We start from the raw sequence: 72,089 nt of genomic DNA, 5'->3' as shown, positions 1-72,089 counted from the left end.
CAAAAACAAAACAGTCTGTAGTAATCTGGAAACTTCGTATACTTTGGTAACTCCAAAAATTCTGAAAAATTAGGACAATATAGGAAATATTTATATCAATCTTGTGTCAAAAATTCAGATCAAAATCATATTCTAGTCAATTTTCAAAATTCCTGGACTGAGTGCAAAAGTTTCTCTTTTTGCACAGAATCAAGTCAACTATCATCCATACAATCCCAAAGGCTTTACTTGGCACTTTATTGAAACAAAAGCTATAAAACACGATTACTACAGTAGAATAATCATGTGAACACACAAAAACAGTAGGGGTAAATATTAGTTTGTCTCCCAACAAGCGCTTTTCTTTAATGCCTTTTCAGCTAGGCATGATGATGTCCATGATGCTCACATAAAAGATAAAAATTGAAACATAGTGGGAGCATCATGAAGCATATGACTAGCACATTTAAGTCTAACCCACTTCATATGCATAGGGATTTTGTGAGGAAACAATTTATGGGAACAAGAATCAACTAGCATGACTTCAAGATTTTCAAACATAGAGAGGAAACTTTATATTATTGCAATATGTAAAAGCATATTTTCCCCTATCATAGTAATTTTCAGTAGAATCATGAATGAATTCAACAATATAACCATCACATAAAGCATTATTTCATGATCTACAAGCATACAAATTTTACTACTCTCCACATAAGCAAATTTCTTCTCATTCATAATAGTGGGAGCAAACTAAACAAAATAACTATCATGTGAGGCATAATCCAATTGAAAATTAAAATCATGATGACAAGTTTCATGGTTATCATTATTCTTTCTAGCATACATGTCATCACAATAATCATCATAGATAGCAACTTTGTTCTCATGATCAATTGGAACCTCTTTCGAAATAGTGGATTCATCACTAAATAAAGTCATGACCTCTCCAAATCCACTTTCATCAACATAATCATCATAAATAGGAGGCATGATATCATCATAATAAATTTTCTCATCAAAACTTGGGGGACAAAAATACCATCTTCATCAAACATAGCATCCCCAAGCTTGTGGCTTTGCATATCATTAGCATCATGGATATTCAAGGAATTCATACTAACAACATTGCAATCATGCCCATCATACAAAAATTTTATGCCAAACATTTTATAGACTTCTTCTTCTAACACTTGAGCACAGTTTTCCTTTCCATCATTTTCACGAAAGATATTAAAAAGATGAAGCATGTGAGGCAACCTCAATTCCATCTTTTTGTAGTTTTCTTTTACAGACTAAACTAGTGATAAAACAAGAAACTAAAAGATTCGATTGCAAGATCTAAAGATATACCTTCAAGCACTAACCTCCCTGGAAATGGCGCCAGAAAAGAGCTTGATGTCTATTACGCAACCTTCTTCTTATAGACTCGTGTTGGGCCTCCAAGCGTAGAGTTTTGTAGGATAGTAGCAAATTTCCCTCAATTAGATGACCTAAGGTTTATCAACCCATGGGAGGTGTAGGATGGACATGGTCTCTCTCAAACAACCCTGCAACCAAATAACAAAGAGTCTCTTGTGTCCCCAACACACCCAATACAATGGTAAATTGTATAGGTGCACTAGTTCGGCGAAGAGATGGTGATACAAGTGCAATATGGATAGTAGATATAGGTTTTTGTAATCTGAAATTATAAAAACAGCAAGGTAGCAAGTAACAAAAGTGAGCAAAAACGATATTGCAATGCAAGGTAACAAGGCCTAGGGTTCATACTTTCACTAGTGCAAGTTCTCTAAACAATGATAACATAATTAGATCATATAACAATCCCGCAACGTGCGACAAAAGTCACTCCAAAGTTCCTATTGCGGAGAACATAAGATGAAATTGCTTGTAGGGTACGAAACCACCTCAAAGTTATTCTTTTCTATCAATCCATTGGGCTATTCCTGTAAGTGTCACAAACATCCCTAGATTTTGTAGTAAAGTAACACCATACAACACACATCAATCAACCCTAATCTCACCTAGATACTCCAATGTCACCACAAGTATCCGTGGGTAAATTATATGACATGCATTAAACAACTTCAAATTCATAATATTCAGTCCAACACAAAGAACCTCAAAGAGTGCCCCAAGATTTCTACCGGAGAAACAAGGATGAAAACATGCATCAACCCTATGCATAGATTACCCCAATGTCACCTCAGGAATCCGTGAGTTGAGTGCCAAAACATACATCAAGTGAATCAATAGAATACCCCATTTTCACCACGAGTATCCCACGCAAGACATACATCAAGTGTTCTCAAATCCATAATAGTATTCAATCCGATAATAGTGAAACCTCAAACGTAAAACTCAATTCATCACAAGAAGTTAGAGGGGAAGAAACACCATATGATCCAACTATAGTAGCAAAGCTCGCGGTACATCAAGATCATGCCAAATCAAGAACACGAGAGAGAGAGAGAGATCAAACACATAGCTACTGGTACATACCCTCAGCCCCGAGGGTGAACGACTCCCTCCTTGACATGGAGAGCGCCAGGATGATGAAGATGGCCGCCGGTGATGGTTTCCCCCTCCGGCAGGGTGCCGAAACGGGCTCCCGATTAGTTTTTCATGGTACAGAGGCTTGCGGCAGCGAAACTCCCAATCTAGGTTTCTTTCTGGGGGTTTCTGAATTTATAGGATTTTTTGTGTCAGTTTATGTCAGGGGGGTCCACGAGTCAATGACAAGGCAGGGGCATGCCCTAGGGGGGTGGGCATGTCCTCCACCCTTGTCGTTGACTCAGGACTCTTCTGCCCAAATCTTGTGCTTCGGGGGCTTCTTCCGGTGCATAAAAAATCACTATAAATTTTCAGCTCGTTTGGACTCAGTTTGATATTCCTTTTCTGCAAAACTCAAAAACAAGGAAAAATAGAAACTGGCACTAGGCTCTAGGTTAATAGTTTAGTCCCAAAAATAATATAAAATATCATATAAATACATATAAAACATCCAACTACCAACTCACGTCTCGTCGCCTCGCAAAGGATCTAGGCTACACGAAGAACAACACAAGGGACGCAAGGTTTATACTGGTTCGGGCCACCATTGTGGTGTAATACCCTACTCCAGTGTGTGGTGTGGTGGATTGCCTCTGGGGCTGATGATGAACAATACAAGGGAAGAACAGCCTCGCGAGGGGCGTTCTTGGCAGAGGTGTTGCCTCTTGGGAAGGATTGGATCCGGATCCCTTTCTACTGTGGTGGCTAGCCCTATTTCTAGAGCGAGGCCCTGGTCCTCTTCCCAAATATTGAGTGGGAAGGGCACCAACAATTGGCCATTTTGAAGGGGAACATCTAGTACACTTATCCTGACTAATGTTAGTCCTCGCCTACCAAAGGCTCTGACGATGACGCCGTCCTGGGCTCCACGATGACCTCCATCCTGCCGTTCAGCTGGTCTTGGTCTTGTTGCACCGAAATGGTAGCCTTTGCTTGATACCTTGGCCTGCGCTTGCCCCCTTTGCACCAAAGAGGAAACAAGGACACTGCGCAGGCCGGCGCCCGCCTGGCTTCGGTCGTCATGGCTTGCGTCACGGGCACCTCATGAGGTACCCCGCCTTGATCTCTCCGCCTCCTCGCGAGCCAGCCTGACGAGGCTGCGCCTGAGGAAGTTTCCTTTCGTTTGCCCCGAGAGGCCTGGCCCCTCGCGAGGGTCTTGAGCTTGGGTTGACGAAGATGGGCCGTACTGGGCCACTCCTTGAGCCACGCTGCAGGCCGCAGGCAGGCAAGTCTGGGTACCCCCGTTCCCAGAACGCCGACACTAATGGATAGGAAGGAAACTATGGCAATTTTGCAAAAATATACCCACACCCCTCTCCACGTTCGCAAATAAGGCCTTCCCTCGTTCATCCTTTTCTCTCATAAGATGAACTACTCATACAAATGCATCTTGATGTTCCATGCAACGCACGAGCATCTAGCTAGTTTCTTTTAAAATAGTTACTACGATAATTGGGTTGAAGTGATATATTTTATGTCTGCCCCGAATGATTTCAGATTCACTATTAGTAACAAAGAAAAGGTTGCCTTGTTAATTAACAAAAACAGGGTGAAAACTATCACATGAGGCCGGCAAAAACGAGGCACACTAGGTTTATCGTCATCGTCACTACAGCTGTGCGTGTGCGAGAAGTCTACATATCGAGGGGGCTACTGAGTGAGGCATAGAGACACAATGTTTAAGAGAGAAACCAATTGACAGATTACGACCAGATCGAGTTGTCACCCTTCTGCTGTCATTGTTGGGGTGGGGGGAGGGGAAGGGAGAGAAAGACGTATCAAGAGTGTGCGCGGTAGGCACAGAGGCACAACTAGCGAGTGTGTGTGTATGTGTGTGTGTGTGTTTGAAAGAGGAGCAGATAGATTACTATCAAGATTGAGGTGCCACCCTACTCCTTCGGTGTCGGGTAGTGTGTGTGTGTGTGTGTTTGAGAGAGAAGCCAGTCGATAGATTAGTATCAATATCGAGGTGTCACCCTACTCCTTCGATGTTGGGAAGTGTGTGTGTGTGTGTGGGTGTGTGTGTGGGGGGGGGGAGTGACACTTACATATCTCTACTCTTATAAAAAATAGAGTTGGTGATGATGGTGTTCCTGCCATCCTGCAATATAGGCCATCCAATTTATATCCGACGGATAGGAAGGAAACTATGGCAATTTTGCAAAAAGATACCCACACCCCTCTCCGCATTTGCAAATGAGGCATTCCCTCGTTCATCCTTTTCTCCCACAAGATAAACTACTCATACAAATGCATCTTGATGTTCCATGCAACGCATGGGCATCTTGCTAGTAGGGAGAAGGAGTTTGTGTGACACATATCTAGCTATATTAAGGGATAGGTAAATATCATTTGTGCGAGGCATACATAAAGCATCACGAAGATAAACAAATGGTGTGCATGCAAGTGCCGGAAAAATGAAGCGAGAAACAATGTGCACACGAGCGCGCGCGCGTGTGTGTTTGTGTGTGTGTGTGTGTGTGAGAGAGAGAGAGAGAGAGAAAGAGAGAGAGAAAGAGAGAGAGAGAGAGAGAGATCTCAAAACAAAAGGTGCTTTGTTGGAATCCCATTGTATGTCATATGGTTCCGAAACTCGTGTTAACCTTAGGCATATGTGTGAGAGACATTATTATACTTTGAGACATTAGTGGCTGTGGGTGGGCGGAATTAAAGGGGTGGGCGTGTTTGACAGAGAGAGTGTGTGTGTTTCTGTGTGAGAGACTTGTAGGATGGGGTAGAAATACGAATTCTAACATTGACGGAGGGAGAGAAATACATGAAGTGCGCGTGTGTGATTCCGATGCCCACAGGGAAATGAGATATGTATGCTTGTGAGAGAGATTGCAATTCATTCACATATCACTATCTAGCAATCGTGGACATGCATCGCTTGAACATAAATCAATATCTACTTCGTACCGTGGCCAAAGGTACAATATCGATTCAATGCTATAAAGATTGGACACTCGCATATCACATTTTTTTCTATTTAAATAAACCTTTTCAGTTGTGCATGCCAAAGTTATAGTGATGTTTCTTCAAACAACCAATGTAGCTATCATGTACATGCACCATTGTTACTCGTGCATTCCAATTCATTAGTCTTGGATGATTTAAGGTTCTATTATGAAGTAATATATGTAATATTCATATATGAATTCAACGGGTACGCAATTTATGAAATGGACGCTATTAATCATATGAGGTAACACTTTTAAGTAGCAGACTACAATATCCTTTTCTTTTTGTGTGCCTCTACACTAACACGTCAATGCATTATGTTTAAAGTAAATAACCAATGGCACTAAATTATCTATTTACACGAGAAATACATAGGCTGAGCGTTTGATCCCTTTTTTTGTGAACACGCCACTACACCCGTATGATTGGCCGCGCCCGTGTGAACGTCCAAGTTATCGACGCATCATCTCGAGTTATTGTCTTTTTTTCGGGATGGACTTCACACCAGTTATTAACTGTTGACATGTGCCCCGTGTACACAGTCTCGCATGACCTTCCCGCTAGCACGGTCCAAAATTAGTTGGAACTGGATACGAACGATCCCACGGGTGGCAAAATCTCCTGCCTCCTTCTAAAATTTCCGCCACCTTAGTCTTTAGCATGCGAAATTCCCCTTTTGTCCTTGGTGCACGGAGACCAACAGTTACAATACCGCCCTCATCTACATAATAGCTCGGGGCTGATTTGGTAACTTCCGGTTCCCCCCACTACATGGCACCCCCCATTTCCTCTCCCCCTCCCGCAAAAACGACTAACTCCACAACACCCGAGCATCTTAAATCACGCCATCCATACTTCATCGGCCTTTCTCCCCTCCCCTCTCGAAACACTAGACCACTCATCCGCCGGCGTACCAGAGCCCATTCACTGCTAGCGGCGTCCACCTCGCCGGATCTGCTTCTGCGGCCGCATCTACCCCTCCCACCTCCCCTAGAAACAAGTAGACTGCTCATCCACCACTGTACCACAACCCATTCAGTGTGGGCCTTTTCCACGACGCCGGATCTGCTTCGCCAGTACTCTCGTCAACTGCAGCGACTCATTCATACTCCCCACCGGAGACGCTTCGTCCACATCCCCCGGAGCCGCCCCACCGACGCCCCCGTCGACGGCCTCTGATCCTCTTCGCCGACACCTTCCTCAACTCTACCGGAGGCGCTTCGCCAACACCATCGTCAACCCCACTGGAGTAGCTTCGCCTATACCATTCTCATCCCTACCAGGGCTGCTTTGCCAACTCACAAGTCCACAGCCTTAGATCTGCTTCCTCGCACCCTCATCCAACCTACCGGAGCAGCTTCTGACGCCCCGTCAACGGCCACAGATCCGCATCATCGACACCATCCTTAACAAAACCACTGGAGCAGCTTCACCTACGCTCTCGTCCACGGCCACAGATATGCTTTTCCCACACCGTAGTCCACCCTACCGGAGCCGCTCCACAAACACCCTACTTGACGGTTCTAGATCTCCTTACCAGACCCTGACAGCTAGCGCAGTGTCATCACCCTTGACGTTTCTAACCTGATTCCCACTGTTTGGCAAGATGCCAAACACCCGCCACGGCCTAGGTACTTGTCACCTTTAAACCCGTCCAACATCACCTGTCTGATGTACTTCAAATATACTAACAGGTCGCTGTTACCTGTTATGCAGCTGGCAAAAACTACAAGGACGATGTTTCTTCTGGATCTAACAGCTTGGCCAACCAAGATACTGGAGTAAGGCATTGCTATGATCTTGTAAGTGTGTGTCTCTCTCTCTTGTATTGTTCTGTGCCTGCTAGCGTGCTTTGCTAGGATTTTCGACCAGTAATCCATTTGTGCAGACAATGATTTCTACTACTGGCTGCTAAATTAGATATGTACATGTCATACATGATACTACCTCGTACCTCCGTTCCTAAATATAAGTCTTTCTAGAGATTCCACTATAGGCTACATACGGAGCAAAATGAGTGAATCTACACTCAAAAATGCATCTATATACATCTGTATGTGGTCCATACTGGAATCTCTACAAAGACATATATTTAGGAACAGAGGCAGTACATTACACAAAATCGTAGGTGGCATGTAGGAATTCCAGCGCACTACATTAGGCTCCCTTAGAGTGCCTGCTAGTCCAGCACACAGAGTCATGGCTAGTTTATGCTACACACACAATCATTAATTGGTGGTTTAAATATGCGCAAGGGATATGCAATGTATTATCATGTAGAGATGTCTGAAATTAGCCGTGTGAACTTGCAGATAGGTTACACAATGAAAAAGTACAATATGTATGTGGCAATTTCATGGAACATCGCAAAAAAAGGAGAGGCGGCGGTGAGCCTATACAGTATGCTATGGTACGCCAGTCCTCCATTGCAATCATCATGACATGTTATTTGTATGTCAGTTCTATTGGCCAAGTTTCTTAGGGACAGTTATTATGAGTTATCCTAATAAAATAAGCACCTGTGAATATAAGCTCCATGTAATAAGCCAACCAGTTCATTTCATTGGGTTTTCAACTTATCTTTGGTATGATCAGTGAAAAGTCTAGATTGCATTATATTTTTTCATTTTGCTGCCCATATGAAAATTAATTTGACTTGCAGACATCACAAATTGAACCTAGTGCATCAATTCATATGATAGGAAAATAGACCATCACTATTTGCCCAAAATGCAAATACAAAGATACCATCTACTTGGCACAATCTACTTTGGTCAATGTTTTCCATAGAGGTAGCATTGCCTAATTTAAACGAAGAACACATGACCCACATTTAAATGAAGAACAATTATTTATTGAAATTCGATGGTCCAAGTGGCTGGTTATTATCATATAGCAGCACCACCTAAAAGCATCATATAGCAGCAGCAGCTCATAGCAACTCATCATATAGCAGCAACAGCTCATAGCAATTCATCATATAGCAGCAGCAGGAGCAGCTCATAGCAATTCATCATATAGCAGCAGCAGGAGCAGATCATAGCAATTCATCATATAGCAGCAGCAGGAGCAGCTCATAGCAATTCATCATATAGCAGCAGCAGGAGAAGCTCATAGCAATTCATCATATAGCAGCAGCTGGAGTAGCTCATAGCAATTCATCATATAGCATCAGCAGGAGCAGCTCATAGCAATTCATCATACAACAGCAGCAGGAGCAGCTTATAGCAACTCATCATATAGCAGCAACAACTCATAGCAATTCATCATATAGCAGCAACAGCAGCTCATAGCAATTCATCATATAGCAGCAGCAGCTCATAGCAATTCATCATATAGCAGCAGCAGCTCATAGCAATTCATCATATAGCAGCAGAAGGAGTAGCTCATAGCAATGCATCATATAGCAGCAGCAGAAGCAGCTCATAGCAATTAATCGTATAGTGGATGAGAATGAAAATATGGCAAAAAATCAAAGGAGATCCCCACCTTGTTGGATGAGCTCATCCTTCAACAGCACCTCAAGGCCACGGCCTAGGAGGAGGGGATGGGGAATAAGGTGCTTTCTTCCGCAGTGTGGCATCAGTCGTAGTGTGCAGCGCCCGCCGGAGTAGTGCGTTGGACGAACCACAGTGGAGCAGCTGCTGGAGACCATGAGAATGAGGGGCGGCGACAGAGGAAGGAGCAGCCAGTGAGATTTGCCCCTACCTACCGGCCATGTAGCCTAGCTGGACAGAGCATCATCGAGGACCAGGCCAGATGGGACCAGTGGCGGCGGCTCGTTGGAGGAACCCTAGTGATGCAAGCAGGGGATCGAGGTAGAGGGAAAGGGGAGAGGAGATGCAAGCGGGCAGGGCAATGAACGCTTGCGTGTTCGTTTTTACTTGAGGATCAGGTGTGACACGGGCGTCAGAAGTTGCATTTTGAGTGTAATATAGGCAGACAACAAAGTCATTTCACTATTCCCCTTCCCTTCAATTTTTAGTGAGGTTCTACCTGAAACACCCCCTCCAAAGCGAAATTAGTTAAGCCCAAGCCCATAACTCAAAAATGACTTCTTTACATCTTTTATGGCTTATTTTGACAATAAGCCCTGAAAAGGCAGAATCGAACTGGCCCTTAACCTACAATTCAATTGTGCATGCAATGATGAATCACTCCTGCCTGCTATAGTGTACATTTAGGCATCATCATACATGGCATAACCTAATACATGTGCATTTCATTGTAGAATCTAGAATATGCAATATTTATGTTAGTTCATATGTTGCACATGATGTTTAAATGCCGCTTCAATCTGGTCAGCCAAGTGATGGTCTTTAAGACTCCTTCTTTGCTTCTTTTCTTTATATGTAAGATTTGCTCACACATCTATTCAATTGCTTGTTTGCATCAGCCAGCCATACTAGGACTGTTTGCTTTGATTACTTGTTGTTCTTGACCTAACACTCTAACAGAGCTTGTCAACGATTTAAACACTAAGGGTTGCTGTAGTGGGGCCTTGTCTAACTCATAGGTGACATAAAGGTTTGGCTGAACACTAAAGTAGGCTCTCCAAGAGTACCTAGAGATCCAGTTCAAAGGTATGCCTAGTTTTTACATAGTGCAGACATAGTAAATGCTCATTTCATTGTGTGCAAGTGCAAGAGATGCGACATGTTTCATTATGTGGTGTTGTTTTGTTATAATCTCATCCTTTTGTGTTCACAAATTGGTAAGTATGCATATTTATCTTCCAAGGAGACGAGTAACTAGTTTGTGTCACCTTGCAGAGGGTGTGCAATGAAGATAAGATTGAGGATTTCCAAGTACAAGATGTTATGAAGGATCCTTGCAAGAGAAGTAGGAGCTGCGCTGAGCCTCTTCAACCTATTAAGGTAAGTCACTGTACCCAACTCAACAGGTCAATTCCTTGTTTGTTTTAGGCATAGTTAATTTGCTCTTTTCAATTGCTTTATTTGTCCCCAGTTAATGAGATGCCCAAAGAATGATGCCTGATGTTGGGTACTTGTATAACTATTAGTTGACATATTAAAGGCCTTACCATTTAATTACTCTGCCGAAGTGTGCCTGAAGCTTTGAAGTCTATGAACCAACTATTATTGCATGAGGCTCACAATCTAGTTTATACTAGGCTAATGATTGCATAGTTTTGCTTGCTGTAGTATGTTTGTATGAAACCCTCTGCTGTTTATTATGCTTCCTAAGACTTTAATTGAGCTATAGAATGGCCAACTACCTGCTTACTTATACGCAACATGTTGTCTAAATTTGTAACTTGTCTGTGTTTTGGATTGGGCCCCAACATCATGCTCCTCTGGTGAGCTGAGAGAGATTTTTGTATGCAGGCTGCACAGACTACCTTTTTTATAATTTTTAAAATATCACCTGCTTATGCTTCATGACGTGTAACATTATTGTTAGTCCTGTTTTGCCATGTACAAAATAGTCTGTCTTGCTTGCTTCACTGTTGTAACTATATTTTTGCCCTAGTCATGTGTACTTACAGAAACATTTCAGGATGAAGTGACATCAACAGAAAGATCTACGAGCAATGCGGCATGGCCGTTACCGAATGATTATGGATTGGAATTGGAATGTGCTGGTGTTCTTGAGCATCAACTAGAGGTGGCAAGACAACATGTACATGATTCTCAACGTACAATCAACAAGTTGAGATTGGACGTGCATGTATTAGATGCAGGAGTCAAAAAAATGAAAAAAGACATTGAGGTAACCACAAAGGAATTGGAGATTTTGCAGACTGAAATTTGTGCTATCTGAATCTGGCCAATCCTATTTTTTGAAGAGATTATAGTTCAAATGGTAAGTTATGTTGATGCGCGTCCATGATGTATGAGCTGTATTTGCCCAGTGTATGTAATTTGCTATTTGTGTATGCTTTATTATCACTGGTGCCGAACCATAATGCCTAGTGGGTATAATCGGCTGTAATTTCTTTATTGTATAGTGTAGGATTATTCTACGTTTCTATGCCTTAGTCTCTTTATTGTATAGTGTATGTTTTTAGAGGTGATAGTATAGAGTAGGATAATTCTTTGAAGATGCTATATCGTTCAAATGGGGGCCAACTCGCCCAAACGTTGTAGTGACCATGGCCCTCCACGGGCCGTACGATCCATGGGCCATCTACGGGACAAACGATCCATGGCCTTCTATGGCCGACAGATCCATGGGCCTTCTATGGGTTATCGGATCCATGGGCCTTCTATGGGCCGTCGGATCCATGGGCCTTTTATGGGCCGTCAGACCAATGGGCCTTCTACGTCCCGTAGGATCCATGGGCCTTCTACGGGTCGTCTCATCTATGTGCCTTCTCTGGGCTGTATAATGGGTCGTAAATGGGCTAGAGTAGAAATTGTACGTTTTATGGGCTGACCATACCGGGTCATTAATAGGCCATATTTGATGATGCTATGAAAATGACCCAACAGATTAATGGGTCACAAACGGGCTGACTGTATCCATGGGCTGAATTTGGCCCACAAGCAGAAAAGGCCAGTAACGGGCCCTAAGTAACCGAATGCTGGAAGTAATCCCAAGAATAAATGGGCCCCGAGAAGGCCGAAAGGTAACATGGGATGGAAACGACCAGATGGAATAATGGGCCGCTAATGGGTATAAAGTGATACACTATTCATTACGGGCCAGTTTCACCACGGACCGTTAATGGGCCAAGAGTTACAAAGGGACTCATATGGGCTGAAAGACGTCATGGGCCATACATGGGCCGGAAGTTATAATGGGCCAGAATCATATTGGAAGGCCCATATGACGCTACTGGGCCTAGTTCCAGTAGGCCGTAACAGGCCATGAGTTAGCGGGCTGTAAATGGGCTATATGCGAACATGCCGTTAACAGGCTTTCTGTGGGCCGGCCCGCCACCTTTTGACCAAGTCAAATGGGATGGCCTTTTCACAGGAATGGGCCTCTATTGGGCCGTGCCACGTGTCGACGTATCATAGGAGCCTTGGGTCCAATGAGTGGATGACATCTGTCCCAACGGTGAGCCGACACGTGTTTCCTCCAGCCAATGATGATTTTACATGTGGAAAATCCCCATTGGTCGGGGCTGTTAACGGGTTATCGGATCCAAAACCGGACCTAATAGCTTAACAACGTTCCATTACGGTGGATGCCACATGTCGGTCACCCTTGACGAAGGCACTTCTGTGACGCACGATTTATTGTCATGGAAGTGGACACTTCCATGATGATAATTTTGGTAATGTCATGGAACACTTCTACAACAACACATGTATGACTATCTTGATTCTGTCATAAAATAGTCATGGATGTACATGCATGACAAAAAAGGCGACCTACTGTGACAAACACGTATCATCATGGAAGTGTATTTTTTTCGTAGTGGCATAAGGAACATTTGTGTTTGGTTCTCGAGAAGCTCAGGGAACATCAGTTCTATACCAAGTTCAACAAATGTGAGTTTTGGTTGAAGGAAGTTGGATTTCTCGGACATGTTATATTCGGAGAAGGAATAGCAGTAGACCCTACCAAGGTTGCATCTGTCACTAAATGGTTGGCACCCACCTCAGTGGGAGAGATCAGAAGTTTTCTTGGACTCGTAGGTTATTACCGAAGATTTATTGAGAATTTTGCCAAGATTGGGAAACCCATGATGGAGTTATTGAAGAAGGACACCAAGTTTAAATGGACTAAGGATTGTGAGGCCAGTTTTTAGGAGTTGAAGAAACATTTGGTTACAGCCCCAGTGCTGATTCTCCCAGACATACGCAAGGATTTCCAAGTGTATTGCGATGCTTCACGTCGAGGACTTGGAGGTGTGCTTATGCAGGACGGAAGAGTTGTTTCGTATGCCTCATGATAGCTTCAACCTCATGAGTTGAATTGTGCTCCGCATGAGTTAGCAGCCGTAGTGCATGCGCTCAAGACATGGAGACATTTTCTCATCGGTAACCATTGGGATGTATATACGGATCATAAGAGTTTGAAGTACATCTTCACGCAGAAGGAGTTGAACCTCAGGCAAAGGAGATGGTTCGAGCTCATAAAGGATTATGACATGAGATTGCATTATCATCCAGGAAAGGCCAATGTCGTAGCAGATGTGTTGAGCCGCAAAAGTTATGTTAACACACTCATGACCGGAGGATTAACTAAGGAGTTAGCCGATGACCTTCGAGAGCTACGCTTGGAGATAGTTCCGAGAGGTTATGTTGCAGCATTGGGTAAGATCTGAGAAGCCCAGAAGACAGACACAAAGATTGCAGAAATAAAGGAAAGGATGAGTAACGGAAAGGCTAAAGGATTTCATAAGGATGAGCTCGACACTTTATGGTTTGAGGATCGTATTTATGTGCCTAATGATCCTGAGATCAGGAAGTTGATTCTTCAGGAGGCTCATGATTCGCCTTACTTGATTCATCCAGGCAACACCAAGATGTATCTAGATTTGAAGGAAAGTTTCTGGTGGACAGGAATGAAGAAGGATATTGCAAAGTATGTAGCAGTATGCGATGTATGTCAGAGAGTTAAGGTAGAGCATCAGAAACCAGCAGGGTTACTATAGCCTTTGCCGATACCCGAATGGAAGTGGGATAAACTTGGCATGGATTTTATCACTTGATTACCTAGGACCCGTTCAGGCTATGACTCTATTTGGCTTGTAGTTGATCGCTTGACGAAAGTAGCCCATTTCATCCCTGTGAAGACAACTTATACGAGTGCAATGTTGGCGAAGATATACATGACCAGGATTGCATGTCTGCATGGAGTTCCTAGGACCATCATATCAGATAGAGGAACACAGTTTACTTCAAAGTTTTGGAATCAGCTGCATGAAACTTTGGGTACCAGGCTAGAGTTCAGTACAGCTTTTCATCCACAGACAGATGGGCAGATCGAGAAAGTCAATCATATTCTGGAGGACATGTTGAGAGCTTGTGCGCTAGATTATGGATCTTGTTGGGATGATAATTTACCCTATGCAGAGTTCTCTTATAACAACAGTTATCAAGCCAGTTTGAAGATGGCCCCTTTGGAAGCTTTGTATGGAAGAATGTGCAGGACACCATTATCGTGGGATGAAGTTGGAGATCCACAGTTGTTCGCAGACATAATCAGAGATTCTGAGGAGAAGGTTAAGTTGAATTGAGACAGACTCATGGTAGCCTAGTCCAGGCAGAAGAGTTATGCGGATACTAAATGCAAGGAAGTAGCCTATGAAGTCGGAGACAGAGCATATCTTTGTGTGTCCCCACTTCGAGGAGTTAAATGTTTTGGATTCAAGGGAAAGCTAGCACCACATTTTGTGGGACCATACAGAGTTTTGGAACGCATGGGAGAAGTTGCTTACAAGTTGGAATTGACCGAAGGATTGTCAGGAGTTCATGATGTGTTTCACGTTTCCGAGTTGAAGGAGTGCCACGCAGAGATGGTTGACATTCCTTTGAGAGATACAGTGCCACTAGAAGCAATTCAGTTGGATAGTGATTTGACCTATCAAGAGAAGCCAGTCAAGATTCTTGAGTTTTCCAGTCGAGTTACTCGCAGCAAGGTTATCAAGTTTTGCAAAGTTTAGTGGAGCCACCATACCGAGGAGGAAGCCAGCTGGGAGCGAGAAGAAGACCTCCACAAGGACCACCCACACCTTTTTGCTGACCAACCCGAATCTCGAGGGCGAGATTCATCTTAAGGGGGGTAGGTTTGTAACATCCCAATTTTCAATTTGGATGTTATGAATAGATCATTCATATGTGTATCATATTTAATTGCATTTTGGTTGTGATCCACGAAATCTTAAGCAACTCAAGGACCTAAGGAGAGAGTTGGAGGTTTCATAAATTTTCATTTTTGAATTATTTCAATTTTGAAAATTGGATAAATTTGATTTTCAACAATTCCTTTCCAATTATTTCAAACAATTAAAATAAATGAGAGAAGACAAAATGACTTCTTCAAAACAGAGGAGAAATATTGGAAAAGAAATTTTGAAATCAAATTATTATTTTATTTGAAATTTATTTGCAATTTTATTTGAATTAGAGAAAACATGCATTTTTGAAAATTTTATTTAGTCCAAAAAATGTTCACTTTGACCCAAATATTAGGTACGGATGGTGAAAATTGTTTCTGGAATTTTTAGAATTTTATTTTTATTTATTAGGATTTTTCTTCTCGGAATCATTTAAAAAAAATTCACTGGGACGGCCCAACCGAAGCCAGGCCGCGGCCGAGCTTCGCTCTCGCGCGGTCGCGCCCGACCGACTCGGGAGGAGTCCCGAGCGCCGCCGCACCCCACCGCCGGAGGAGTCCGAGCCGGACTCCTCATCGCCGCCACCCGCGTTGCCCCCTGCCCAAGTAGGAGCCCCCCAAGGCCTTTAAAAGTCGGCCCCGAGCTGCCCCTCCTCCCACAACTCGCCGCCGCTGCAAGCCGCAACCACCGCCGAGCGCCGCTGCCGCTGCCACCCGCGCCGCCGCTTGCCGCCGTCGCTGCCGCCCCGCACAGCTCGCACCGTCGTCACCTTGCTCCACCACCGAAGTCACAGTCGCCGCCATCGAAACCGCCGCCGCTGGTCAAGTCCGGTTAGCCGGTAAAAACCGCCCCGGTTCGCCGATTTGTTTTAGTTTTTTTATTAGATCTTTTTTTATTTTAGTTCGTTAGTTGACGAACGTTCACCCGTTAGTTTCTTTAATGAACGAATTCGTTCGTTAGGTTCTATTAGCGAAAGTTCGTTTTGTAGATTTTTCTTTTTCTGTTTTTCTATCAGGGACCTATCTGCGAATAGTTTTATCGCGATTTAGCCCCTGATCTTAAAACTAGCGTAACTTTTAGCCCGTTTATCAAAATTAGATGAAACCAATGACTAAATCTTCATAACGATCTCGTCTTTCCAGTAAACCAACTTCAACATGATTTTGACAATCGAAATTTTGAGTTTAGTCAGATTAGTATTCGATCTTGTTTTGTTTGTATCTTGAGTTTCGTAACTCCGTTTGAGTTGATTCTTTTTGCAAATCGTAGCTAATCACATGTACCTACTGCTAAGATCTAATTCACATGAAAATAATGTTGTTGGTTTTGTTTTCTGTTTAGTTTAGTCGTTTGCTTGTTTTGAGCTTTATTTGGATCTTTTCTTGATTTCTCTTTGTTTCGTTTGATTGATTGCTTATGTATGCTACTGTTTGTCTATGCGAGATTATCCGGAGTGCAAAGCTTGTTACTACGTATCCCTAGAGTTTGCAGATCATCAGCAAGGCAAGTTACACTTTGATCATACTTTTCTATACCCAGTTTTTACTATGCCTTAGTTATGCCCCTCAAATATTTGCATGAGTAGGTTTGGGAACATGTGGTTTGGTTGTAGTACTTGAGGTAGGAACCTAATACATGTTGATCACCCCGGGACTATACGTTATGCTCAATTATTGCTAAGAGATGCTCGTAGATGGGGATTGGATCGTGATACACATGGAAGTTGTGAGAGTTATTAATCTTAGATAACATTAAGGTGGCAACTTTAATACACATCTAGGTGGATTGGTTGGGGCACCTGGAGAATACATTACTTGCCCATTGGGAAATCCTGGAGTAATCGTGCGATTTTTCCTTGGTTCGCCACCCAGGCTCAAAGGGATCATATGATGTAGAAACTTTCGTGTGCAGCCAAAAGCCGTTATGGGCTTTGGCGTAGTTGAGTAAGTTGTGTGAGCTCTCAAAGAGGAGGACTAGCAGATGTAGGGGAAAGTAGGTGTACCGGTCTGCCCGGATAATGCTTCAGAAAGACTATGTCTCGATCTTCCGATCATGGATGTGGTCGAGTCTTGTGGGGAAATGTGTGCAACCTCTATACAGTGTATAAACTAATCATGGTTAGCCGTGTCCCCGATTATGGACATCTTGAGTATCTGGAAGTGGATATTATTGTTGATGTCATCCCTCTTTAAATTAATTGAATTTGGTTTAATGATGATGTTTGTTTAATTGGGATTTGAGTTGGAGGAAACTTCTCAAATATTGGAACAACTTGGTAGTAGTAAAAAAATATTCCTTTGTTGTAGGGAAAAACTAGCTTTATGAAAAATCTTAAACTTAGAGCCTCCACCAGCCAAATATTGCATGTAGACGTAGTTCTTGCATTCATTTTCTTTATAGTGTAACTCTGCCAGCATATTCCATGTGCTGACTGATGACCCACCAGTGTAGGGGATCTATCGTAGTCCTTTTGATAAGTAAGAGTTTCGAACCTAACGAGGAGCAGAAGGAAATGATAAGCGGCTTTCAGTAAGGTTTTCTCTGCAAGCACTGAAATTGTAGGTAATAGATAGTTTTGTGATAAGATAAATAGTAACGAGCAACAAGTAAATAAAGTAAATAAAGTGCAGCACGGTGGCCCAATCCTTTATGTAGCAAAGGATAAGCCTGGACAATTTCTAATAATAATGAAGGAGCTCCCGAGGACACATTGGGAATTATCGTCAAGCTAGTTTTCATCACGTTCATAAGATTCGCGTTCGGTACTTTGATAATTTGATATGTGGGTGGACCGGAACTTGGGTACTGCCCTAACTTGGACAAGCATCACACTTATGATTAACCCCTATTGCAAGCATCCGCAACTACAAAAGAAGTATTAAGGTAAACCTAACCACAACATTAGACATATAGATCCATAACAGCCCCTAACGAAGCAACGCATAAACTAGGGTTTAAGCTTCCGTCACTCTAGCAACCCATCATCTACTTATTACTTCCCCATGCCTTCCTCTAGGCCCAAATAATGGTGAAGTGTCATGTAGTCGACGTTCACATAACACCACTAGAGGAAAAGACAACATACATCTCATCAAAATATCGAACGAATACCAAATTCACATGACTACTAATAGCAGGACTTCACCCATGTCCTCAGGAACAAACGTGACTACTCACAAATCATATTCATGTTCATAATCAGAGGAGTAATAATATGCATAAAGGATCTGAACATATGACCTTCCACCAAGTAAACCAATTAGCATCAACTACAAGGAGTAATCAACACTACTAGCAACCCACAAGTACCAATTTGTGGTTTTGATACAAGATTGGATACAAGAGATGAACTAGGGTTTTGAGAGGAGATGGTGCTGGTGAATATGTTGATGGAGATTGACCCCCTCCCGATGAGAGGATCGTTGGTGATGATGTTGGTGATGATTTCCCCCTCCCGTAGGGAAGTGTCCCCGGCAGAACAGCTCTACCAGAGCCCTAGATTGGTTCTGCCAAGGTTCCGCCTCGTGGAGGCGGAGTTTCGTCCCGTAAGCTTGCCCACGATTTTTTCTAGGGTAAAAGCGATGATATAGCAGAAGATGGACACCGGAGGCCCACTAGGGGGCCCAGGAGATAGGGGGCACGCCCTATAGCGGGGGCGCCCCATATCTCCTGGACAGGGTGTGGGCCCCCTGGTGTATTTCTTTCGCTTAGAAATTCTTATTAATTCCAAAAAGTTGTTTTGTGGAGTTCCAGAACTTTTGGGGTTGTGCAGAATAGGTTTCCAACGCTTGCTCCTTTTCCAGCCAGAATTCCAGCTGCTGGCATTCCCCCTCTCCATGGTAAACCTTGTAAAATAAGGGAGAATAGTCATAAGTAATGAGATATAATGTGTAATAACAGCCCATAATGCAATAAATAATGATATAAAAGCATGATGCAGAATGGACGTATCAACTCCCCCAAGCTTAGACCTCGCTTGTCCTCAAGCGGAAGCCGATATCGAAAAATATGACCACATGTTTAGAGATAGAGGTGTCGATAAAAAGAAAATACGGACATGAGGGCATCATGATCATTCTTATAACAACAACATGTATAGATTCCATTATATAATTTCCTATGCTCAAGTAACAATCAATTCACAATATCAAGTATGGTTCACAAACTTCATTAAGAACTAACAAACTATAATCTCAGTCATTGAAGCAATCGCAATTTATCATAACATCAGAAAGAGTCAACAATAGAGCTTTTCAGCAAGTCCACATACTCAACTATCATATAGTCTTCTACAATTGCTAACACTCACGCAATACTTGTGGTTATGGAGTTTCAGACGGACACTGAGAAAGATAGGGGCTTATTGTGTTGCCTCCCAACGTATTCACCTTTAGGTGATGTCAACAATAATAGCCCATTCTATCGAACATCCAATTGGATATGTATATCACGATCTTTCAAACACGAGGAGCTTGCCAAAGGATAAAATGAAAAAGGGAAAGGTCAAGATCACCTTGACTCAAGCACAAAATAAAAGCATAAAGTAAGAACATGAAGTAAAAGATAGGCCCTTCGCAGAGGGAAGCAGAGGTTGTCATGCGCTTTTAGGGTTGGATACACAAAATCTTAGTACGAAAGAACGTCACTTTATATGTCACTTGTGTATGGACCTTTATTATGCAGTCCGTCGCTTTTATTGCTTCCATAACAAGATCATAGAAAGCTTATTTTCTCCACACTAATAAGTCATGCATATTTAAGGAGCAATTTTTATTGCTTGCACCGATGACAACTTACTTGAAGGATCTTACTCAATCCATAGGTAGATATGGTGGACTCTCATGACAAAACTGGGTTTAAGGGTATTTGGAAGCACAAGTAGTATCTCTACTTGGTGCTGGGAATTTGGCTAGCATGAGGGGGAAAGGCAAGCTCAACATGTTCGGAAGGTCAATGACAACATACTTTAACTGAGATGTGAGAAAACATAAACTATTACATTGTCTTCCTTGTCCATTGTCAACTCTTTTAGCATGCCATACTTAATGAGTGCTCACAATCATAAAAGATGTCCAAGATAGTGTATTTATATGTGAACCCCTCTTTCCGTATCACTTCCTATTAATTGCAACGATGACCAAGGCTACGTTCATCAACTCCCAACAATTTTTATGCCTCATACTTTCTATTGTGAAGTTATCACTATCCATAAGATCAATATGAACTCTTTTATTCTTTCTACTTTCTCAAGATCATAGCACATAGCAAAGCCCTTGACTCAACACTAATCTTTATTATAAATAGCTAACGGACTCGATTACATAAAGAGATCACAAAGCAAAACTCAAACTACTTGATATCAAAACTTCTAGATCAAGATACTACTAAAAGGATCAAGCTAAATAAGTCGGTAAAGATAGGAGTGTGATGGTGATACGATACCAGGACACCTCTCCCAAGCTTGGCAATTGCCAAGGGGGGTGCCCATACCCAAGTGATTATTTCCTCGGAGGTGATGGAGGTGGTGATGATGACGGTGGAGTTGTTGCATTTTTCTTCTCTAGCTTGCATCTGAGGCTAAAATTTTCCTCCCTTAGATCCTCATTGTCGAGCTCAAGTTTCATTATCTTTTTGCATAGTGCTGCCCTGCTGTCTTGCAAAAAACGTGGTGGGATAGATTGAACCTTAGGGAGGCTTGACTTCTTGAACTCCACATGCATATCACCAGGTTGAGGTAGTGGATCATCCTCTTCATCGGAGCTTGTCTCCTCCTTCCCCTTTGGATCATAGTCTTCTTCTTGCTTCGTGGTCCAGCCATAATGTTCCACATCCCCATATACTTTTGGGTTTGCGATATAATCAGCCATGTAGCTCTCCCCCTCCGAATCTTGGGACGACATCTTGTTCCAAATCTGCAATAGGAACAGCTCGAAACGAAAACAGAGGATATTTGCGTGATATGGTGGTCAAAACCTTCGGGAGTATATATAATGAATTTTTACCGACCAAAATACGTAACGTGCAAGAAAATGGAGTCCGGGAGGCACACGAGGTGCCCACGAGACAGGGGGTGCGCCCTATAGGGGGGGGGGGGTGCCCTCCACTCTCGTGGGAGCTTCGTGTCCCTTTCGGACTACTTCTTTCTTCCTAGAATTCTTAAATATTCCAAAACTGATAAAAATTGCCATTGGAGTTGTTTTGGAGTCGGTTTACTTACCGTACCACATACATATGCCTTTTCAGAGTCTGGAACGTTCTGGACAGTGTCCCTTATGTATTCCTCAGGGGTTACAGTTTCAATAATATTAGTTTCAACATTGATAGGATTACCTGAAATATAGTGTTTAATTCTTTGATCGTTTACCACCCTCGGATTTGTGCCTTCGAAGTTGTTGATTTTTATGGCACCAGAACGATAGACCTCCTCGATAACGTAGGGACCTTCCCATTTTGAGAGAAGTTTTCCTGCAAAAAATCTTAAATGAGAGTTGAATAATAACACATAATCTCCTACGTTAAACTCATGCTTTTGTGTCCTTTTATCATGCCAGCGTTTGACTTTTTCTTTGAAAAGCTTGGCATTCTCATAGGCTTGGGTTCTCCACTCATCAAGTGAGCTAATATCAAATAACCTCTTCTCACCGGCAAGCTTGAAGTCATAATTGAGCTCTTTAATAGCCCAATACGCTTTATGTTCAAGTTCAAGGGGTAAATGACACGCTTTTCCATAAACCATCTTATAGGGAGACATACCCATAGGATTTTTGTATGCAGTTCTATAGGCCCATAATGCATCATCAAGTTTTTTGGACCAATTCTTTCTAGATCTATTCACAGTCTTTTGCAAAATTAATTTGAGCTCTCTATTACTCAACTCTACTTGACCACTAGACTGCGGATGGTAAGGAGATGCTATTCTATGATTGACATCATACTTAGCAAGCACCTTATAGAAAGCACCATGAATGAAATGTGAACCACCATCGGTCATAAGATATCTAGGGACTCCAAACCTCGGAAAAATAACTTCTTTAAGCATTTTAATAGAAGTGTTATGATCAGCACTACTAGTTGGAATAGCTTCTACCCACTTAGTAATGTAATCAACAGCAACTAAAATGTGTGTATAACCATTAGAGGCAGGAAAAGGTCCCATATAATCAAGGGACATTTACATTTATGCCCCTAATTTGCGCCCACTCTCAGATTTACCCCTAAATTTTTGATGTGCTCAAATTTGCCCCTAAAAAGCATTTTAAGTCACAAGAATGCCCTTCCATCTGGTCAAAGTTGTTTGACCAAAACTTTGAAAATTCATAATAAATTCATACGAAGTCAGAAAAATGCAAATAAGATATCAAAGTGTTCATAAAAACATCACCTATACGCGCATGGAATTTACGTTCCTCTCCTACATGTGCATTTATTTGAATTCACCCTAAATTGTTTTTTAATGTTATAAACCCTAAAAAGCTTTAAAGAGTGCTTTTGTCATGAACACAAATGACATGTGCATATAGGTGTTGTTTTTATGAGCATTTTGATATCTTATTTTGCATTCTTCTAAGTTCATATGAATTTGTTATGAATTTTCAAAGTTTTGGTCAAACAACTTTGACCAGCTGGAAGGGCATTCCCGTGACTTAAAATGCTTTTTAGGGGCAAATTTGAGCACATCAAAAAGTTAGGGGTAAATTTGAGTAGTGGGTTCGAGTTAGGGGCACAAATGTGAATGTCCCCAAACATCAAACGGTTCAATAACAAGAGAATAATTCATTGGCATTTCTTGACATCTAGTAATGTTACCTATTCTTTGACATTCATCACAAGATAGACAAACTTACGAGCATCTTTGAAGAGAGTAGGCCAATAAAAACCAGATTGTAGTACCTTGTGTGCAGTTCTATCTCCAGCGTGGTGTCCTCCATAAGATTCAGAGTGACACTTACGTAGAATCTGTTCCTATTCATGCTCAGGCACACAATGTCTAATAACACCATCTACTCCTTTTTTATAAAGGTGTGGATCATCCCAGAAGTTATGTCTTAAATCATAAAAGAACTTTTTCTTTTGCTGGTATGTGAAACTAGGCGGTAAATATTTAGCAACAATGTAATTAGTATAATCAGCATACCAAGGAGCAGTACGAGAAGCATTGACGACCGCTAATTGTTCATCAAGAAAGCTATCATTAATAGGTAGTGGGTCATCAAGAACATTCTCTAACCTAGATAAGTTATCTGCAACGGGGTTCTCAGCTCCCTTTCTATCAATAATATGCAAGTCAAATTCTTGGAGCAAGAGAACCCATCTAATGAGTCTAGGCTTAGCATCTTTCTTTTCCATAAGATATTTAATAGCAGCATGATCAGTGTGAATAGTAACTTTGGAATCAACAATATAAGGTCTGAACTTATCACATGCAAACACAACTGCTAAGAACTATTTTTCAGTAGTAGCATAATTTCTCTTGGCAGTATCAAGAGTCTTACTAGCATACTGGATAACATTCAATTTCTTATCAACTCTTTGCCCTAAAACAACACCTACAGCATAATCACTAGCATCGCACATAATTTCAAAAGGTAAATTCCAATCAGGTGGCTGAACAATAGGTGCAGTGATCAGAGCTTTCTTAAGCACTTCAAACGCTTCTACATAATCATCATCAAAGACAAAAGGAATATCTTTTTGCAATAAATTAGTCAGAGGCCTAGAGATTTTAGAGAAGTCATTAATGAACCTCCTATAAAAACCGGCATGACCTAGGAAACTTCTTATACCTTTTATGTCCTTGGGACATGGCATCTTTTCAATAGCATCAACTTTGGCTTTATCAACTTCAATACCTCTCTCGGAGATCTTGTGCCCCCAGACAATGCCTTCATTAACCATAAAGTGACACTTTTCCCAATTCAGGATGAGACTAGTGTCTTCGCATCTCTACAAAACTCGATCAAGGTTGCTCAAACAATCATCAAAAGAGGATCCATAGACGGAGAAGTCATCCATGAATACCTCACAAATCTTTTCACAAAAATCAGAAAATATAGCCATCATGCATCTTTGAAAGGTAGCAGGTGCATTACATAAACTAAAAGGCATATGTCTATAAGAAAAAGTACCAAAAGGGCAAGTAAAAGTAGTTTTAGATTGATCCTTCGCTGACACAGGTATCTGAGAGAAACCAGAATAACCATCTAGAAAGCAAAAATGTGTGTGTTTGGATTGCCTTCCTAGCATTTGATCAATAAAAGGTAAAGGGTAATGATATTTCTTGGTAGCTTTATTTAACTTATGGAAATCAATTACCATCCTATAACCTGTAATAATTCTTTGCGGGATCAATTCATCTTTATCATTAGGAATGACGGTAATACCTCCCTTTTTAGGGACACAATGGACAGGGCTTACCCATTCACTATCAGCAACGGGATAAATAATACCTGCCTCAAGGAGCTTTATCTTGGGATTTAATCATCTTTGAGGATCTCTAACTGGTTTGGCATCTTTCTCCACTGAAATCTTGTGTTGACATAATGTGGGACCAATGCCCTTAAGATCATCCAGAGTATATCCAATAGCTGCTCGGTGCTTCTTTAGAGTTTTCAATAATCTTTCTTCTTCTTTCTCTGAAAGGTTAGCACTAATAATAATAGGATATATTTCTTTTTCATCAAGATAAGCATACTTAAGATTATCAGGTAATGGTTTGAGTTCAAACACGGGACCACCCTTGGGTGGAGGGGGATCCCCAAGAATTTCAACGGGAAGGTTATGTTTCAGCATAGGTTCCTGTTTAAGGAACACTTCATCTATTTCTTCCCTTTCCTTCATAAACATATCGTTTTCATGGTCTAGCAAATATTGTTCTAACGGATCAGTTGGAGGAACAGCAATGGAAGCAAGACCAATAATCTCATCCTTGCTAGGTGGTTCCCTTTCATGAGGTTGTCTACTAAACTTGGCGAAATTAAACTCATGAGACATACCATCTATGCCAACAGTGACAATATTCTTTTCACAATTAATCTTAGCACTAGCAGTATTCAAGAAGGGTCTACCAAAAATAATGGGACAAAAATCATCTTGTGGGGAACCAAGAACAATGAAATCAACAGGGTATTTAACCTTCCCACACAAAATTTCAACATCTCTAACAATCCCAATAGGTTTAATGGTACCCCTATTAGCAAGCTTAATAGTAACATCAATGTCTTCGAATTTAACGGGTGCAATGTCATGCATAATTTCTTTATAAAGATCATAAGGTATCACACTAGCACTAGCACCCATATCACATAAGCCATGATAACCATGATCTCCTATTTTAACAGAAATAACAGGCATGCCTATGACAGGTCTACGTGTCTTAGTATGAGGTCTAGCAATATTAGCAGTCTCGCCCAAGAAAAGAATAACATGCCCATCTAAGTCCTCATCCAAGAGATCTTTATCCATAGCAATACTAGGTTAAACATTAATTTGCTCAGGAGGTGTATAAGTCCTAGTATTACTCTTATGAACAACAGTCGAAGCTTTAGCATGATCCTTTATCCTAACAGGAAAAGGAGGTTTTTCAACATAAGCAGTAGGAACAATAGGATCACTATAGGTAATAGTCTTTTCTTCGACTATAATAGGTGCAACTACTTTCACTTCTACAGCAGGATTATATTTAAACCACTTCTCTTTAGGGAGATCAACGCGAGTAGTAAAAGATTCACAAAAGGTAGCTACTATCTCAAAGTCAAGTCCATACTTAGCGCTAAATCCACGAAAAGCATCGGTATCCATAAAAGAATTAACACAATCGAACTTAGGTGTCATACCTGACTCCTTACCATCGTCGGAACCCCAATCTTCAGAGTTGCATTTAATTCTTTCCAATAAGTCCCATTTGAAATCAATAGTCTTCAGCATATAAGAACCAACACAGGAAGTATCGAGCAGGTTGCAATTATCAAGAGAAAGCCGAGCATAAAAATTCTGAATAATCATTTCGCGAGAGAGCTCATGATTGGGGCATGAATATAACATTGACTTAAGACTCCCCCAAGCTTGAGCGATGCTTTCTCCTTCGCGAGGCCATAAATTATATATTTAATTACGATCACGATGAACAAGATGCATAGGATAGAACTTCTGGTGAAATTCCAACTTCAATCGCTTATAATTCCAAGATCTCGTATTATCACATAGCCTATACCATGTCAATGCATCTCCCTTCAAAGATAAAGGGAAGACCTTCCTTTTGACAACATCATCGGGAATACCTGCAAGCTTAAATAATCCACAGACTTCATCCACAAAGATAAGGTGTAAATCGGGATGCAATGTTCCATCTCCTGCAAATGGATTAGCTAGCAGTTTCTCTATCATACCCGAAGGGATCTCAAAATAAATATTTTCATAAAGTTCAGTAGGTTGAGGAGAAACTCTTTGCTCTTCTGGTTGGGGTGAAGATACCCCAAACAAGCCCCTCAAAGGATTAGTTTCCATAGTGACAAGTAGTAGAAAGATTCAGCACACTATATAAATGTTTCCTTACCAAGTTCCACTCACCAAAAGCGCTACACTCCCCGGCAACGGCGCCAGAAAAGAGTCTTGATGGCCCACAAGTGTAGGGGATCTATCATAGTCCTTTCAATAAGTAAGAGTGTCGAACCCAACAAGGAGCAGAAGGAAATGATAAGCGGTTTTCAGTAAGGTTTTCTCTGCAAGCACTGAAATTGTAGGTAATAGATAGTTTTGTGATAAGATAAATAGTAATGAGCAACAAGTAAATAAAGTAAATAAAGTGCAGCAAGGTGGCCCAATCCTTTATGTAGCAAAGGATAAGCCTGGACAATTTCTAATAATAATGAAGGAGCTCCCGAGGACACATTGGGAATTATCGTCAAGCTAGTTTTCATCACGTTCATAAGATTCGCGTTCGGTACTTTGATAATTTGATATGTGGGTGGACCGGAACTTGGGTACTGCCCTAACTTGGAAAAGCATCCCACTTATGATTAACCCCTATTGCAAGCATCCGCAACTACAAAAGAAGTATTAAGGTAAACCTAACCACAACATTAGACATATGGATCCATAACAGCCCCTAACGAAGCAACGCATAAACTAGGGTTTAAGCTTCCGTCACTCTAGCAACCCATCATCTACTTATTACTTCCCCATGCCTTCCTCTAGGCCCAAATAATGGTGAAGTGTCATGTAGTCGACATTCACATAACACCACTAGAGGAAAAGACAACATACATCTCATCAAAATATCGAACGAATACCAAATTCACATGACTACTAATAGCAAGACTTCACCCATGTCCTCAGGAACAAACGTGACTACTCACAAATCATATTCATGTTCATAATCAGAGGAGTAATAATATGCATAAAGGATCTGAACATATGATCTTCCACCAAGTAAACCAATTAGCATCAACTACAAGGAGTAATCAACACTACTAGCAACCCACAGGTACCAATTTGTGGTTTTGATACAAGATTGGATACAAGAGATGAACTAGGGTTTTGAGAGGAGATGGTGCTGGTGAATATGTTGATGGATATTGACCCCCTCCCGATGAGAGGATCGTTGGTGATGACGTTGGTGATGATTTCCCCCTCCCGTAGGGAAGTGTCCCCGACAGAACAGCTCTACCAGAGCCCTAGATTGGTTCTGCCAAGGTTCCGCCTCGTGGAGGCGGAGTTTCGTCCCGTAAGCTTGCCCACGATTTTTTCTAGGGTAAAAGCGATGATATAGCAGAAGATGGACACCGGAGGCCCACTAGGGGGCCCAGGAGATAGGGGCACGCCCTATAGGGGGAGCGCCCCATGTCTCCTGGACAGGGTGTGGGCCCCCTGGTGTATTTCTTTCACTCAGAAATTCTTATTAATTCCAAAAAAGTTGTTTCATGGAGTTTCAGGACTTTTGGGGTTGTGCAGAATAGGTTTCCAAGGTTTGCTCCTTTTCCAGCCAGAATTCTAGCTGCTGGCATTCCCCCTCTTCATGGTAAACCTTGTAAAATAAGGGAGAACAGTCATAAGTAATGAGATATAATGTGCAATAACAGCCCATAATGCAATAAATAATGATATAAAAGCATGATGCAAAATGGACATATCACTGACCAACACGGCTGCAACGTCTCATGTTGCAGACTTCTAAGACGACGAGTAAGGTGCGATAGGTCGTTGTCATGCACTCAGCTATGCCGTTGGACTTGATGGACTCATTTACCTTTGAAGCTTCCGCAGTTATTTAGTTTAGATGGCATTCAACCATATTATACTGTGTAATCATACTCTTTATGAGGACCTCGATGTAATAAGTGTGTGATTGAACTCTGCTATAATTCCTCGAGTATTGTGTGTGTCAGCATTAGCGATCCAGGGATGACACTTAAGCACAGAGACTTCGGTCCATTGGGATCGTGGTCGCTACAAGACGTATCAAGCATCCCCAAGCTTAATTCCTACTCTTCCTCGAGTAGATAAATGATAAAAATTGAATTTTTGATGTCGAATGCTACCAAGTGCAAAAGTTTGATCAATGATAATTTCACTCACTTTTTTAGCATCATTATATATCATAACAGTAGCTCATATCATAAAGCTTCTCATGATCAAGTAACAAGCTATTCACATGTTAAAGCATAGACCATAGACTTTCCTGGAAACTAACAAACTATTTTCTCAGTCATCAACCAATTGCAATTCATCTTATTTTCAGGAAGGGTCTATGTAAGAGCTTTGATTTAGCAAATCCCACATACTCAACTATCATATAGTCTTCCATGATTGCTACCACTCAAAGCATGCTTTTAGAACAAATAGTATCCATTGAACACGGAGAAAGATAGGGGCTTAATGTTTCGCCTCCCAACTTATTTATCATATAGATAATTGTCAACAATAATAATTCATGATCAAATATATTTGATTGGCCATATATGCTTAGATCTTTCCCCATCACATGATGCTCGCCAACTAAAGAGTAGGTTGGAATGAGAAGGAATACTACTAACTCTTGCATAAAAGTAAAAGATAGGCCCTTCGCAGAGGGAAGCGGGGATTTGCAGAGGTGCCAGAGCTTGAAGCTTTTAAAACAGAGATGAAAATAATTTTGAGAGGTATGCTTTCATTATCAACATAACAACCAAGAGTTCTTACTATATTCCATGCTAGACACATTATAGGCGGTTCCCAAACAAAATGGTAAAGTTTTTACTCCCAAACCACCAACAAGCACATTCCACAGCTGGTCTGAAACAACGAGTACCGACCAACTATCAACAATCCTGGGGGAGTTTTGTTTGCAATTATATTTGATTTGATTTGAGCATGGAACTGGGCATCCCAGTTACCAGCCATTTTCTCGTGAATGATGTGCGGAGTCCACTCATCATGAGAATAATCCACCTAGCATGGAAGATACTGATAGCCCCTAGTCGCTACATGAGCGATTCGCACGCATAAAAAATATTATTATTTGTAGGTTTAGAGTTTGGCACATGCAAATTTACTTGGAACAGTAGGTAAATACCGCATATAGGTAGATATGGTGGACACTCATGGAAGAAACTTGGTTCAAGGGTTTATGGATGCACAAGTAGTATCTCTACTTAGTACAAAACTTTTGGCTAGCAAAAGATTCTAAAAAGCAAGCACCACATGTTGGAAGATCCACAACAATATAACTTCTATACAAATATACCCAAAAATAACTCCTTAAGTTGTCTTCCTTGTCCAACTTCAACTAATTTGATCAAGTTTTAATAATTAATGGGGCTCACAATCATAGAATATGTCCAAGATAGTATATTTATATGTAAAATCTCTCTTCCTTCAATATGCTTTCAGGAATTGTTCAAGTGACCAATACTATGTTTGCTATCTTTCAATAAATTTACCACCTCTACTTCTTATATGTGAAGTCATTACTCCCCATGGTATAAGCATATGAAACATATATAAATTCAGATTTATGATATTTAATTCATTCAAGAATTTACTCATGGGATATAAATGAAGCACGAAAGTAAAGGACAAACTACTCCAAAAAGATATAAGTGAAGATTAATGAGTAGTCAAATAATTATTTAGCTATGTGAGGACTCTCTCTTATTTAAGTATTTCAGATTTTAATATTTTATTTAAACAGCAAGCAAATCCTAATAAAATAAAATGACTCTCCAAGCAAAACACATATCATGTGGTGAATAAAAATATAGCTCCAAGTAAAGTTCTGATGAACGAAGATGAAAGAGGGGATGCCATCTAGGGCATCCCCAAGCTTATGCTCTTGGTTTTCCTTGAATAATACGTTGGGGTGCCTTGGGCATCCCCAAGCTTAGGCTCTCGCCACTCTTTATTCTATAGCCATCAAATATTTACCCAAAACTTGAAAACTTCACAACAGAAAACTCGTAAGCTTCGTTAGTATAAGAAAATAAATCACCACTTAGGTATTATTGTGAACTCATTCCGAATTCATATTGGTGTTGTATCTACTGTATTCCAACTTCTCCATGGTTCATACCCTCCGATACTACTCATACATTCATCAAAATAAGCAAACAACACATAGAAAACAGAATTTGTCAAAAACAGAACAATCTGTAGTAATCTGGAAACTTCGTATACTTTTGTAACTCCAAAAATTCTGAACAATTAGGACAATCTAGAAAATTTGTATATCAATCTTGTGTAAAAACTTCAGATCAAAATCATATTCCAGTCAATTTCCAAAATTCCATAATAGTATTCAATCCGATAATAGTGAAACCTCAAAGGTAAAACTCAATTCATCACAAGAAGGTAGAGGAAAGAAACACCATATGAAGCTCACGGTACATCAAGATCATGCCAAATCAAGAACATGAGAGAGAGAGAGAGAGAGAGATCAAACACATAGCTATTGGTACACACCCTCCACCCCGAGGGTGAACTACTCCCTCCTCGACATGGAGAGCACCGCGATGATGAAGATTGCCACTGGTGATGGTTTCCCCCTCCGGCAGGGTGCCGGAACAGGCTCCCGATTGATTTTTCATGGCTGCAAAGGCTTGCGGCAGTGGAACTCCTGATCTAGGTTTCATTCTGGGGGTTTATGTATTTATAGGAATTTTTGGCGTCGGTTTCACGTCAGAGTTGGGCCACGAGTCAGCAACAAAGCAGGGGGCGCGCCTTAGGGAGGTGGGCGCATCCTCCACCCTTGTCGTTGAGTCGGGACTCTTTTGGCCCAACTCTTGTGCTTCGAGGTCTTCTTCTGGTCCATAAAAAATCACCATAAATTTTCAGCTTGTTTTGACTCCATTTGATATTACTTTTCTACAAAACTTAAAAACATCCAAAACAGATAATATAATAGCATGGAACAATAAAAATTATTGATATGTTGGAGACGTATCAATACAGTGTCCTAACCTCCACAGAGTGTATATAATCTATCGATAGCCGTGCCCGCGAATAAGGGCCCAGTTCGTGGTGGGTCACACTATGGGTCAATAGTAATGATAACCTGTTTAATAACAAACCGGGTTCAATGAGGAAAGAAGTTGGTGATGTGATCGCGAGAGGATCACAATGGTATCATGGATACCAAAGCTGGTTAATGTTTTTGGTGTTATGCGATAATCACGGGTAAGGATCAAGCTCCTTGTGGTCTTGTGGTCACTACGATATTGCTAATACCAGGCTTGATTTGATCCTGAGGTGATCGTGTGATGTCCATGATGGTAAGTGGTACATGTGGTGCTTACGAGATAACCCCGAGAAGAGTACGTGGAATCATGAAAATTCAAGCATACTACATCCTAGTATCATCCTGTTCGCATCATGAGTAATATGCCATGTTCATTTCGTATGGGTCTAGTTGTGTGATGATCAACATGTTCATGTGATGCCATGCCTATGTCTTTCTAGTGGTATCATGTTCATCTCTAATGTTTAACTTGTAAATGTCATGTTGTTGTTTGCCTTGACTGCTCTTGGTTGTTGTGAGCTTGCAAGTACATTCAATGTATTGACCTGGCATGTCATGCCAGTTTGCAGGTCATGCCTTGCCTGCTTGCTTGTTTGCCATGGATCCCAAGTATGCGAGCTAGGCTAAGCGTTCCAGCCAGAGTCCCTGCGGGGTGGAGTCCATCATCGTCGTGGTTCGTTGTTTTGCTACTACGTGTTGTTCTGCTGCTAGCATAGAGCAACCAAAGCTGGCATAGTGTCATCGTGCTGATGTAATTCCTTGTATCCATATCAATTGTAATAAAGAGCTGATTTGTTCTATGCCAAGTAGTGTCGTATTCCAGAAGACCTACCTCGATCTCTAGGATGGAATACGGGGCGTTCCGGTCTCTCTGAGCCGGGGTGCCACAAGTGTTGGTATCAAAGCAGGTCTGGCTGTAGGACGCCCTAGTCCGTGCGAACGTTAGAAAGCGGTAGCATAGAGTCTAGTCTGTTTGCCGCATTTGGTTGTTGCATTTGTTTGCTGCATAGCATGCATATAGACTTATTATATGTTCGCTAACAGTTAATATTGTTAGTGTAGGTGGCATTGGTTTCGATCCACTACCTGCACCCCTCCAGTCTTGCATACCTGCTCTTCGGTGTTTGGCGTCATCTCTGTCCTAGCAGAGTGATGATGAGGTACCAAGTGTTCCAGACACCATTTGCGGGTATCACATCCTTATCCTTCCGCCAGTCACCCTTATCTTTTTAGTGATAGCCATGTTTCTATCCCGAATCATGCCTTTCGACTCGCTGCTTCGGCAACCCTTACTGATCTTTGCTATCAAAAAAGGGCAATGCCAGCAAGCCCAGTTTTCCACCTCTATCCTACCATGTCACCCCATTCTTTGGACATGTATGGTTCCCTTCCGTATGCTTGATGAAAATGTGGTCATGACCTCCGTGTTCTGCCACATGATCACCAAGTCCGTCCTCACCCCTGCATCCGTCGAGATGTGATTGATGTTAAGCCAGTGTTTGGTGTAGCTTTTTTACAACAACTCCTCCCACACGAGAATTCACTGTCGTGCACATCGTCACAACATAATAGATCGCAATACTGGAGTTTCCGTGAGATTTGTGTGCTTAGGTATGCATGCATATTATTGTTGTGAGTAGCAGTAATATGTGGTATTGCTAGAATATAATATTTTTTGTATGCCTTGGGTGCTTTTGTTCTTGTCGTTTCTTTTGCTTCTTTCTTTGGGCCCTCGGTGTTGCCTTATTTTCCCCTTATTAAAGTTGCTTGTCAACCGACACCGGACCCGAAGAATCAGTGAGGAGACAAATACTTGGAAGCTCAGCTAAATAGTATGGAATTCTCAGCCGACTGCAATTGTATTGGGAATAACCGGTCTGAATAGAAAAGATATCCTGGCTTGATTATCAGCATCAAGACTACATTGGTGAGAAATCTTCATAGCAGTAATGATGAACTCAACCGGAAGATAAGTGGTGTGCAAGACCAACAGTATATTTTCGAGTCAAAGTACTCAACAAGAAGGATAGTCAAACAACCTTTTTCATATGAGCAATCAGCAGTAGAATATTAAAGGGAATATATATGGCATTCCGTCTGCATACCATAGTAAGAAGCTTCTGGTGTAAGCAACTCAGTCTTCCCTCGCAAGCTACCCGAGAAGCTTCCAATGCAAGGTTTGCTATCTTCTCGAGCACGATATGTGGATGACTTCTGGGTAAGATACTTCGTCTTCCTCAACAAGCTTCTGGCATAAAGTACCAAGTCTTCCCCAGCAAGTCTTTAAGGGGGGAAGCTTCTGAAGTACGATACCCAGTATTCCTCAACAAGCTGCCCTGATGAAAGCTTCAAGCACAAGCTGTTCAGTCTACCCCGGCAAGCATATGGCGGTGCATCCCAAGAATCAGATCCACAAAAGTTTGTTCAGAAACAAGAATCGGTCAAAACACAAGTCTGCCTCGGGAATCAGATTCTTTTTGTGATAGTGACCCTATGCGGTGAGCATACTACCAAGGTCTTGCAAGTCGCTCGAGCAATGACAACCATAGGAGTATTGTTAAAAGAAGGAAGCCAAATATACACCTCAGTGTGACAAAGGACTATGAAGATTGACGACAACAGTGAGCTTTGTACAAGTACCTGTGAACCAGGCATATGATCTTGATGAGCCCTTGTCTACTTTTCTCCGGTAACGGCACCACGCATGTGTTCTGAGATGTTTCTAGCCGTCCGAGGTGGATGTCGACTTTATTTCTCTCTATTCAACCACTGTCACGAATTTTGAGATGCTTTCCGGTCGTCTCGTGCAGCTATTGAGTTTCTTTTTGTGATAGTGACCCTATGCTCTGAGCTACTTTTCAACCGTCTTAGGGAACTGCCACTTTCTTCTTATCAACACGGTCTCATGTTCTGAGCTGCTTTTTAGCCATCTTAAGCCGTGGTTGAGTTATTTCAGTAATGTCCTAGATCTGAGTTGTAAAGACCGTTATGGTGGTTACTGATTTATTTGCCGACTTCTTGCAAGGGTTCGGATAATCATTTCCCTACGGTTAAAACTTGAGATACGATGAACCTGCCATTTTAACAATGTTACCATGTCAAGAGATGAGGATAAAAGTACGCCTGTCGAAATATTTACCCTGACAATACCTATGGTCCCACAAAGAATATATATATATATATATATATGGTTAAGCTCCTTCTAGCAAAGGATCCAGACAAGGAGACCAATTATAAGGGAGCAAGACCAGCAATATAGGACTTCATATCAAGGTAACCCGTTCAACCAACAGTATTTGATCAAAATTGTCAGTAGTAAATATCCAAGTCTGTCATGTCAGACCAAAGGCTAGCTCAACAGTTTGATTCCAGTGATCGTGTTAAAGCACCACACGACCTACTATCCACAGGAATATACTAATAAAAAGGAGTTATCAGGAGATTGAACGACAGTCTCCCAGCATGTTCGCTCGCATATGGGAATCAGTTAAAAGATAGCCTGTCGTGAACAAGATTCTTCGGCTAGGACCACCGTCAGCCAAGTCTGTGGGTACTATTGATATAACATCGTACTCCTTTATGTCGATCACGACCGACGATAGTCAATTCTTTGGTATGGATTTGATGCTCAAGACAGTGGTGCTAGTGTAAGCATGGAGTATGAGGTAAGACCTGTCAAAATGAGGATACATTGACGCAAACCACCCCAGAGCAAGGCAGTTAAGTTATAGGAAAAATTAGTGGGAACAACACATAAAGGGGAAAAAAGGACACCCGAGTTGGAGACGGTTTCCTTAAAGTCAGATATATTCATACTTGTTCCCTGAGCAACCAAATCTTGAGGACGAGATTTCTTTAAGGGGGAAAGGTTTGTCACACCCTGATTTTTGGCCCTTTCTTTTCTTTTGATTTTCTTTAGATTTTGGATTTGGATTGCTTTTCTGTGGCTATGTGGTCTTGAAACCTGGAGAGATCACTTTTGATTTCTCTCCCAAGTGGCTTGCCATCCTAATATCCATCCCTAGACCTTGGCATTTCCATCTTGGACCAACCCCAATATTCTTTTAATGGGAATATTCCCTTTTCCATTAAAGGAATAATGCTATTTGCCCTAGGTTGTGAAGCAACCTACTTCTATGTCATCCATAAAATTCCCAAATAATTGTCATAATATTTTTGGGTCATATCTTCCTCAAATATGGCAAAACTTTTCCTTGCCAGGTTCAAAAATACTCCTCCAATAATTATTTTCCTATTATGCTCTAAATGGCACTTTGTGAAGGAAGTGCTATTTATATTTGCTTGATTGACCCCAAAATTTTTGTACACCTTTTCCTATCCATATAATTATCTCATGTCCAATTTCAAGTCAACTTGCCTAGTAAATATTTTTCAGCTAAATTCCAAAGTTTCTGTCCAGAGAGGAACTTTGTGAAGGAGGTCCAAGCTAGGCATATTGAAATGAGTTGAAACTTTTCCACAACCTTCATATGATCAAATCATAGCTCTCCTACAAATTTGAGCTCATGAAACCTCTCCAAGTGAGATCACCATTAAATCTTGGTTTCTGGTCAGGTTTTCAGTTTGTGAAGCAACTATATTTTATATTGTTTCATTATTGCTGAACATTTTCCAGGACCTTCTCCTATCCATATAACTCATCTCTACCAAATTTGGGCACATTTAATTAAGCCATTTCCCTCAAGAATTTTCCTAAGAATTTGTCCAAAGGGATGCTTTGTGAAGCAAGTACTATTTTGGTGTATCCAAATGGTATGAAACTTTTATAGAGTCTTCATATGCCCAAATAACTCATCTACACCAAATTTCAGCTTAAGACAATCATTTATGTGAGTGTTACTTCCTCATTTCCAAATCTGGTCAGTAGGGCACTTTCTACAGCAAGTGCTATCTAAACCCCTCTTCTTGAGATGAAACCATGCCATCTTAATCACCTTAGGGAGTGATCAACACCAGTTAAAGCTCATCCTTCATCTCCAAGTATCTGCTCCACAGCAAACTCCAAACACCTTGTTGTTCCCTTGTATTCTTACTGTCTGTGGTCACACTAGTGAGCACTATGCTTGGTTCTATCTTTCTTGGCTTTCTTCACTGCTCACCCTATCTACTGGACCCGATCGGCCGAGCTTAGTCACCATGCACGCGTTGGTGCACGCGTTGACCGTGCTACTGGCATAATAGTGTGCGCGCTCTACTGCCGTTGGCCGCGTCCAGGGAATCTTCTAGCTCCGGCCCCTCCCCCTCTCGTTATTCCCTCGCACCACAGTATGTCTAGCAGGTTCCTCTCGTCGTCGCCCTTCGCCCCGAACCTCTGTCGTTGCCCTCCGTCAGCTTCCTCGTCGGCGCTAGCAGCCGCGTACCCATGGGCGAATAGTGGCCGACCGGCTCTGTTCGCGCCTCAGCTTCTTCCTCCCCGTGCTCCTGGCATCGTCTACTGCATGTGACCTCCCTTGTTCCTTCCCGTCGCCTACCATCGAGCGAGATCATCCGCCCAAGCATATGCGGGCACGCCCGAGCTGTGGCCCCACATCCGCGGTCACCCCCTCGGTGTTCAGCAATAAGTATCCCCTCCCGAGCTTTCCTGACCTCACCAAGCTCCTCTCCACTCTACCCCACCCCTCTCTATACTCGCACCCGAGCGCTAGGAGCTCCACAGCCCGCCCATTGCCGCCATGCCCGCCGTTTTTGACCGGCTAAATTTGTGACCACTTGAGCCCCATTCTCCGTCCTAGCATCACACTACAAAAAAAGACACATCCGTGACATTTTGGGCCGAATGAATTTTTTTTTTCTTTCATACTTATGACACTTCTATGACGATAATTGTGACAAAACCCGGTATCATCATAGATGTGCTGGGCTCCTACTTCTGTGACAAAAAATCATGACAGAAAATGGGCTTTTCATCCTGGGTGTGCCGGAGACGTAGTTGCATGACATTCTTTGGGTCGTCCATGACGGAAAAAACCATGGTAGGCGAGGAAAATTTCGGGGAGTTCCCGGTTATGATGGGTGGTCAGGGGCTGAGTGATGCACGTTTCTCTCGTACACGTACACGCGTGTGTGCGAGGCATTGGGCTCTAACTGAACTCTAGCAAGGCGTTGGGCTCTAACTGAACCCGAGCGATTGCACTAGCGATGTTACTAAACCCGAGTGATATCTTCGCTACTGCTGCTAACTGAAGCCGATCGAACCTTGCTGCCTCCTTTCCTTGATGAACAGTGAGCGTTGTTACGGGGCTTTAGATGAACAGTTTTGGGTGGGGTGGATGAACATGACCCCATGGTGTTGCCTCTAGATGAACATGACCCCGATCGAGCCGGTTGGGGCTGGATGAACGGGACCCCGTGGAGGGCTGGATGAACAGGACGACCCCGTGGAGGGCTGGTTGAATAGTAGCCGGTGGAGGGCTGGATGAATAGTAGCCCGTAGAGGGGTGGTTGAACAGGACCCCGTGGAGATGGCTGGTTGAACAGTAGCCGATGGAGTAGCGCGCGGTGTAGGCTGGATGAACAGGAGCCCGTGGATGAACAGTCGCAGGTGGAGGCTGGAGGAGGTTGACGGTGGATGAACAGTAGCCCGTGGAGGCTGGAGGAGGTCGACGGTGGAGATGAACAATATCCCGAGGAGTCCCGTTTTGCGGTACGCCACACCCCCTCCTGATGAACAGGACCCCCATCTCGACCGTAGCACTCCAACACAAGTCCGTTTCCTCTGTTTTGCGGTACGCCACACCCCTCCCGATCAACAGGACCCTGTTTCGACCGTAGGAGGGCCAACAGAAGTCTAATTCCTCCGTTTTGCGGTACGCCAGACCCCTCCCGATGAACGGGATCCCGTTTCAAACATGGCCGGTCGAACACAAGGCTGTTTCCTCCGTTCTGTGGTACGCAAGGCCTCATTTCCATCGGCTGTTCCATCCAAGCTGATTGGCTCCCACGCATTCTGTTGCCTCCCGATGAACACGACGCATTCCGCTGCCTCCCCATGAACACGACGACGACGCAGTTTCTCCGTTCCAACCCAGCCATGTACACGAGCCCTGGCCGTACATATGCGCTAGTAGGCATTCGAGACCCCGCCCGTATGTACGTACGTGGCCGTATTTACTTTCTTGCACCCTGGCCATTATACGTACGTGTACATGCTACGTGCGCGCCTCTACTACGACACGTGTGCGCCTCTACATCGACTAGTATGTATGTACACGTTCGCGACCAGAATGACAATGCTACATACGCTTCGACCAGGTGGGTCCTGACTGTCACACACTTCCTTGCATGCGAAGATGTAGCTGGTGGGTCCCAGCAGTCAGGGGGCGAATCATTTTTTTCCCCGTAATATGGACGCACTTCCTTGCGTGCGAAGATGTAGCTGGTGGGTCCCAGCAGTCAGGGGGAAACGTTTTTTTCATGAAATATGGTGGCCCGTCTGGTGGGTCCCTGCTGTCAGGTGGATGAATAATTATTTTGCACGTAATAAGAAGGCACTTCCTTGCGGCCACCATGGACCCAGCTGTCAGCCTCTCCACTTACAGTTCTCTTCCTATGGAAGTCGTTCCTTGACCATGTTGACCACGCCGTGCCGAGAGAACCAGGGCGGTGGACGACAGCGAGGCCTAGGAAGGGGACAACATGGAGCCGGGGAAGACACGGCAGTGGAAGCCCACGCTGAGAGGAGTACAAGGGTTCATTGGTTCGGCTGTGGTGTGATGCGGCCGTTGGTACAGAATAACAGGGGTTGGGTGAGTAGAGGGATGTCCTGGCCAGCGGTGGGAGTAGTAGGGGGCGGTGAGGCCTGCGCGGCAGCACAGCCGACCACGGGAGGCGGGAGCACGCGGTCCCGCCGGCGCTGGATTTGGCGGCTGGAGCAAGAAGATCAGAGATTGAATAAACATGATGGTCGTTGGATTGACATCCAGCGGTTACATCTGCTAGAATCGTTTGTTGACATATATAATAACTAAAAAAAGCTTGCATACGCGTCAACTTAATAGGCCCACAAGTCAGACCATTCCCTCTTTTTTAATAATTTATATATAGCTCATTGCAACTTCTTATGCAATTTATTGCAGTCCATTTTTTGTTGGCCAGGGCCAGGATTAAAAATTTAAACAGAATTTTGCATATTTCTGTGGGTTCCAAACTATTTTTATACCGAATTGTCGAGCCATATTTAAAGTACTCAGAAGATATATTTAAATTAGCTTAAAGCCTAGTGAAATAGGAATCCGAAAATGTGTTCAGAAATTATAAAGTAATTGCCAATTTGTCATCTGTTTTTATATTTACAACCCATTTCATTTTACTTTCAAGATTTGCAGGCGTCTTAAAAGAGTTGCAGCCCATCAGGGCATAGAAAAATAAGTAGGCCTCGATTGAGTATTCTTCAGAAAAAAATAAACTGGGCTCATTTTCACAAAGAAAAATAGCTGGGTTGGTCATATGGTGAACATAAAATATAAGCCTCGGCTAGACGGGCCACAACCTAGTTGAAACCCTGCTCCATCTCAACAATAAAAAAAGTACTTCTCGGGCAGCTATGTCCCAGGTGTCAACTGATCTTGCGCTGTTCTCTTATCTATTGACTATATACGCTCACAATGTCGTGGGTCCTAGATGTCAAGAAACCACTAGGAGGAAGCATTTTCTTTTTCCATAAGCTGACATGGTGGGCCCCTACTGTCATCCTCTCCATGTACTTTTGCCGATTCCTGTTGTTTGTTGACCATGTTAACAACACGAGAGGGCGGCGCCGCGGCGAGCGCACCAAAGTGCACAAAGGACGACGGCGAGGCCTTGGACGTCAGCGTTAACGATTTAGGAGACGGTGGGGCGGCAATGCGTGCGCTGAGGTGCAGCTAGCCGTGGGAGGCGGAAGCAGGCGGCCCCGCTGTGCTGGTTTGGTTTTGGCGGCTTGAGGAAGACAGGACTAAAGAAACATGGCAGACTGTAAAAGCAGCAAGAGTACTTAACAACCTTAACTGAAACCAGCAGGGGCACTTAACAACCATAGCTGAAAGCAGTATGAGTACTTATACAGGTTCAACCGTATAATGCACGCCTTGAATAGTGCTACTTTGCCTATAGTTAACCAAGGGTGAGGCCTCCACGCCCCAGGACAAGGCCCAGGCACCACCCCGCGCATCCACAACCTTCTGAAAGTGGCTTCATCTCGCAATGTGGTCAATAAATAGGATATTCGCTTTAGAGCCATGGAAAAGCAGGAACATAATCTTCTGTCCTATTCTCCAAGATGGACGGGTCTTCATTATTTGAGACCACTCATGAATAAGTATCTTTTCACCTCCAAGGGGAATGGAGTAGGTCAACATAAACATCATGTTGTGACCAAGCGCAAGTCTGACCCGACCATGGTCAGGCATCTGTATAGGAACAATAGAACTGGGCAGTTTCTGTTTCAAGAAGATCACAGCTGTAAAACTGTGTATAAGCAATAGTTTATGAACAACATATATAACAGAAAATAGCTCGTACCATAAGTTTCTCGACACAGTTGGACCTGTTCAACGAGTGCAGCAGTGGCACACATATCCCATGTGGCCTCCCAGCATTGAAATGCCCCACAAGGACCTCAAGACGATCAATAAAGTGTAGGAACTTGTGGATGTCGTCCCAGTCAACTTCAGTGCCATCAGTAACAGCTGAGTTCTTAAAGAATAACAAACAAGCAGCCTGCTTAACTCTGAAAAAACCTACACATGCCACCAATTATAAGAAAATATTAGTTAGAAGTAGCATCTTCGTGAGAGATTCGTTGCTACTTCTAAAGTTGAATTGTGATTAGTTAGACAGAATATGTGGATTAAGAAGTAATCGGGGCAACAAGCAAGAACCAAATACAAAACTAACATGGATGAACAATTGGAACGACAACGGGGTGGAAAATCACAGTGAAGATGAGACCAGGTTCTGCTATTTCCATCAACATTCGTGCGGCGACTTTCAGTCTATAACACTTGAGAAAGTTTATCCAAGTTCGGCCATAAAAAAGCAGTGATCTTCTTGGTTCATGAACCCAACTCAGAACTTATATCCATGGCTTGTCTTCGCTGTGACCATTAAACTGGTGTATTCAGTTATGGCAAGGCCGAGCATCTTGAGTACATGTGTTCTGGTAGAGCAAATAATGCACTGTAGGAAAAATAATATGATAACACAATGTATTCCCTATCCAAATCTAGAAATAATTTCCTCCTTCGCGTCAGTGTTGACCATCGTACTAGTACCTTTTATCCGAATATAGCAATCCAAATTTCAAAATTACTCGACAGCATGTTAAAAAAACCCACCCTCCCGGATAGAAAAGAGGATTCTAGGAACATACTGTGCGCATTTTAAAACTCTGTGTTAGGATGAGAAGGAATAAGTGTGGTGTCTCGCCGACGGCGCAGAAACCTGTAGGGTCCTCGAACTTTGGGCACTGCAAATGAAACACACTAGATTCAATAGGAAGAAAAATGCATCAATGGTGGCGGCTACCATCCTAGGATTACCCGCGACCAAGGGACTTGGATTTATCGGGGATGGATGAAGAATTTGTACCTGGTTCTCCATGAGAAAACCCTATGCAATCGCCGAGAGGGGGTTTTCTCTGAACAAGCAGACGAGGGAGAAGGGGATTCAGGCCCAGTGAAATATTGCCGCTTCGTCCATCCAGCTTAATACTAAAGCTGGAAAGGTGGGGGGTTTTGTGATTTGATGGCTCATTGGGCATTACTGTGGCGCTACGACTGGGGTGTGTCTACCATGCAGTTGTGCACTCTAATTGGTGCATATGGCATGTGGACCCCGTTGCCAAATGCCCCACATATTAGCGAAAGGAAGTAGAGAGACAGGAGTAACTAGTTACACATAAATATATTCTTGACAGAGATATACTCCCTCTGTAAAGAAATATAAAAATCTTTTATATCACAACTTTATACATCAGAAAAATCAAGGGGAATATATATATCATATACAGTATAATTATCAAAAACAAAGTTTTTTTAATATTAACACAGTATAGACGAGTTGGTGGTGATGGTGTGCCTGCCATCCTGCAATATAGGCCGTCTGATTTATATCTGACGGATAGGAAGGAAACTATGCCAATTTTGCAAAAAGGTACCCACACACCTCTCCACATTTGCAAATAAGGCCTTCCCTCATTCAAACTTTTCTCTCACAAGATAAAGTACTCATACAAATGTATCTTGATGTTACGTGCAACGCACGGTCATTATGGGGGTTCAGCTGAGAATATAATACTCAGACATGCTCACGGTTCTGGAGTTTGGGCCACAGGCCCACCCTGCATGTTTGGCGGCCCATGTGTTCTACCTCAGCGCTTTTCATATTGCAAGCGATCGGTACGGTGCTGGTTTTAGATGTTGTCGCAAGGCGAATACACAAAATTGAATAAAGCACGACAATTGTTGGAATGAAATCGAACGACAGTTCCTAACGAGCAATGAGAGTTGCAATTCTATCAACGATATACCATGTGATAAATAATACTACCGTACTACTTATACACACAGGACACTTGTTTCACCATGCCAGATTATTACATCAAAATCTCTCAGAGGATAGATCAGTTCAGCAGTTGTGTGCTGCTACTGAAGAATTTCAAAGTTGATTTGGGCCATCTCTCCTTGCCGAGAAAGCTTGATTTTGACATCATCCCCTACCGCAAGATATGATTTAGATTTGAACCTCGACCATCCTTCAGCATCAATCATCATGTGACCATACTTTGTACTTACAGTATATTGAGCAGGTTCATTCACACCAAGGTTGTGCATGGTAAGAGAAACTTGGCCACGGTAGCTCGGATTGTTGAATGACTCCCTCGTTGCTCTAGGAATTCTCTGTTTGCAAACAAGAAGACATACACAAACAGTTAGATCAACACAGTGAATCATGTGAAACAACATTGAAAGAAAAAAGAACGAAGTACTTGGGCGGCCAATGCTTACCAAGAAGGTGGACATGTCGGTTTTTGTAAGGACTTTGGTATATGAAGTGCAAACTGTAGCCCAGACTGTTGCCGGTGCAACTGCTCGTTCGGTTAACACTACACGGGCCGGAGCAGATGCAAGTGCAAGTGTTGGTGCAGGTGCCGAAGCCATTGCTGGTGCCCATGCCGGTGCGACTGGTAGTGCCGCTGCTGCTGTCGGAGATGGTGCTCCTTGTAGAGCTGGTGCCGGTGTCGGAGCAGGTGCCGGTGTCGATGCCCGATCCTCTGGTAGATCAGCCTGATCCACTGACGCGGTTGGTGCCCAATCCTCAGTTGGATCAGACTAAGTTGTTGCCGCTATTAGTGCTAGAGCAACTGCCGATGCTCGATCCGTTGCTGAAGGTGGTACCGATGTGCGAGATAGCGACGATCGTGCCTGGTCTGCTATGATCAACTTTCTAACTTAACTAGGCTCCGTGACCGTGATCTAGTTTTTTTCTTCATTTATTTTAAACATGAGAAGGACTAATTGTGGCATTTTTGTTAAACCAAACTGAAGTTCATCATAGGGATTCAACTTTTACTCAGACAATAGACTGATCCAATTTTTTCCAGTAATATAAGTGATGGACAGTGTCTGCATTACAGACACGACATAAGAAGTGAAACCTGCAAAAATAGCCATCGTAGAGCAAACCAAAAAGTTTATTCTGTGATGAATGTCACATGGCAAAACCTGCATCGTAAAATTACAGGAAAAGAAAGAAAACATGACATTAAATCAATAAGATTTAGATAGTAAATCAACAAGATTTACTTGATGTGACATGAGGGAATCCTTACCAGGAAATCACTATGTTGAAGTACTAAACAGAAGATTGATCGTCCAACTACGGTTGGCATGTAGGGCCCCCGCCTACTCCCACAAGCAGGACAGTCCAAAGGTCGTGACAAATTGTATGGACCGAACATCCATGGGACTGGAAATCCTGGTGGGTGCGATAAACCCTGCAACGCATACATATATTGGAGTGTAACCATAATTGATAAACCATCCTCACAAAAAAGATGATCTGGATACTTCAAAATATACAGACTGAATTGAGTGGATAGACATTAACATAGACTGTTCTCAAGACTCGCCACACACCAAAAGCGGCAGTGCTAAACAATACATGGTTCACAAACACAAATCAAGTACTGAACAATAGTACTTACTGCAGACAAGAAAAGTTGCACTAATTAAACTCTGCAGACTATTTCTTGCCACCGACCTATGGGATGAACCCCGCATAACTGACTAGGCCATGGACTTCGTGAGAGATGTCTACCTGCACCATCACCATATCGTCAACCTTGGAGAACCTAACAGAGTGGTCTTTCCACTCATAAACATGATGACGAACACATGCCGCATCAGATTTGTCGAGAAGCTTTACAAGAACCACACCCTTCGTAATCGAAGGCACAAACAGGAAATTGTTGTGGTCAAGTACAGCCTCAAGAACACGCCTGACAACAATGCTACAGGAAAACACTAGTTCAGGACACGTGGCGACAAGGACACAACAGCTGGATAGTTTAGCAGTAGAACTCATCCTCGGGTCTTCCAGTTCACACGGCATGACTTTGAGAACTTCATCTCCACCTCGGACCTGGTTCTAATTCAAACAGAAACCATATTTTATTACTATCTTCGTTCAGAAATATAAGATGATTTTCGACATTATACTCCATATATTACTACATATACGCATAGAAATGAGTGAAGAAAGACACTAGAACATGTATTCAAAGGCATGAGAGCAGAGGGATTACTTGCAATATCCATAACACAAGTTACTGAGGCAGATATACCCTCTTCAAAGGTAGCATTGATGTTCATAAAGTACTCCCTCCGTCCCAAAATTCTTGTCTTAGATTTGTCTAGATACGGATGTATCAAGTCACATTTTAGTATTAGATACATCCATATCTAGACAAATCTAAGACAAGAACTTTGGGATGGAGGGAATAGTTGAAAGTAATCTATAAGAAATTAGTGTCAACCTCTCGCATGTTTTGGTCAAAAGAGGAATTTAGAACCGTCATTTGGCACACAAAAATCACATGCAAGATCACCCAGAAAGTTGTACTACTAGTACTAGTACTGCATGTTAGATGAAAAAACACGATCAAGATTGAGAAAAAGATCGTTAAAAAGAGATATTACCTGGACTTGCTTAATGAGGGATCCCGGAGAGGGGGGCTTGGACAGGGCGATGGCTTTGAGCTTGTCTGCGGTAGTCTGAGCGTGGTGCTTGTGCTTCTTCGTACCATGAGCCTTGACGGTTTTGGCCAGAGCCATAGACATCATGTCGGCCGGTGCTCCAGCGTCCATCCAAGAGAGAAAGCTGAGAGAGAAGAGTGAAATGAGGACTGAGATGACGGAGAAGCAAAGCGAGTGGGGGTTTTCTTCAAGAGAGGAAGCTGAGAGAGAAGAATGAAATGATGGATGCTTCCTCCGTCCAACTTACTGCAGGAAAGGAGGGGGTTTTGTGATTTCACGGCTCATTGGGCATTACTACGGTGCTACGATCGGGGTAGTCTACCATCACTCTACCATCACTCTACCCAGAAAGTACCTCTGCTTCTCAAGGCGCATGAACTTGGTGATGCAGGGTGCAACCTCCCACAGAGCCCGCTCCCGGTCGACGGGAGCCAGTTCGTCAAAGACATCGTCCAATGGCACAAATGGATTTCGGTGACGGAGCCCTGAAAGTATTCGCCCGGCAACAGCGACGGCAGCCCACAACCCCTCCTTGTCCAGCTCTGCCCCCACCATCGTGCAGAGATGGCTTGGCTCCTCGGAGATATAGGTGAAGAAGGAGACCAGGTCAAGAAGCCGCAGCTCATTGAACTCGATGGGGTCGTCGAACGGGTTTAGCCCGACGGCCGGCATGGTCGCGCTGCCACAATGGTAGGCATCGGTGATAACCCACAAGTGTAGGGGATCGCAACAGTTTTCGATAAGTAAGAGTGCCGAACCCAACGAGGAGCTAAAGGTAGAATAAATATTCCCTCAAGTTCTATCGACCATCGATACAACTCTACGCACGCTTGACGTTCGCTTTACCTAGAACAAGTATGAAACTAGAAGTACTTTGTAGGTGTGAAAGGCTAGGTTTGCAAGACAATAAAGAGCATGTAAACATAAACTAGGGGCTGTTTTAGATAAAGATGCAATAAAGTAAATATTAGTAGAGAGTTTTTTGTTACGAGAAAATTATTTGTCCAAGGCAATCGATAACTAGACCGGTAATCATTGTTGCAATTCTATTTGAGGGAGAGGCATAAGCTAACATACTTTCTCTACTTGGATCATATGCACTTATGATTGGAACTCTAGCAAGCGTCTGCAACTACTAAAGATTCATTAAGGTAAAACCCAACCATAGCATTAAAGTATCAAGTCCCCTTTTATCCCATACGCAAACAACCTACTTACTCGGGTTTGTGTTTCAGTCACTCACGCAACCCACCATAAGAAAATCATAAACATATTGCAAACCCTACAGCGGGAATCCCTCACGCTTGCGCAACACGAAGGGCACAATAGGACAGCACCAATAATAAAACATGCAACTCAAACTAATCACGATCATCAATTAACCCATAGGACAAAACGGATCTACTCAAACATCATAAGATAGCCATACATCATTGGGGAATAATATATAGCGTTGAGCACCATGTTTAAGTAGAGATTACAGCGGGTAAGAGAGAGGTTACACTGCTGCATAGAGGAAGGAAGAGTTGGTGATGAAGGCGGTGAAGTTGTTGGTGAAGATTGTGGTGATGATGATGGCCCCCGGCAGCGCTCCGGCGCCACCGGAAGCAAGGGGGAGAGAGCCCCCCTTCTTCTTCTCCTTCCTTGACCTCCTCCCTCGATGGGAGAAGGGTTTCCCCTCTGGTCGTTGGCTCCCATGGCTCGGGAGGGGTGAGAGCCCCTCCGAGATTGGATCTATATCTCTGTTTCTGCGTTCCCAGATTCTACCCCTTCACCATTTCTTAAATATCCGGAGATCCGTAACTCCGATTGGGGTGAATCTTTCACCCAGATTTTTCTCATAAAATTAGCTTTCTTGCGGCAAAAGTAGAGCCTCGACCGCCTTACGGGTGGCCCACAAGAGACCAGGGCACGCCCAGGGGTAGGGGGCGCGCCCCCCTATCTTGTGGCCACCCCGGACACTGTTTCGCATTGATTTTACTTCCCAAAAATCATAAATATTCCAAAAAAATCTCCATCCATTTTTATCCCGTTTGGACTCCGTTTGATATTGGGTTTCTGCGAAACAAAAAACATGCAACAGACATGAACTGGCACTGGGCACTGGATCAATATGTTAGTCCCAAAAAATAGTATAAAAAGTTACCAAAAGTATATGAAAGTTGAAGAATATTGGCATGGAACAATCAAAAATTATAGATACGACGGAGACGTATCAATCGGCGCAGCTGCAACACGTGCGTGGCAACTTGGTCCACCAAGTGGCTGAGGCGATCCTGGACCTCGTCACGATCGGCCCGCTCGCGCTCCAGCCGGCTCCCCTGACGGCCTATCGTATCTCCCACTTTTTGCAGCAATGCCACCGACGCCTCGAGCATCTTTGTGGTGGACGCCTGCTGCTTTTGAAGCTCTGTGAACTCCCACACATAACGGAGGAGCATGGCACTCCTCTCCCCCCTTGAGCTCACGGACCTACACGTCCTTGGCCCTGAGCTCCGCATCCTTGGCCTGGAGCTGCGGTGTTAGGCGCCTCACCTCGGACTCCATGATCTGCTGCGCCGCCATGGCACCAGGTAGAAGCAATAGGGAGAGGAAGCAAAGGGGGCAAAATGTCTGAAAGGCAATTCAATCTACAGGAAGGCAGAGGGAGCCAGCCGAGGAGCGGGGAATCTTTATGGTTTTCACCATGGGAAAACACCAGTCGACGACCTCTCACATCAGCGAGCAGTGGGTTTTACAGGCGGAGTCATCTCATGACTAATTGCTGCCGTGCCTGCTCCCGTCAATCAAAAAACTAAAAATCCTGCCACGCCTGCTCCCGTCAATAAAAAAATTAAAAATCCTGCCGCACCCAAACACCAGAGCAACGCCGCGGTGGATATTTAAATTTACCTACTGGCAAGGATATAAAAAGGGGAGAAAACTAAATGTGGCGGCGGCCTAGCTTGTCAGGACCCCGACTCAATGCCACATCGATCTAGCATGTAACACCTCATATCACTTTGCGACCTCACGCACGGTATTCCCACGGGTGTCGCCTTACCTTTTCCCGGGACCGTTTGCGCCTTTTGGCACACGTATATGATAGCGTCGCTAGCATCCATATGATAAGGAGCCCGGGCTGACATGGCTAGTCGTAAACCCAAAGTGGCACAGACTTACAGGGACAGGCATCCATGACCCAGCATCGAACGTGTCGGTCATCAGCGAGTGAATCCAGGCTGTAGCACTGGGCTAGCAGGACTCCGGTGAACCGGGCTGTAGCGGGCTAACATGACTCCAGTATTCATCGCGTGACATTTCCCCGAAGGGACAGACACAGGAACGAAGAAGGACACATGCCGGCCAGCCTAAGTGTTCCGGAGCAGTAGCAGGCTACCATGGCTCGGTGGAGACACTAGGAGACATTTCCCGGTAAGAGAGGCTACTAAATATAAACAACTAGATAGTCAGATCCCACACATACAAAGCATTTCAATAACATACACACAATATGCTCGATATGTGCAAATACAACATGGCATCACAACATGACTCTACAACTCGAGTATTTTATTAGGCTCCGAGGAGCGAGATATTACAAACAGGGGTCTCATGACCCGACAATCAGAGCATACAAGTCAAAGCACAAGCGGAAGCTTAACATGTCTGAGTACAGACAACTATAAATGAAAAAGGCTGAGAAGCCTGACTGTCTACCAGATCCTGCCGAGGGCACAAGATCGTAGCTGAGGTAACAAGCTAAACGTCGAAGTCCACGTGGAACTACTAGCGAGACCAAAGTCTCTCTGCAAAACATAAAATAGGCAAACGTGAGTACAAATGTACCCAGCAAGACTTACATCAGAACTAACTACATATGCATCATTATCAACAAAGGGGATGGTGGAGTTTAACTGCAGCAAGCCAGCTTTGACTCGGTGGCTAACCTAAACTACGACTGCAAGTAACTCTTTTGAGGTGGCGCACACGAGTCCACATATTCACCAACCAATACACCACTATGGAACCGCTCCCGTCTCCCTACGAGAACGCCATCCATAGCACTCACGCTTATCTTGCGTATTTTAGAGTATCCACTTTCACTTGTCTATCAACTGATATAGCAACCCAGAAGTCCTTTAGCGCGGACACGGCTATTCGAATAGATGATGTTAACCCTGCAGGGGTGTACTTCTTCATACATGTTTCCACCACTTAGCGTCTGCACACGACATGTGCTCGGCAGACTTCAAGCGAAAGCCGACGTGGGTGTAGACCACGACCTACCTAAACACTCAAGTCTCTAGTCCAGGTTTATCGCCTATTCGGGTTCCATCCATGAGGAGATCCGGCCGGAGTTTCGCTCACAGCCCCAAATGATGTGAACAGGGTTCCGTGACACCAAACGGGTGCCCGGTATACCCGGCCACGTGCCTACCGCATCACAACCAACCCCTCCGGTCAGCGTTGTGCACGGCCTCCAGCATACTACAAACACCAGAAACTACTTGCAACTCCTAGACAGAGGACTTGGGTGAATAAGAAGTCGAGCGGGGTCATATTTCAGGGCCCAATATATGGTAGTAGCTGAATCATGGATCACAAACACAGAACTCAGTTCCTAAGGACGGCTTCAATGAGACAACCCACCATGTACTCCTACATGGCCTCTCACCGTTACCTTTTACCAAATCGTGTTCACACACTTAGCTCACACACAGTAGGGCATGTTCACACACCTCTAATTCATCCCCGATGAATCAGACCTGACTCAACTCTAAGCAGTAGCAGGCATGACAAACAAACATGAACGAGTAGGCACAACAGGGCTCAAGCAACTCCTACTCATACTAGTGGGTTTCATCTATTTACTGTGGCAATGACAGGTCATGCAGAGGATAAAGGGGTTCAGCTACCGCAGCAAGTAACAAATGACTCGTTGTTGTCCTAATGCAGTAAAAGAGAGCAGGGCGAGAGAGTAGGATTGTATCGGAATGAACAAGGGGGTTTTGCTTGCCTGGCACTTCTGAAGATAGTATAGCTCTTCATCAGTGTCGTCGATCACGTCGTCGGTACATCGTCTACTGAGAGGGGACAAACACCGGCAACACAGAAAAGAACACAATCAATGCAATGCACAATATGATGCATGATCATGGCATGGCAAAATGAGTGTGTTGGGCTAATGCATCTAGCAACAAGTTAAATGGGGTTGGTTTGAATACAAGATTCAAATTCAAACTCCATATGTGAGAGTTTAAATGCCATTTATTTGTTTTGTCCAAGACAGAGGACAAACATTGTTCAAACATGCATGAAAATGGTACAGATGGATTCCTTGAATTTTTCTGATAATTTTTCATATATAACTTATTTCATTTGGAGTTACAGATTAATTTCTATGATTTTTAGAAGTTTAGGATATTTTCTGGATTTTCTGAATTATTTTAAATCCAGAAAGAAATAATTGCGTCAGCCTGACGCCAGCATGATGTCAGCGAGTCAACGGCCAGGTCTAGGTCAAACCTGACGTGCGGGGTCCACACGTCAGTGACACAGGAATTAATCCCGGTCAAACCCAGCGCTGACTGGGGTTTGACCAGGGGTGGGGCCCACTGTCAGTGGCTGTAGGTTGTTTAACTAGCTGGGTTAGCTCCTAATGACGGAGCCACGTCAGCTCCCGCCGGAGTTTCGCTGGCGACGACCTAAACTATGGCGGAGACGCACCGGGGTGGCTCGGGTTTCGTCTATACTGCACCGTTCAGTGCGCCCTTTGGCCCTACGGAGAGCTGGCGCGATGGCGCGTCGGATGGTCGTGGTCTCCGAGCCTGGGGTGGCCGGAGTCGACGGCGGCGAGCTCGGTTGCGGCCGCTGGAGCTCGGGTGAGACACGGGCGACCACTAGAGGGCACGGGAGGGCGAGTTGCGGCATGCAACGGGCTCATGGAGACGTTCTGAGCACGATGGTGTACTCGGGTGGGAGCTCCAGTGGCTGCAGTGACGGCGGCGACGAGGTCAGTGGCGGCCGGAGTTCGGCCGGGACGTAGCTATGGCCTAGAGCTCGCAAACGCGAGGGGAAAGAGAGGGGTTCTGCACGGAGGCTCACAGCAAGGTCGATGAGCAGCTCGGTGGTCTCGGGGAGGCGTCGGAGGCGGCGAATCGACAAGCGGCATCCGGCGGCCGTGCGTGAAGAAGACGGCTCGATGACGGCGATGCAGGGCGTCCGAGGTCGCTTGACTCAGCGAAGAGGATGAGGGCGAGGTAGCCGAGCTACTGGGCACACCGACGGGTCGAGGGGGAGGCTCTGGGTGCGGCAACGGCGAGCGGCGGCGATGAGCTCTGCTCGGGCTGCGCGAGAGAGAGAGCAGAGGAGGGGGAAGGGGTCGAGAGAGAGCAGAGAGCGAGGGGAGAGACAGAGGGGGCTACGGGCGTATCCAGACGCGTCGGGGCGCCTCGGTGGCAAGCAGGAGGTGGCCAGGGCGGCGTCGGCGCTCGCCACTGAGCTGCTTCGGTGCGAGGGGAGGAAGACGACAGGAAAAGGGTGGGCTGGGCCGCGCTGGGCCGGTCCTGTTGGGCTACCAGGTGGGCTTCACAGGTAAGTCGCCAGGTATGTGCTCTGTTTTAATTCCTGTTTATGTTTTCTAATTTTTTTTAAATTTGTTTTGCCACTATTTTGAATTTAAAAAATAATTCAAACAATGCCAAAAACTCCTCTGAATATTTTTGTTTTGCTAGATGGACTTTTCCAAAAGCTCATAAAATATTTCAGGGGTATTTGAAATTATATTCTAATTATATGAATATAATTCAAATTCAAATAGCTAATGATTTAAATTCAAGTCTCAAGATTAAATCCTTAAAAATGTTCAATATTTTGGTTGGGACCAGAACCCTTTGCCAAAATTATCAAACATTTAAGAAGAGCATTTTGGAACAATGAATGAGATTTTAGGGTTTTTGCCCTTCTTTTATTTAGGGTTTTGAGGCTTCCAAATTCCTCAGTTCAAGTTTCAAAAATTTAAACATGATGCACAGATGGAAGCAAGCATAGGTCAGGCCAGAACTAGGGCCGTGACAACTCACCCCCACTAAACAAGAATCTAGACCCGAGATTCAAGTGTAGGGTAAGACGAAGGGGAACGCAACCTAACACAATCTTCACGATCCAGGTTGCCCTTCATAAGAACATTGATTCGATCACCATCATTGTCTTGATGTCTTGCTCCGAGAATTCCAACTATCATGACAACGAGAGGAAGGAAAGACCCTAAAAGAATCGTTCTTCTCGAAGGTCGAACAACTCAGGATTAACTCTCAGAATGAGACATAGCAACATCTCTCGAGCTGAGAGACGAGGCACACCTCTAGAGGGATGGAGTGGAACAGATGACGAGGGTTCACTAGGTAGACAACAATTTCACGCTTAAGAAGGTGGTAATCGATTGTCAACGTAGCGAGGAGTTGAGTTGCCATGATACCACAACGAGGCACCTTAGTGATGGTGACTCGTAGATATATCCCCTTAAGTGGCAAAAAGAATTACCTTTGATTCAGAGATCATTGAAACTCTTTAAACCAGCCTAAGGCAATTCTCGAGCGATCGTTTTGAGGGGGTCGGGAGAATGGCATACTCGGACTTGGATGATGTGGATTACCTTGTTGAAGACAACGTAATGGATGAATTTGCTTACCACCGAAAATGGAAGAGACCCGTGGTAGAATGGCACATTGGCGGTGCAAGCTGGGAACAAAATGCAAATGCTGGAAATGATTCTGGTAACTGGGGAAGAACCCAACAATAGAGAGTGAATTCACTGTTTGAAAAGGTCATAGCATTGTCGAGGAAACTGAGAGCACTATACAGTTAATGTCGACGATCAAACCTAGCACTTGCGCGTGCTCTCAAGAACTTGAGCACTTCCATATTCATCAAGGTTTTACCAATATCCGTGTCAAGGATCCTGGCAACACAACGTATTACCATGATGAATGCCGGTAGAAGATGCAGATGCAAAGGAAGATAACACCTTCTTAGATTTCACCTTGGCGGGGCCAAGGGGACAAAATCTGGATGGTCGACCGAGAGATATTTAGCACTCCGCCTCTAATGCTCTCCTTGATGTGCTAGTGTATCCCATTCATAGATATGGTTTGATATCTAGAACATCAAGTAAAAGGTCGGACTTCGGAACACAAAAATCATAAGGCACAACTAGGGAGTAAATCCTACGAAGTCCTTATGGGAAGGTGGCCAACTTCTTCAATCAAGATACTACAATAATAGGTCTTCCGGTTGGGTGTGTTGGCCATGACATCCACTTTACCGGTTATCGAGGGACCAGTATTATAGTTCTTGGGAAATGTTCCAACCATCACATCTGCCTGAGATTCAGATCTGGTTGGTGTCAGGATATTCCAGACTCATCGAGTCTAGGAAGAAAAATGAAAGTTTGCAACACAAATCGACGAGATGACGTTGCGAGATTCTCGGGAAATGAATTACGATAGCAAGCTCCAAAACATGAGCTGGTTCTGCTACAACATGTGAACATGTTGTCCAAGACAAGCATGATCACATGGTAGTCTTACAATAAAACACTACCGAGTTCTGGTAGGGAACCATCATTGAGGATATCGAAGTTCTTTCATAAGTCCGGATTAGCTCTTATGAAGGAACTCCTTCTCCTTGAACAAATCAATCAGTGGCTTGGTGTGCTCGGAACACATATGGAATGAAGGTTGCAAGTCTCCAGACCATAGAATACTTCGCACGTGTGCATGACTGACTTGCTATGATTCCAGAGGAAGCAAAACTAACTTTCTCAATTCATGGCGGCAACTTTCACCAAATGCACGTGTATAAGAGGAAGTCACTCCTTTCATCAAACAAATACTTCATGGGCTAGCATGAAGAAAATGCTTCAAAAGTTTCCAACACTAACTTATTGTCCAACAAGATCTTGGAGAAGATGAAATGATGTTGATGGGCTCAACAACAATTCATCGAGATTTCCATGAAGATGGAATTCCCTAATTATGTGAACAGGTGATAGCATTGGTCAGACCCATAGGACATAATGGTGTATGCTCGAGGAGTCAACCACGAGTAAGACAACATTACGAACATCGTTGGTTCTGATTTGATTTGATGATAGCCCACACTCAAATCAAAGGATTGATAAGACAATAGGTCCAGCAACTGATCACAGGGACCAATCGATGAAGATATCACCTTTCTTCAACACACGCTACACAAGAATATCCCTTTGGAATGAACTAAGTCAGGCAAGCTTTTATCTTCCAACTCTCCAAGTTGTTGTCTAGCTTAACCAACTAGCTCAGGGGTATCCAACACGGATTCTTGGAGAAAGGGTGGTTTACAGGATAAACCAACTTGATCACGAGCTCAACATAACAGTCAGGTGACAACCTGGTGATACTTTCGAGAAGATATTCAGAAAATCACGAACCACCGATATGTTACTAAGATCAAGAACAATCTTGCTTTTCAGGGCAAGACGATATGATCAAATGAGCGAGGACTTGACAAAATCCTAAATCATTGATCGGAGAGTGCACCAGAAATAAGGACTAGGTAGCACAATCAACCTTAGGGTGACAATTCAATAATTAAAACGCTAAGAATGAGGTTATCGTCCATTTAACTACCAAGCAACGGAGTTGCTAGGAGTATTGATTTCACACACCATGATTCACTCGTCGACATTCCGGTTATAACAACATGGAAACCGAGAAATGAATCATGATGGAGAGAAGTATCACTGCACCAAGAGTTCATAGGATGGTGTGCAATTCCCATGACATTCTTGATATAAAGATGGTAATACTCCAAAGTAGAACAGAGCAAAAGCAAGATTAGCAATTTGATCTGCGGAGTACGACTGCTTTGACCCAATCCTGGAAATGGACAAGGTACTGGAGTTTGTTTCTCCCAGTCATTCCGGAATAGAATGGCTTGACGGACCACAAGAGTAATAGGCATCGATAAACGAACGCACGCATACTCTTGACTATCAATTGATAGACGAAGGTCAGTAGACAACTAAAGAGGGACAACTCAAAGGAACATATAACTTTCTGAGTTGTGGATGCATAGATTAGTATGTCGAGCGAGATCAACATTTCTTCCAGATAACCCATGCAGAAAGGTTGAGCTGGCAGAGTCACAATATAGCATGGAGAACTCATCAAGAGTACTCTGGTTGTGATCTTTTGGTTCAAAATAACTCCTGCCAAGAATGGTTCATGGTATTTGGAAGAACGATATACCACGGACCTCGAGGACTATCGCAAAGGTTACTAATATCCTAAAGGCACTAGCAATTACTATCAACATGAAGTAAGTAGGGTGAATCTTGGGCTTAGAAACCCAGGAGTAGAATACCTACTACTAAGTGGCATCATGGGATGCTTTCGAGAATGATAGCCAGAATCATCACACTCGGAACACAAGGCATGACTGGATTACTAGATGATCCCCTAAGCACTTAGGGTCATAATAGGAACTCCAACATATATGTCAAGGCAATAGAATACCTCAACTCAGCAATTAGTGTGATTAACCTGGCCCAAAGGAACATAAAAACCAGAGGGGAAGGAATTGCAAGTGCATCAGATTGTTTAGAAACCTGGGATGACTCAGACAGCATAACGGCTGTAAATGCTCAAAAAGATTTGAGACATGCTACAAAAATGGTGGCATAGCCACTCAGAAGCACAATATCAAGGTCTCGAGATCAATAATTAACATACAGAGGTAGAAACTGAACTGAGACTTAATTCCAACAATTCTATAAGTCTACGGATTAGTAACACGTGATCCTGATAGAAAGAAGAGATAGCCTAGTTCTTAATCCCCATAGAAGAGAAGAGGTTGACTCAGATCAGAAGGCCATGAGGTATAAGGAGTAAAAAGAGCCTTACGTTCCATCCCACAATCAATTCCCTTATATAACTAAAGAATTGCTAGACTCAACTTCGACCAGTTTGGCTTGGTAATCCTACATGCAGTCAAGCTCTGATACCAGCGCTGTCAGGACCCCGACTCAATGCCACATCGATCTAGCATGTAACACCTCATATCACTTTGCGGCCTCACGCACGGTATTCCCACGGGTGTCGCCTTACCTTTTCCCGGGACCGTTTGCGCCTTTTGGCACACGTATATGATAGTGTCGCTAGCATCCATATGATAAGGAGCCCGGGCTGACATGGCTAGTCGTAAACCCAAAGTGGCACAGACTTACAGGGACAGGCATCCATGACCCAGCATCGAACGTGTCGGTCATCAGCGAGTGAATCCAGGCTATAGCACTGGGCTAGCAGGACTCCGGTGAACCGGGCTGTAGCGGGCTAACAGGACTCCAGTATTCATCGCGTGACATTTCCCCGAAGGGACAGACACAGGAACGAAGAAGGACACATGCCGGCCAGCCTAAGTGTTCCGGAGCAGTAGCAGGCTACCATGGCTCGGTGGAGACACTAGGAGACATTTCCCGGTAAGAGAGGCTACTAAAGATAAACAACTAGATAGTTAGATCCCACACATACCAAGCATTTCAATAACATACACACAATATGCTCGATATGTGCAAATACAACATGGCATCACAACATGACTCTACAACTCAAGTATTTTATTAGGCTCCGAGGAGCGAGATATTACAAACAGGGGTCTCATGACCCGACAATCAGAGCATACAAGTCAAAGCACAAGCGGAAGCTTAACATGTCTGAGTACAGACAACTATAAATGAAAAAGGCTGAGAAGCCTGACTATCTACCAGATCCTGCCGAGGGCACAAGATCGTAGCTGAGGTAACAAGCTAAACGTCGAAGTCCACGTGGAACTACTAGCGAGACCAAAGTCTCTCTGCAAAACATAAAATAGGCAAACGTGAGTACAAATGTACCCAGCAAGACTTACATCAGAACTAACTACATATGCATCATTACCAACAAAGGGGATGGTGGAGTTTAACTGCAGCAAGCCAGCTTTGACTCGGTGGCTAACCTAAACTACGACTGCAAGTAACTCTTTTGAGATGGCGCACACGAGTCCACATATTCACCAACCAATACACCACTATGGAACCGCTCTCGTCTCCCTACGAGAACGCCATCCATAGCACTCACGCTTATCTTGCGTATTTTAGAGTATCCACTTTCACTTGTCTATGAACTGATATAGCAACCCAGAAGTCCTTTACCGCGGACACGGCTATTCGAATAGATGATGTTAACCCTGCAGGGGTGTACTTCTTCATACATGTTTCCACCACTTAGCGTCTGCACATGACATGTGCTTGGCAGACTTCAAGCGAAAGCCGACGTGGGTGTAGACCACGACCTACCTAAACACTCAAGTCTCTAGTCCAGGTTTATCGCCTATTCGGTTTCCATCCATGAGGAGATCCGGCCGGAGTTTCGCTCACAACCCCAAACGATGTGAACAGGGTTCTGTGACACCAAACGAGCGCCCGGTATACCCGGCCACGTGCCTACCGCATCACAACCCACCCCTCCGGTCAGCGCTGTGCACGGCCTCCAGCATACTACAAACACCAGAAACTACTTGCAACTCCTGGACAGAGGACTTGGGTGAATAAGAAGTCGAGCGGGGTCATATTTCAGGGCCCAATGTATGGTAGTAGCTGAATCATGGATCACAAACATAGAACTCAGTTCCTAAGGACGGCTTTAATGAGACAACCCACCGTGTACTCCTACATGGCCTCTCACTGTTACCTTTTACCAAATCGTGTTCACACACTTAGCTCACACACAGTAGGGCATGTTCACACACCTCTGATTCATCCCCGATGAATCAGACCTGACTCAACTCTAAGCAGTAGCAGGCATGACAAACAAACATGAACGAGTAGGCACAACAGGGCTCAAGCAACTCCTACTCATACTAGTGGGTTTCATCTATTTACTGTGGCAATGACAGGTCATGCAGAGGATAAAGGGGTTCAGCTACCGCAGCAAGTAACAAATGACTCGTTGTTGTCCTAATGCAGTAAAAGAGAGCAGGGCGAGAGAGTAGGATTGTATCGGAATGAACAAGGGGGTTTTGCTTGCCTGGCACTTCTGAAGATAGTATAGCTCTTCATCAGTGTCATCGATCACGTCGTCGGTACATCGTCTACTGAGAGGGGACAAACACCGGCAACACAGAAAAGAACACAATCACTGCAATGCACAATATGATGCATGATCATGACATGGCAAAATGAGTGTGTTGGGCTAATGCATCTAGCAACAAGTTAAATGGGGTTGGTTTGAATACAAGATTCAAATTCAAACTCCATATGTGAGAGTTTAAATGCCATTTATTTGTTTTGTCCAAAACAGAGGACAAACATTGTTCAAACATGCATGAAAATGGTACAGATGGATTCCTTGAATTTTTCTGATAATTTTTCATATATAACTTATTTCATTTGGAGTTACAGATTAATTTCTATGATTTTTAGAAGTTTAGGATATTTTCTGGATTTTCTGAATTATTTTAAATCCAGAAAGAAATAATTGCGTCAGCCTGACGCCAGCATGATGTCAGCGAGTCAACGGCCAGGTCCAGGTCAAACCTGACGTGCGGGGTCCACACGTCAGTGACACGGGAACTAATCCCGGTCAAACCCAGCGCTGACTGGGGTTTGACCAGGGGTGGGGCCCACTGTTAGTGGCTGTAGGTTGTTTAACTAGCTGGGTTAGCTCCTAATGATGGAGCCACGTCAGCTCCCGCCGGAGTTTCACTGGCGACGACCTAAACTATGGCGGAGACGCACCGGGGTGGCTCGGGTTTCGTCTATACTGCACCGTTCAGTGCGCCCTTTGGCCCTACGGAGAGCTGGCGCGATGGCGCGTCGGATGGTCGTGGTCTCCGGGCCTGGGGTGGCCGGAGTCGACGGCGGCGAGCTCGGTTGCGGCCGCCGGAGCTCGGGTGAGACACGGGCGACCACTAGAGGGCACGGGAGGGCGAGCTGCGGCATGCAACGGGCTCATGGAGACGTTCTGAGCACGATGGTGTACTCGGGTGGGAGCTCCAGTGGCTGCAGTGACGGCGGCGACGAGGTCAGCGGCGGCCGGAGTTCGGCCGCGACGGAGCTATGGCCTAGAGCTCGCAAACGCGAGGGGAAAGAGAGGGGTTCTGCACAGAGGCTCACAGCGAGGTCGATGAGCAGCTCGGTGGTCTCGGGGAGGCGTCGGAGGCGGCGAATCGACAAGCGGCATCCGGCGGCCGTGCATGAAGAAGACGGCTCGATGACGGTGATGCAGGGCGTCCGAGGTCGCTTGACTCAGCGGAGAGGATGAGGGCGAGGTAGCCGAGCTACTGGGCACACCGAGGGGTCGAGGGGGAGGCTCTGGGTGCGGCAACGGCGAGCGGCGGCGATGAGCTCTGCTCGGGCTGCGCGAGAGAGAGAGCAAAGGAGGGGGAAGGGGTCGAGAGAGAGCAGAGAGCGAGGGGAGAGACATAGGGGGCTACGGGCGTATCCAGACGCGTCGGGGCGCCTCGGTGGCAAGCAGGAGGTGGCCAGGGCGGCGTCGGTGCTCGCCACCGAGCTGCTTCGGTGCGAGGGGAGGAAGACGAAAGGAAAAGGGTGGGCTGGGCCGCGCTGGGCCGGTCCTGTTGGGCTACCAGGTGGGCTTCACAGATAATTCGCCAGGTATGTGCTCTATTTTAATTCCTGTTTATGTTTTCTATTTTTTAAAAATTTGTTTTGCCACTGTTTTGAATTTAAAAAATAATTCAAACAATGCCAAAAACTCCTCTGAATATTTTTGTTTTGCTAGATGGACTTTTCCAAAAGCTCATAAAATATTTCAGGGGTATTTGAAATTATATTCTAATTATATGAATATAATTCAAATTCAAATAGCTAATGATTTAAATTCAAGTCCCAAGATTAAATCCTTAAAAATGTTCAATATTTTGGTTGGGACCAGAACCCTTTGCCAAAATTATCAAACATTTAAGAAGAGCATTTTGGAACAATGAATGAGATTTTAGGGTTTTTGCCCTTCTTTTATTTAGGGTTTTGAGGCTTCCAAATTCCTCAGTTCAAGTTTCAAAAATTTAAACATGATGCACAGATGGAAGCAAGCATAGGTCAGGCCAGAACTAGGGCTGTGACATAGCTAATCGGTTGAACTAGCCCAACTAGATAGCCACCATGCTTTACTGATGTAATCGGCGGGAAAGGTGGTCTTTCGTGATTTGGCCACTCATTTACTTGCTTCAGCGCTACGATCGAGGAGGACCCAGAAAACGCGCGGTAGGGCATCCCACGTCTCGGCAAGGAAGAATATATGCGTGCACCACCCAGGAGGACCCCGAAACTGCGCGGTAGGTTGTGTCACGTCTCGGCACAAAGGAAAAATGTGCATGTAAAAATTTACTATATTAGACGTAGTACCTATGGTTCGACCTCGGGACCCAGCCAGTTGGTCGAAAACACCCCACTAGCCACACAGCTTCATCATGCTAACGTGGCACGGAGGATAGTTGTGGTTAGCTCCATCTCGACCATCCATAACGTCTCTTGTTCTAGGTGATTCTTCTATTTTCCAAGCTATTTTAGTTATAATAATAGCATGGCAAGCTAGAGCCGCTCTTCATGTGTGCCCATGCAAAGGTTAGACGATGGAGAGGAGAGAAAGATCGCGGACCTGGGACCCACCAGTAAGTGAGTCAACGGTCATGCACGTGTTGACGAGGCACTCCCTCTACTCTACTCAATGTAATACTGTATAAAATCAAGTTATGGGACAAAGCCAAAAACCGTTGTTGTTTCAGGGTATCGACTTATGCTTTGTAGTCCAAGTTGCCAGTTCGAATCTCGTCTTTAAGATTTGTTAGTTTTAGGTCCAAATTTGATTAATGACAAGTGGGACCCCCATGTGTTGTTCTGATATTTCAGTGTAGGATGGTTTTTTTGAACAAACACTTTGCGCGGTTAGACAAGTAACGGCACGAGTTACACGTATTTTGCAAGTTTGCAAACAAAAATGACAGCGACATAGAATATCACATCCACCCGCAGCTTAGATGCTACGGTGATACGAGTTTTTACATCGTTGGAAGTGAGATCCAATGGCTTGGGAGTAGTCTTTGTAATTATGCGCAATTTCTAAACTCTCCATAGGTTTTTTTGCAAATAAAATATTCAGGCCTCGTGTGTGCCGCTGCATCTTGGATCCAACGGATCCCCGTTGCTCATATTAGGTGTTCCCCCTAGCTTAATTACCCACTACGGTGATACAAGCATCTAGGTCGTATGATTAGTGATTAGATGGCAGATGCGTAGTACTTGTACTTTCTGCGCAATTCCCAAACTCTCTCAGTCGTATATTGCAAAAACATTCAAACCTCCTACTGTGGGCTGTTAGATCTCCTTGAACTCATATCACCATAGAATCTATGGTGCGGGAGCACCTCATATTCTCCCATGCGAGAAAACATAAGGTTCTCTCGCAGCTTGGATGCTACAGTGATACGAGCTTCAAGGTCATTTGATCTAAGATACAATGGCATCTGAGTAGTCTTTGTGCTTGTAAGAAGTGGCCGAGCTCTTTGGGGGATTTTCTGCAAAAAACCATTCGAACCACCGAGGAGTTCTTGGGTCACAAATCCAATGGCTCCGAAGAGTTTGTATCACCAAAGCATCTAAGGTGTGGTAGCACATGATATTCTTACATACAGGAGAATATGATGTCCTCCTTCATCTTAGATGCTAGGGTAATATGAGCTTTGAGGTCATTGGATATGGGATCCAAGGCATCTGAGTAGTTTTTGTACAAATTGTGTGCAATTCTCAAACTCATCAAGGTTTCCTGTAAAAATATTAAGACATCATGTGAGCTGCTATATCTCAGATCTACAAGCTCCAAGCAACTCGTATCGGCATATATCATCTAAGGTATGGGGGCACATGATATTCTCCCACGGAGGAGGCGTGGGGGTGCACAACCAATCGGTGTTTGGGAGGGTGGGAACAAATATAATCTAAACAACCCTAAACAGAGCTTCACAATTTTATCTAAGGTCGGGGGGTTAACCCCCGACAATCTACATAGCTCCGCCTAAACACAACATTTGCATGTACTGTAGTACTAGACTTAATATTCATGTTTCAGTTTCCTGTTCATTTTAAATATTGAATTGAGGACCATGCATGTCTTACATTTTACTCCCTTCGTTCCTAAATATTAGTCTTTTTATAGATTTCAAATGGACTGGCACATACAGATGTATATAAACATATTTTAGAGTGTAGATTCACTCATTTTGCTCCGTATGTAGTCACTTGTTGAAATCTCTAAAAGATTAATATTGAGCAATAGAAGGAGTATTTTTGAATTCGTGTCATACATGCATGGTTTGGAAAAATAGATGCACTATACTTATTGGATTGTTGTTCTATTCGTGGGTGTGGGTGTGTGTGTGTGTGTGTGTATGTGCATGTGTGTGTGGTCATATGCTTGATACATACAAAGTTTTCTCACCACCATATTGTTCATCTTTTAAATCTGAATTTGCAATGAAAAACATACTAGGGATACCATGAAATGTGAAATCCACGTTGAGATCACTATAGCACAAACTCACTCTAATTCAAAAACTCGTCATAAATCAATTACCACGTTGAGATTAGTATATGCAAGGAAAATACGAGCATTGTAATACACATGTATTCGTTTGGCAATTTAAAACATTCCTTTCGTATTCTCGAATGGTAGGACCCAATGGTGTACCAGCCAGACCTTGGCCCGTGTTGATCCTAAAAAAACCGGGCTCGTGTCCTTCTGGTGGCGTGCGTGGTATGCACATTAGGTAACCCCAACCAGTCGAGCCTCCGCATTTTGAGTCGAAATATTTGGCGGCCAGAATTCCAGCCCTAGGAAATTCCCCTCACCCGGTCCATAATGACTACCGATGAACAATGGAGGGATGCTTTAGTAACTAGACAATGTTACCTACCGTGTCAAGAACGGTTCAATTCCCTCGGTCGCTGCTCCCCAAGGTCACCCGTCAACTGCATTACCTAGTACTACTACCACTACACCAGGATGAGCACAGAATTGAGCCTGTTTGTTCGTGCCTAGTACTTGAGTTAATATATCAGGCAATGCACGGTACGGATGGATTATCCTTTTACTCTGCATATATAACTTGTCTGAAGTCTAACTAAGCAAAATGTTTAACCAAATCCTTTCTTAAGAAATACAACATGACAGATGTATGGCTTGAAAATTTATTGCATGATGCAGGTTATGATATTGTTTCGAATCCTGCATTTTAAATTTCAAAAAAAATCCAAAAGTGACCATAAATTCATGAAACCGAGAACGGTCACATGATATGGCACAAATATTCCTTCGTAATTTTTTCTTTAATTTGAGACAAGCTGCTTATGAGAAGTTCCACAAATGAAGAGCCAAGGTATTTTGGAACAAAGACCTGCCACGTTAAGGCGAACGCTTTCGCTATTGAAACCGTGGGCGTTTACGTGCCATCATGAGTCCCGCTTCTCATACGCAAGTGCTGTCCGAGCAAGCGTGTGAGTCGATGAGAGGCGTGCGAGCAGACCATTGCACCGGCTGACAGGGAGGCGTGCGAGCAGACCACTGCGCAGGCTCACCGGGAGGCGAGCCCTTTGACCAGGCTCCGCCGCCCACCTTCATCCCAACTACTCTCACTTTTAATGTCGTCGGCGCCGCAGTCTAAAATCAACCCCACACTACCTAGTATATTGATGACCCACAAGTATAGGGGATCTATCGTAGTCCTTTCGATAAGTAAGAGTGTCGAACCCAACGAGGAGCAGAAGGAAATGATAAGCGGTTTTCAGCAAGGTATTCTCTGCAAGTACTGAAATAAGTGGTAACAGATAGTTTTGTGATAAGATAAATTGTAACGAGCAACAAGTAACAAAAGTAAATAAGGTGCAGCAAGGTGGCCCAATCCTTTTTGTAGCAAACGAAAAGCCTGGACAAACTCTTATAATAGGAAAAGCGCTCCCGAGGACACATGGGAATATCGTCAAGCTAGTTTTCATCACGCTCATATGATTTGCGTTCGGTACTTTGATAATTTGATTTGTGGGTGGACCGGTGCTTGGGTACTGCCCTTACTTGGACAAGCATCCCACTTATGATTAAACTCTATTGCAAGCATCCGCAACTATAACAAAAGTATTAAGGTAAACCTAACCATAGCATGAAACATATGGATCCAAATCAGCCCCTTACGAAACAACGCATAAACTAGGGTTTAAGCTTCTGTCACTCTAGCAACCCATCATCTACTTATTACTTCACAATGCCTTCCTCTAGGCCCAAATAATGGTGAAGTGTTATGTAGTCGACGCTCACATAACACCACTAGAGGCTAGACAACATACATCTCATCAAAATATCGAACGAATACCAAATTCACATGACTACTAATAGCAAGACTTCTCCCTTGTCCTCAGGAACAAACGTAATTACTCACAAAGCATATTCATGTTCATAATCAGAGGGGTAATAATATGCATAAAGGATCTGAACATATGATCTTCCACCAAATAAACCAACTAGCATCAACTACAAGGAGTAATCAACACTACTAGCAACCTACTAGCACCAATCCCGGACTTGGAGACAAGAATATGATACAAGAGATGAACTAGGGTTTGGAGATGAGATGGTGCTGGTGAAGATGTTGATGGAGATTTCCCTCTCCCAATGAGAGGAGCGTTGGTGGTGACGATGGTGATGATTTCCCCCTCCCGGAGGGAAGTATCCCCGGCAGAACAGCTCTGCCAGAGCCCTAGATTGGTTCCGCCAAGGTTCCGCCTCGTGGCAGCGGAGTCTCGTCCCGAAAGGTTGCTTCCTATTTTTTTCTCATAGAAAGACTTCCCATAGGAGAAGATGGGCGTTGGAGAGCCACCAGGGGGTCCACGAGGTAGGGGCGCGCCCAGGGGGGCGCCCCCCACCCTCATGAGCAGGGTGTGGGTCCCCCTGGCCTTCATCTTTGGCGACGATTTTTCTTTATTTATTTTAAGGTATTCCGTGGAGTTTCGGGAATTTTGGAGTTGCGTAGAATAGGCCTCCAATATTTGCTCCTTTTCCAGCCCAGAATTCCAGCTGCCGGCATTCTCCCTCTTCATGTAAACCTTGTAAAATAAGAGAGAATAGCCATAAATATTGTGACATAACGTGAAATAGCAGCCCATAATGCAATAAATATTGTCACAAAAGCATGATGCAAAATGGACGTATCAACTCCCCCAAGCTTAGACCTCGCTTGTCCTCAAGCGAAAAGCCGATAACAATAAATATGTCCTCATGTTTAGAGGTAGAGGCGTCGATAAAAACAAAATACGGACATGAAGGCATCATGATTATTTCATAACAGCAATATATATAGATTTTGTCATATGATTACTCATGTTCAAGTGATGATCTTTTCACAAAGACAAAGCATGAATCAGAAACCTTATTGGGCACTAACAATTATCATCTCAGTCATTGAAGTAATTGCAATTTATCATAACATCGGAAAGAGTCTATGTCAGAGCTTAAAAGCAAGTCCACATACTCAACTATCACTTAGTCCTTCATAATTGCTAGCACTCACGCGATATTTGTGGTTATGGAGTTTTAATCGGACACAGAGAAAGATAGGGGCTTATAGTTTTACCCCACAACCTTTTACCTCAAGGGTAATGTCAGCAATAATAATTCATGCTCCCCTACATCCAATTAGATATATATATCATACTCTTTCCAACATGCTGAGCTTGCCAAAGGATAAAATGAAAAAGGAAAGGTGAAGATCACCGTGACTCTTGCATAAGGTAAAGATAATAATAAAAGATAGGCCCTTTGCAGAGGGAAGCAGAGGTTGTCATGCGCGTTTAGGGTTGATGCACAAAATCTTAATGCAAAAGAACGTCACTTTATATTGCCCCTTGCATGTGAACCTTTATTATGCAGTCCGTCGCTTTTATTGCGTCCATAACAAGTTCGTACAAAGCTTATTTCTCTGCACTAATAAGTCATGCATATTTAGAGAGCAATTTTTATTGCTTGCACCAATGACAACTTACTTGAAGGATCTTACTCAATCCATAGGTAGATATGGTGGACTTCATGGCAAAACTGGTTTAAGGGTATTTGGAAGCACAAGTAGTATTTCTACTTGGTGCTAAGAATTTGGCTAGCATGAGGGGGAAAGGCAAGCTCAACATGGTAGAGGATCCATGACAACATACTTTATCTTGGATGTAAGAAAACATAACTCATTATGTTGTCTTCCTTGTCCAACCTCAACTCTTTTAGCATGTAATATTTTAATGAGTGCTCCCAATCATAAAAGATTTCAATGATAATATATCTATATGTGAAACCTCTCTTTCTTTATTACTTCCTATTAATTGCAACGATGACCAAAGCTATATTTGCCAACTCCCAACAACTTTTAATCATCATACTCTCTCTATGTGAAGTCATTACTTTCACTAAGATCAATATGAACTCTTTGATTCTTTTTATTCTTTTTCTTCTAATCACCCAAGATCATGGCAAAACAATCAAGCCCTTGACTCAAGACTAATCTTTATTATATAGCCTGCGGACTCGATTACAAAGAAGGATCATAAAGCAAAACTCAAAACTAGATCATGCCATGACTTTATTCTACTAAATCAAGATACTACTAATAGGAACGAACTAAGAAATACGGTAAAGATAGGAGTTGTGATGGTGATACGATACGAGGGCACCTCCCCCAAGCTTGGCAGTTGCCAAGGGGAGTGCCCATACCCATGTGATTATATCCTCAGAGATGATGGAGGTGGTGATGATGACGGTGGATAATCGCACATCGAACACAAAAGTTCCTCCAACTTGCGGATAATGCCCGTGAGCCCAGCAATATGATCCTTCAACAAAATAATCTCCTGTGTAAGATACATGTTCTGTATGCGGGCTAACTCAATCATCTTGAAAGCTTCAATCTCTGTTGGAGTGAAAAGGTTAGGTAAAGATTGAGGGATGTATTCTTCTTTCACCACTGGAGCTTGAACCTCCATGGCCTTCTTGATCTTTTCACCCTTGTTGATTTCTTCTGGTTCCTCTCTTTTCAACTCTATCTTCAATAGCCAAGCATCCTTGTCTTCGTTGCTGGAGGAGGGAGAAGTCATGGTGCTCTAAATCTGCAACGGAAATAGCTCAAAATGAAAATAGAGGATATTTGCGTGATACGAGTCAAAACCTTCGGGAATATAAATAATGAATTTTTTACTGACCAAAATATGTATCATGCAAGGAAACGGAGTCCGGAGGGCACACGAGGTGCTCACGAGGTAGGGGGCACGCCCAGGGGGGTAGGGCGCGCCCTCCATCCCCGTGGAGGCCTCGTGTCCTCCCCGGACTGCTACTTATTTTTCTATTTTTCTAAATATTCCAAAACAGAGAAATATTGCCTTAAAATTTGTTTTGGAGTCGGTTTACTTACCGTAACACAAACCTATTCCTTTTCGGAGTTTGAAGCGGGCTGGAAAGTGTCCCTTATGTATTCCTCCGGGGTTACGGTTTCAATAATATTGGTTTCAACATTTATAGGATTACCCGAGATATAATGTTTGATCCTTTGACCGTTTACCACCTTCGGATTTGTGCCTGCGAAGTTGTTGATTTTATGGCACTGGAATGATAGACTTCCTCGATAACGTAGGGACCTTCCCATTTGGAGAGAAGCTTTCCTGCAAAAAATCTTAAACGAGAGTTGTATAGCAATACATAATCACCTACATTAAACTCACACTTTTGTATCCTTTTGTCATGCCATCTTTTAACTTTTTCTTTAAACAACTTGGCATTTTCATAAGCTTGGGTTCTCCATTCATCAAGTGAGCTAATATCAAATAACCTCTTCTCACCGGCAAGTTTGAAATCATAGTTGATCTCTTTAATAGCCCAATATGCCTTATGTTCTTGTTCGAGAGGTAAGTGACAAGCTTTTCCATAGACCATTTTGTACGGAGACATACCCATAGGATTTTTATATGCAGTTCTATAGGCCCATAATGCATCATCAAGTTTCTTTGACCAATTCTTTCTAGACCTATTAACAGTCTTTTGCAAAATTAATTTGAGCTCTCTATTGCTCAACTCTACTTGACCACTAGACTGTAGGTGATAAGGAGATGCAATCCTATGATTAACGTCATATTTAGCAAGCATCTTACGGAAAGCACCATGAATAAAGTGTGAACCACCATCAGTCATTAAATATCTGGGTACTCCAAACCTCGGAAAAATAACTTCCTTAAGCATTTTAATAGAAGTGTTATGATCAGCACTACTAGTTGGAATAGCTTCTACCCACTTAGTAACGTAATCAACAGCAACTAAAATATGTGTGTATCCATTAGAGGTAGGAAAAGGTCCCATATAATCAAAGCCCCAAACATCAAATGGTTCAATAACAAGTGAATAATTCATAGGCATTTCTTGACGTCTACTAATATTACCAATTCTTTGACATTCATCGCAAGACAAAACAAACTTACGGGCATCCTTGAAGAGAGTAGGCCAATAAAAACCAGATTGCAATACCTTATGTGCAATTCTATCCCCAGCATGGTGTCCTCCATAAGCTTCGGAGTGACACTTGCGTAGGATTTGTTCATGTTCATGCTCAGGTACACAACGTCTAATGACACCATCTACTCCTTCTTTATAAAGATGTGGGTCATCCCAAAAGTAATGTCGCAAGTCATAGAAAACCTTTTTCTTTTGTTGGTATGTGAAGCTAGGTGGTATAAATTTAGCGACAATATAATTAGCATAATCAACATACCATGGAGTGCTATGAGAAGTGCTTATGACATTTAATTGCTCATCAGGGAAGCTATCATCAATAGGTAGTGGGTCATCAAGAACATTCTCTAACCTAGATAAGTTATATGCAATGGGGTTCTCAGCTCCTTTTCTATCAACAATAGGCAAATCAAATTCTTGAAGCAGGAGAAACCATCTAATAAGTCTAGGTTTTGCATCCTTCTTTTCCATAAGATATTTAATAGCAGCATGATCTGTGTGAATAGTTACTTTGGAATCAACAATGTAGGGTCTGAATTTATCACAAGCAAATACAACTGCTAAAAGTTCCTTTTCGGTAGTAGCATAATTTCTTTGAGCATTGTCTAGAGTCTTACTAGCATAATGGATAACATTTAATTTCTTATCAACTCTTTGCCCTAGAACAGCACCTACAACATAATCACTAGCATCACACATAATTTCAAAGGGTAAATTCCAATCAAGTGGCTGAACAACAGGTGCAGAGACTAATGCTTTCTTAAGTATTTCAAATGCTTCTACACAATCAACATCAAAGACAAATGGTACATCTTTTTGTAATAAATTAGTCAGAGGCCGAGAGATTTTTGAGAAATCCATAATGAACTTCCTATAAAATCCGGCGTGACCAAGGAAACTTCTTATACCTTTGATGTCCTTGGGACATGGCATCTTTTCAATAGCATCAACCTTGGCCTTATCAACTTCAATACCTCTTTCAGAAACTTTGTGGCCCAAGACAATACCTTCATTAACCATAAAGTGGCACTTTTCCCAATTCAAGACAAGATTAGTTTCTTCACATCTCTGGAAAACTCGATCAAGATTACTTAAGAAATCATCAAAAGAGGAACCATAGACGAAAAAATCGTCCATGAAAACCTCACAATTTTTTTCACAAAAGTCAGAGAATATAGCCATCATGCATCTTTGAAAGGTAGCAGGTGCATTACATAAACCAAAAGGCATACGTCTATAAGCAAAAGTACCAAAAGGGCATGTAAAAGTAGTCTTTGATTGATCCTTAGCTGACACAGGTATTTGAGAGAAACCAGAATAACCATCTAGAAAGCAATAATGTGTATGTTTGCATAATCTTTCTAGCATTTGATCAATAAAAGGTAAGGGGTAATGATCTTTCTTAGTAGCTTTATTTAATTTGCAGAAATCAATTACCATCCTATAGCCTGTGATAATTCTTTGCGGAATCAATTCATCTTTATCATTAGGGACAATAGTAATACCTTCCTTCTTAGGGACACAATGGACAGGACTTACCCACTGACTATCAGCAATGGGATAAATTATACATGCCTCCAGAAGCTTGAGTATTTCTTTTCTTACCACTTCTTTCATTTTAGGATTCAAACATCGTTGAGGATCACAAACTGGTTTGGCATCCGCTTCCAAATTTATTTTATGTTGACATATAGTGGGACTAATGCCCTTAAGATCATCAAGTGTATATCCAATAGCGGCACGGTGCTTCTTCAGAGTTTTCAATAATCTTTCTTCTTCATGCTCTGAAAGGTTAGCGCTAATAATGACAAGATATATTTTCTTTTCATCAAGATAAGCATATTTAAGATTATCAGGCAATGGTTTAAGCTCAAACACGGGATCACCCTTGGGTGGAGGAGGATCCCCTAGGATTTCAACAGGCAAATTGTGTTGCAGAATAGGTTCCTGTTTAAAGAATACTTCATCTATTTCCCTTCTTTCATTCATGAACATATCATTTTCATGGTCTAACAAATACTATTCTAAAGGATCACTAGGAGGTACAGCAATAGAGGCAAGAACAATAATTTCATCCTTACTAGGCGATTCTTCCTCACGATGTTGTTTACTAAATTTAGAGAAATTGAACTCATGAACCATATCATCCAAGCCAATAGTAACAACATTCTTTTTGCAATCTATCTTAGCATTAACAGTATTCAAGAAGGGTCTACCAAATATAATAGGACAAAAGCTATCTTGTGGAGAACCAAGAACAAGAAAATCAGCAGGATATTTGGTTTTTCCACACAAGACTTCAACATCTCTAACAATTCCCACTGGAGAAATAGTATCTCTATTGGCAAGTTTAATTGTAACATCAATACCCTCTAACTCAGCAGGTGCAATATCATGCATAATTTCTTTGTATAAGTCAATGGGTATAACACTAGCACTAGCACCCATATCACACAAGCCATGATAACAATGATCTCCTATTTTAACAGAAA

Source organism: Triticum aestivum, chromosome 6B (genome assembly GCF_018294505.1).
Source record: "Triticum aestivum cultivar Chinese Spring chromosome 6B, IWGSC CS RefSeq v2.1, whole genome shotgun sequence".
Taxonomy (NCBI): domain Eukaryota; kingdom Viridiplantae; phylum Streptophyta; class Magnoliopsida; order Poales; family Poaceae; genus Triticum; species Triticum aestivum.
This window is presented reverse-complemented; position numbering follows the sequence as displayed.